Here is a 72,089-nt window from a genome sequence, read left to right on the forward strand (position 1 = left end):
ACTGAACCTCTTGGATATGAATCATTGGAGAATTCGACATGGTATTTCCTTTGTGCTCGGTCGTATATGCTAGTGGTAGAGCAATCAGCTGTAGTACGATAGGTCACCGGGTCAATGCTGGTTGCCTCCTGATTTAAGGAGATGTGATGTCCAGAATGACATAATAATTCGACCCTACTTCTTCTATATGAATGAGTGGCGTTTTGCAATGTAATGTTTCTTTTGTGCGTGGATGTAAAGTTCAGTGCTACAACAATCGACATCAGTCTGATAGGTCACTAGTTCAACCCCTGGTGACCCCTAATTCTAAGAGGTGAGGTGACTTTTGAAATGAAGTCTAGATTTCATGTACATGAATCGATGGAAGTGTCCGAAATCTCATAATAATTCGACTGAATATCTATTATATCAATGAATGCTGGATTGCAACGTAAAGTTTCTTTTCTGCGTGGGTGTATAGCTCATTGGTAGAGCAATCGGCTGCAGTTCGATAGGTCACTGGTTCAACCCCAGTTGTGCCCTTTCGATTCAAGGAGATTGCATGTGTCATATACCTAATCGAGTGAAGATATGACATACATGAATAGATGGAGGTTTCACGTGATATTTCTTTTGTGGCCTGGTGTATATGTCAGTGGTAGAGCAATCAACTGTACTATGATAGGTCATTGGTTGAATCCTGGCTACGTTCTGATTCAAGGAGATGTCCGAAATGACATGATAACTCGACTCTACTTTTTCTATATGAATCATTGGACGTTTTGCAACGTAATATTTCTTGTGTGCGCGGTCTAAAGTTCAATGCTACAATAATCGACGTCAGTTTGATAGGTCACTAGTTCAACCCCGGGTGAGCCCTAATTCTAAGAGGTAAGGTGGCTTTTGAAGTGAAGTTTAGATTTCATGTGCATGAATCGATGAAAGTGTCCAAAATCTCATAATAATTCAACTGGATATCTAGTAGACGAATGAATGGTGGATTATGACGTAATCTTTCTTTTGTGCGTGGGTGTATAGCTCAGTGGTAGAGCAATCAGTTGCGGTTTGATAGGTCATCAGTTGCGTCTCACTGTGTTAAATCACTAATTGGAGTAAGCTAGCTGGAGGTACTATGTTCCTGTGATTGTTACCACTTGAGGCAAGCTCCCTATGCAACACCCGACCCAATCGTGCTTCATTTGGTTAAACGACATCCGAATAGGTCACCGGATGCTATTCACTTGCTTGTTGTAACCACCCGTTGCAGATCGGTCTCCTGACAACAACCAAATTCGTGCTTCATTCAGCTGATCGACATTCAGGAGGATCAGTTGGATCCGTCTCTCTCATCACTGCAGTCACCCGAAGCAGAATCGACCCAAACAATCGGTTTCTTGTAATCGGTATTTGGCTTACAATCGGGAGCTAACCGGGCTCACTCCGAGTCTACAACATTTGGGAAGACCAGCCGGTTTATCCCTCAAGGTACTGGATTCACTTCGAGCAAGTTCAGCAACAAGTATCCGAAACCAAACCGACTCGGGTTCAAAACCGAGTAGAACGATATTGGGTGAGCCAACCGGCTGCACCCCACCAAGGTTCGTAGTCAACTCCGAACCGAGGCTTACCAACTGAAACCGAAGCAGATGGCATCAACATCTGGCTCATCGGAGATGAGTCTAAGGAGGTTCGACGGTTCTAACTTCAACTTCTCGAAGGAACAAATGTAGGACTATCTCATAGTCAAGGGTCAGATAGACCTCATTGAGAATGAAAATCCTCCAGAAGCATACAAGGCAAACGAATGGCTAAAGCTGGACAGAATCGTCAACACCACGATTCGAATGCACTTATCGGAGTCAGTATACTTCATAGTGGAATCGTGCTCGACAGCTTTTGAACTATGGAAAACATTGTCGGAAACTTATGAAAAGAAGGTCGCTACAACGAAGATGTATTTGATCCGGTGCCTCTACAACTTGCGGATGAAAGAATCAGATTCGGTTCAGGCACACCTCAACAAGTACGAAAGCATAGGCTCCCAAATCTCGTCTCAGGGGACGGAAATCGAGGATGAACTCAGAGCAATGATACTCATGAGTAGTCTCCCCTCTTCATGGGAAACTTTCGTTACAACCGTGTGCAATGCTTCAACAGCTGCCGTTAAGTACTCTGAAGTCACGAGCGCAATTCTGACTAAAGTAGCTCGGAGAAAGTCTTTCGCCAAAGACTCGGTAGATGAAGCTTACATAGTACAAGGTTGACCGACCGATCGAACAACCGAGGAAGAAGTTCTTCCCACCCGCCGAACAATCAACGAAGCTGGAGCAAGTCCCGGGACAACCGAATTTGCAACTACTGCAAGAAACCGGGACACATCAAAGCCGACTGCCGGACACTCAAAGGAAAAACTGACAAAGCTCAGAGAGCAGATCAGAAGAGTAGTCAGCATGAGGAGGTCAACTATGTCGGCTCTTCAGCCGAAATTATGACGACCGACCCGAACATATTGTCCATAGAGAACCCAGTCGAATCAAAAGTTCTGCTTACGACTGAGGAATCGAGCACATGGCTCCTAGACTTGGGCGCATCATATCATGTGACACCTCACTGATCTCAGTTTCGACAATACTTGGACTGACATTCCGACTCAGTTCGAGTCGGAAACTCGCAGCACTGTGCTACAATCTGAATCGTCACCGTAGAGCTCAACCTTCCGGGTGGCTCTACACTCGTACTACACAACGTCTGACATGTTCATGAGCTCTCAAGACCCTTGATCTCAGTTGGACATCTTGACGAAGCCGACATCTATGCCGGGTTCTCATCAGCAGGGTGGACACTCCACAAAGGGAACCTCCTACTTGCTCGAGGACCAAAGGTACACTCTTTGTACCCTTTATATGTCACACTCAAAGAGGGTGACTTATTTCTGGTTGATATCCCCGTGTCATCGTTATGGCACGGACGACTTGGACACCTTAGCAAGGCCATCATAACGCACCTATCCAGAGCCAATTACATCCCCAAACTCTTCTTCTCGAATCACCAATTCTGCGAGCATTTCCAGTACGGAAAATATGTAGCCGCATCACACCCGACATCAGCACTAAGAGAATCGAGTCCCCTCGATTTGGTCCACTCGGATGTTTGTGGCCTGATGCCACATCAGTCTCTTGACAGTGCTTCGTACTTCGTCAGTTTTATTGACGACTCGACTCGGAAGGTGTGGGCTTACCCCATCAGAACCAAAGATTGGGTGTTCTCGATCTTCTCCGAATGACTTGCTATGGTCGAAAGTCAGACTAGTCGGAAACTGAAATGTCTCCGAATCAACAATGGAGGAGAATTCAAGTCTAAAGAATTCGGGAACGCGACATTCAACGTGAATATACGGTACCCTATAGTCCGGAGCAGAACGGAATTGCTGAACGCATGAAACAGACGATTCAAGAATGCATAGTATCCATGCTCCAACACTCCGGACTGTCGGATGGCTTTTGGGCGGAGGCTCTACTTACGGCAGTACACATAATAAATATGTCGTCAAGTAGACCTCTAGGACTTAAAATACCTCAGGAAACATGCACCGGTTGTAAGCCGAATTATGACAAGCTGAGGATCTTCGGTTGCGAGGCGTATGCCCTCATACCGAAAGACGATCGCCGGAAACTCAAACCAAGATCAAGGAAATGCATTTTCCTTCGATATGGACCCGACGACGAGATCGGATACCGACTCTGGGACCCCGAGCACAGACAAATCATCCGAAGTTTGGACGTCGTGTTCAACGAGTCGGCTATGCATAAAACGGCCGAAAGGCCTATGGAAGTCCGAAGGGTAATATTCTCCGAAGTGCCAACCCTTCATGAAGGCCCAACCCACAACACGAGATCGTTTTCACGGGTAACCGACACCTCCCGCACTGAATCCACCGATTCAGCACAACCAATTAGCTCGGCTTCCGACCATCTGACATCTATACCCGGTGAGACCAATCCAGTCATACCTCGAAGATCCGTGAGACTATCGCAACCTCCGGAAAGGTACTGTCCCAGAATTTTCTTTACCGACGCCGGTGAACCGACGTCTTATGAAGAAGCATCGGCATCTGCCGACTCCGCTGTCGTGAAGATCCGTCACTACGCGCGGATCGTGAGCCGGAACCGCCGGGGTTCTGGACCAGAAGGATTCAAAGTCGATACAAGCTTTGGCAAGAAAGTACTTAAGATAGATTAGGAAAGAGAGAAGTTGAGATTAAACGATTGAGAAAGATTGATTGAACTTTTAACTTTAGATTTAAGAAATAAGTTACACGATCAATTTGATAACGAATTTCCTCTTCTTAATTTTCATAAAAAAAAACCGTGTTTTTTCTCCTCCGCCTTCCCTCTTTTATAGATGCTCTCATGCATATGATGCATGTGAGGGTACAAGACATGCATAAATTGCATGTTTGCCATTTGGCGCTTATGTATTACATGTGGTGCATGATAACCATGTCACTCATTTTAGTTCTCATGTATGAGAATTTACATGTAAAAGTACAATGATAGAAATATAATTTCAACTAAATAGCATGGCTTAATGGTAAGCCAATTGACTCTTAACTTGGAGGTGCAAGGTTCGAATCCTTACTTGCCCTCCTTGTATATGTAAATATGTATATATATTTATATATTTATTTATCTAGTCGCCGGACGCCAGTTCGCCGGATGCCGTCGGTTACCGGTGCGTCGTCAGATGCCGTCGCTGGATGACGTCGCCGGATACCGGTGCCGCCGCCGGATGCCGCCGGATACCGGTGCCTCACCGGATGCTGTCGCCGGATTGCCTCCGGATCACCGGCTCCATCGCCGGTCCGGTTTTGGTTGGCCAAAACCCTTTACGAGTAGCTAGCCCACCTCCACTCTTAGTTTAAGTTACCTTGAACTCTCTATGCTCCACACATAGACACAAAGATAATATCTTTTGCTCCACCTTATATATGATGAGAGCTGTATTTGTCGTGCCTATGTGGGATATCTCACAATTTTCTCCTTTTCTTTTACAAACTTTATACCCTCATATCTTGACATTTAGTTGTCTGTTTCTCGTGTAATAAAGTGCATTCGAAACCTCCATCATTTTGTACTTAGATATTAAATCTATTTAAAATGTTATCTTCACAATTATTGTACTATGTGATTCATACTCGATTTCGTACGTTTTATGGGATTTTCACACTATTGCTGAAAATCTTCACGACATCCACCCCCACCAAACCGCCCGTCCTCCGGTACGTGCCAAGAAGAGAAGAAGTGAGATTTCGGCTACGATGATCAATTAGATTCCTCCATGTCTTCATTTTCATCCGGCCTATTATGTTCATCAACGAGGTAATCGAGGTCAGGATCCTTGTCTTGTCTTTTCTTGAAAATCTTTACTCTTTTTCCCGCAATGGGTACGGCCAACCTTGATCCGTCTAGTCCCGCAGGGTGGTAGGTGGCATTATCGTTGGCACTTGTCACCACATACGGCCCGAACCATCTTCTTGCGAACTTCCTTGTTGTACTGTGTTGATTGTCAAGGGTGCTGTCGTAAACCAAAACCCAATCCCCTTCTTCAATCTTCTTGGGACGAAGTCGATGCGTGTTGTCGAACCAAACTTTGTTCTTTACTCGGGCTGCCTTCAGGTCTTTCGCGCTTTTTCTAAATCTTCAGGTCTTCTTTCAAGTTGCCTTATCCGCGCCGCTAATAACTCTTCTTGGCTCATCTCGTTCTCCCACGATATCGCTACCCATGAGGCAATCGTCCTTTCGATGGGCATAATCGGCTTTTGTCCATACATAAGCTCTGTCGGCATATACCTTGTCACTGAGCTATGTGTTGTTCTATCGGCCCACAAGGCATAGGGTAATAGTCGTGGCCAATTCCCGACTTGACCGTTGCATGCCCGTACGATGGCTTTAACGATAGGTCCATGCCCTCGCTCGATCTTCCCATTTGCTTCTGGATTGTAGGCAGTCGTGAGGGAGAGCTTCACGCCTAGTCTTTCGAAGAGCTCCGTCGCTTCGTGCGCGTCCAACTCCCCTCGGTCGGCCACTATCTTCCCTACACATCCATATCGGCAAACAACATCTTCAAGTAAAAATTTACAAACGGCTGAAGTCGTCTTATTTGTCAAGGCTCGTCCTTCCACTTGATTTGTTAAGTCTTCCCTTGCCAACGCTAAGTACTTCATTTGTCCCACTCCCATTGGCATCGAGACCAGATCCACCATCCATTTGAAGTGAATGGTGAGTGGGTATGTCGGCTTTAACTCATCACGATGACGTATATTTGAATATATTTGGCAAGTTTCACATGTGGACACGAAATGGAGTACATCTTTGTACATGCTTGGCCACCAGTACTTCTCCTTCAATTTTTCGAACGTTGCCCATGTTCCTCTATGACCTGCCCAAGCACTCTCGTGGAATTCGGTCATCAGCATCTCTTGCTCTTCTTTCTTTACCACCACTCGACGTGGTATTCCTGTCCTTCTTTTTGGATGTTGCCAAAGGAATCCTCCCTTCAAGAAGTATCGATAAGCTTTCTTTCGGATTCGTAGGGCCTCCTCCTTTGTCAACGAAGCATCTGTCGTCAATGTTCTTAGGAATCTACCGATGAGTAACCATTCTCCTTCGTACTCGTTCTCGTTGAAGGCGTGGAGGGTTTGCGTGTCCTGGTCTTCCGCCGACAATCAAGCCATCTTGAAGAAGTCGAGCGCGACATCTTCATCTTCCGAAACCATGTTACTTCCATTTGAAAATCTTGCCCTCGACAGCATGTCAGCCATGGCGTTCTTCTTCCCTGCAATGTGACGGATCTCTGGGTTTAAAGACTTGATGTAGGCGATCCACTTTAGCATAACAAGATCTGGGGTCGCACATCCTGAGACCATTCCGAGAATTGGGAGACAATCTGTCTCTATTATCACTTCTGACCCGATCAGGTAATCTTTGTCCGTCTTCACTGCTGACACAATACCCCAAAGTTCCCGCTTGACTTGGGCATATCTTTGTTGCCGTTCGCTGAGAACCTTTGCTCCGAACCAGATGGCATATCGCGCATTATCTTCACCTTCTTGGTTGATGACCCACCCGATTCCGGTTGGACTCGTATCTACGGTCACGTAAATTGGTTTTCCTTCGGCATAGTCAGCCTTCCTTAGTGCCGGAGCTTCAAGAAGTAGTTTCTTTAATCTTCGCATCGCCTTTGTGTGCTCGTCTCGCCATTCGAACTTTATTCTTCTCTTTAGTAGTCCATATAACGGTTCGGCGACATGAGCGTAGTGAGGAATCCATATATGATAAAATGCGCACGCTCCAAGGAACCTTCGAACCTCCGTTTGGTTTTCGCATTCTTCTTTCATGTCTTGGATTGCGTTCACTTTGGATGGTGAGGGCTTCCGGCCATATGCTCCACACAAGTGACCTACCACCAAGATCTCTGGTTGCCCAAATGCGGATTTTTCTCCCGTAAATGTCAAATTCGCATCTTCGAGCCTTTGAAGCACCTTCTCGCAATCTTTCATATGATCCGCAACGAACTTTCTACAACCTTCCTTATCTTTCGATTCATCTTTCTCCTCATCCGAACATCCTTTTATCGGAATACCATCCAAGAATGGCATCGTGATGTCCGGAATGCAATCCTTCAAGACTTTATTCATGGCATTCACCATATGAGCCACCGAGTTCGTTGCACCTTGGGGTAAGGTACACATCCGCACAAGCCCGATCGGAGTCCTCATGGTTGTAATGTCCCGACTGTCGATCGCCAATTGGAATTGGTCATATCCGGAGTAGAGATCGCCAATGGAGTAGATGGACCGGCCCGCAAACGCTTCGGCAAATTCGTCCATGCTCGGACCGATTCCGGCATTTCGAATTGTCACCTTGTTGACGGGTTGAAGATCTTGGATGAATCGCAATGATCCATTCTTCTTCGGCACCGTGAACCACCTATTGGAATAAGGAGCATTCAACGGTTCTAGAATTCCCATACTCACCTTCTCCTTTAAGAGCTCGATCAGCTTTGGAAGGTGTGTTCTCAGAACCGGTATCGGTTTCAAATTCTACGGCACATGAGACACCGTGAAGATCATCATCGGCTCTATAACCTTTGGGTCGGTGCATCCGATTTCTCGTGGGAAGAATGCGAAAGCCTTCCCATGTCTCTCAAGCATATCGCGAAACATTCGGTCCTCTTCAGGGAGAAGGAAATTCTCCTTTCGAACTCGTAGCTTCCCCTTTGTCTCTTTGGTGAAGACATGACCTATCTTCTTCGGATCTCTTAAGCTGGATCGTTAGCGACTTCCTTCATCTTTTGCCAGCTATCTTCCGGTAGCGGAACCGCAACTAGCTTGATCTTCTTATCCACCGTTTTATATTTCGTGTTGATGTCAGCTTTCTTCATCGAGATGCCACGACGGTATTCATCGATGATAGCGTACATGTTGACGGAGTTAACCGAAATCACGCATTGGTTGTGAAGATAGCTCAAGTCCACAACGTCCTCGATTTCACCGATGGTGTCGTTAAATGAGGCTTCTTCCATAATATGAGTCACGAACTCCCCTTCTTCTATTATGTTCTCTTCTTTCAGCATCTTCTCGAATTCTTGTATCCGGTGCTTGTGCTTCTTGTCGGGTAGTACTAGTTTACATGCGCCACTAGGTGTGACACATGTTGCTTCTCCTTGCAATCCACGCACTCTTCTTTCTTGTGGGGTCTTGTGATTGCTCGGACTATTTGTGCCCCATGCTTCAATAGTCCGCTCTAAAAATCCGAGGATTCGCCTCCGAGACTATCTCGATTCCTTTCATGATTGGCTCGCACCGTTAGGAATTGGACCAATCTTTGGTTGTCAAGACTCTTTATTCGTGCGAAGGCTGCTCCATTATCGAACACTCTGGTCTCCATCCGAGATGATGTGATATAAGGTTGCCCTAGGATGACAGGATGCGACGCCGATTCTTGTACGAAGAAGTGTTGATCCATCTCCACATCCCCGATCGTGACTTTGACATTGGGACAAGCTCCGTACAAGTCCTCCGTAGACTTTGTTGCCGCGCGAATCTTCCATCCATGGTTTGTATTGATTGGCCATCTTCCCTTTTTGTAGAAGTCGGTTGACATGAGGTTGATCTCCGAGCCGTGGTCGATCAAGGCTACGACGGTCTCTTTCTTCTCCCCGATCTTCACCGGCGTCTCCGTTGTTGCTCGTGCCCAATGAGGTCGAGTGTAGTGGCTGTCCACCATATCTTCATCGATTTCGTCTCTTGCCATCGTTATGGCATTCGTTTTTGCTTTTTGCGGCTTCTCTTCTTCCTCATCCGATTGTTGTCTCTTTCTCTTTACAAGGTCCATGATCGTGTCATGGAACTCCTTCTTCGTAATGCCAAGCAATTTCCTCAAGGACAAAGTTACGTGGCTATCAAGAACTCGTTCTTCGAGAATCTTCTTTAGGTCCGTCGTCTGCTCTATGTCCGACCTTAGCTTATAGGTAGGTATGGTCCTTGTCCTCCGAGCGGGGTCTTCGACACCAACCTTCACGGGCCGAACCGTTTCTTCAACTCGTATGCTCGGCTTCCCTTTTCGGCTTGATTCTCGTTCCTCCGTTTGTAAAGGTCGACTCGTCTCCGCATCGTCCTTCTTTTTCGCGTTCCTTGTTTCATGTCTTTTTGATGGCCCTTGCTCTTCTATTCTCTTTCTCTTTTCTTCAACGAACACCTCGTGGTTGTCGCACATCACCTCTGCGAGTATGGTGTTGTCGTCCACCAGATCCGATCACCCGGTTATGTTTTGCACGCTTCGGTCCGCAAGCTCTACCTCGTTCGATGTGATTTTTCCCTTCTTCTCATATTCGAGAACGGAAGTCCAAAACTTTGCTCCCGCTCTAGCAGCTTCAGTCTTGTCTTTCCCGACTCTTATTCCGGCCGACGCAGCATAGTGCATCGCATCCACATGAGTCGCATCGACATCCTCCATAGATCTCTTCATTCCTCCTCTTCCGAAATTCACCCGTAGGGATCTTCTAGTCTCGCTTGAGCAGATCATGTTGTCCTCTATGTATACGATATTTTGTCGAATCGCCTCTCGAAGGCTTGCACAATCCCTTCTCATGTGGTCCATGCTATCACACCACACGCTGTCGGGGTTGCTACGCCCTTGCGTGCAGAAAGGAGGAGGGACCACGGGGGTCTTGGACCAAAGAGCAAGAGAGAGCGGAGTAAGAGAGAGACCCGATTACACAGAACCGAAGATTGCACAGGGACACGGCCCAACAAACGGAGATCACAAACAAACACCAACGCAGATGGACGCAACAACGAAAGATATGTACTTATGAATGCAAGAAAATAACAGACCAAAGTATTACAACCCACGGTGGGGCACGGAATGGATACTAACGAAAACGAACGGGGCGGCGAACAGATGCCGACCCCTGTATGTTGCGACGCACAGAAAAGGGAAAACAGGTCGGAGGTGCTGCAGGACGCACTCGGGGCGTTCCACGGAACAGCGCAAGCCTCCTCGAAACCTGCACAGGTACGCGATGGAGCAGAAGACAGAGAAAGCAGGAGTGAGAGAGGAGCTCCGAAATCGGTTCGGCAGCACTTCGTCCTCTCCCCGCGAGATATCACTTCTATTCTTCCTCTTCCTTTTTATAGCCCGTCAAGAGGCCGTTTGGCATTAACTGCATACCAACCGAATCTACCCACCTAGGATCCTCGTATGTACTTCTTGGCGCGCGTGTGTGTAGAGCCGTTTCCCACGCCTTGTTCCTCCGATTCCTCTTGTGGGCGGTTTTCTTCACGACATCCGCCCCCACCTAACCGCGCATCCACCGGTATGCGCCAAATTAAGTTGGCACGGAGAAAACCGGCCCGCCTTTACTCTTCGCCTGCCGGCCCTTTCTCGGCCTCGGATCGGTTGTCGCTGCTGTCCAGGAGAATCGGGTCGGGTTCGTCGTCGTGCCGCTTCTTGAAAGCTTTGATCCTCTTCCCGGCCACGGGTATCGCTATTCTCGTACCGTCGAGTTCCGCCAGATGATACGTCCCGTTGTCGTTGGCGCTCTGTACCGTGTACGGCCCAAACCATCTCTGTGCGAACTTCCGCGTTGCTCGGTGCTGGTTGTCGAGGCTGCTGTCGTAGACGAGCACCCAGTCACCTTCGTCGATTTTCTTCGGTCGTAGCCGGTGCGTTCGGTCGAACCGGGCTTTGTTCTTTGTCCTCGCCACCCGGAGCTTCTCCGTAGCCAGTGCCACGTCCTCCGGTCTCCGCTCGAGCTGTCGTATACGCGCGGCCAACAACTCCTCCCGGCTCATCTCGTCTCTCCAGTCGACCGTTGCCCACGAGGAGATCGTCCGTTCAATCGGCATGATCGGCTTCTGGCCGAACATGAGCTCTGTCGGCATGTACCCGGTTACCGAACTGTGCGTGGTCCGGTCTGCCCACAAAGCATAAGGTAGGAGCCGCGGCCAGTCACCGATTCGGCCTCCGCATGCCCGAACCAACGCCTTGACGATCGGTCCGTGTCCGCGCTCCACCTTTCCATTCGCCTCCGGATTGTACGCAGTGGTGAGCGAGAGCTTGACCCCCAGCCGGTCGAACAGCTCCGCGGCTTCTTCGGCGTCCAACTCCCCTCGGTCAGCCACGATCTTCCCGACGCACCCGTACCGGCATATCACGTCCTCGATTAGGAACCGACACACGGCCGCGGTCGTTTTGTTCTGAAGGGCTCGGCCTTCCACCTGGTTCGTCAGGTCTTCCCGCGCTAGGACCAGATACCGCATCTGTCCTACCCCCATCGGCATCGTCACCAGATCTACCATCCATTTGAAGTGGATAGTCGGAGGGTACGTAGGGCGAAGCCCGTCCCGGTGTCGGACTATCGAGTGCATCTGACAACTCTCGCAAGTTGACACGAACCGATGCACGTCCCGGTACAATCCCGGCCACCAGTACTTCCCCTTCAGCTTCTCAAATGTCGCCCACGTTCCACGGTGTCCAGCCCAAGGGCTGTCGTGGTGGGCCGCCAGTAGCTCCTCCTGTTCTTCCTTCATCGCCACCACCCGGAGCGGGACGCCGTTCCTCTTCTTCGGGTGCTTCCACAAATGCCCATCTCGGAGAAAGAATCGATATGCTTTCTTCCGGATCCGGTTGGCCTCGTCCTTCGTCCATGACGCATCGGGCGTCATTGTCTTCAAAAACCCGCCGATCTGCAGCCACTCCCCGTCGTACTTGCTCGCGTCGAACTCGTTAAGCGCCGGAGTGCTCATCCCGTCGGTCGTTATGTATGCCGCCTCGAAGAAATCCACGCCGACTTCTTCGTCTTCCGAAACCATGCCGCCCTCGTCGTCGAACCTCGCCCTCGAAAGCATGTCGGCCATGGCGTTGTCTTTCCCGGAAATGTGTCGTATTTCCGGGTCCAGGGACTTGATGTACGCTATCCACCTGAGCATCGCCAGGTCCGGAGTCGCGCATCCGGAGACCATACCGAGAATCGGCAGGCAATCCGTCTCGATGATCACTTCCGTCCCTATCAGGTAATCTTTGTCGGCCTTAACCGCCGAAACAATACCCCAGAGTTCGCGTTTAACCTGGGCGTATCCTCGCTGCCGTTCACTGAGGACTTTCGCGCCGAATCGGATCGGAAACCGATTGCCGTCCTCGTCTTCCTGGTTCACGACCCATCCGATCCCGGTCGGACTGGTATCCACCGTTATGAATACCGGGGTACCCTTCCCGTATACCGCCTTCCGGAGTGCCGGTGCCACTGCAAGGGCCTCTTTCAGCTTCCGGACCGATTCCGCGTGCTCGTCCAGCCATTCGAACCTTCGCCCCTTTTTCAGCAACCCGTACAGTGGCTCCGCGACGTGTGCGTAATGCGGGATCCATATGTGGTAGAACGCGCATGCCCCCAGGAATCTCCGTACTTCCGTGACCGAGCTGCAGTCGGGCTTCATCGCGGAGATGGCTTCTACCTTTGCCGGAGACGGTTTCCGGCCATATGGTCCGCACAGGTGTCCGACCACCATGATTTCTGACTGCCCGAAGGCCGACTTCTCCCCGGAGAAGGTGAGTCTCGCATCCTCTAGCCTTTGCAGCACCTTCTCACAGTCGTCGATGTGCGTCGCCACGAATCGCCGGCATCCGTCCGGCCCGATCGTCTCGTCCCTTTCTTCCACCGGGCATCCTTTGATCGGAATGTCGTCCAGAAACGGCATGGTGATGTCCGGGATACAGTCCCTCAGAACCTTGTTCATCGCATTCACCATGTGGGCCACCGAGTTGGTCCCTCCTTGCGGCAGTGTACACATCCGAACTAGACCGAGGGGAGTTCGCATCGTCGTAATGTCTCTGCTCTCCACGGCTAGCTGGAACTGGTCGTACCCTGAGTATAGATCCCCGACCGAGTAAATTGACCTTCCGGCGAAGGCCTCCGCGAACTCGTCTATGGTCGGTCCGATCCCTGCGTTCCGAATGGTCACTCGATTGACCGGCTGCAGGTCCTGGATGAAGCGCAACGAACCGTTTTTCTTCGGCACGGTAAACCATCGATTCGAATATGGGGCGCTCGACGGCTCGAGAATTCCCATATCAACTTTCTGCCTCAGCAGCTCCATCAACTTCGGGATGTGAGCTCTCGGAACCGGGATTGGCTTGAGATTCCATGGTACATGCGGCACCGTGAATATCACCATTGGCTCCACGATCGTCGGGTCAACGCACCCGATTTCCTCCGGCGAGAATGCGAAGGCTTTCCCGTGCCTTCCGAGCATTCTCCGAAACCGGTCTTCCTCCGCCGGCAGTAGGAACCCGCCCCCACCTATTTTGAGCTCTCGGAGCGTCTCGTCGGTGAAGGGGTGCCCTATGCAGGCCGGATCTCGTAGACTAGGGTCCGATGCAACCCCTTTGATTCTCGACGCGCTGCCCTCCGGTAAGGGTGCCGCGACTGGCCTTACCTTCCGGTCCACAGTCTTGTACTTGGTGCTTACGCGGGCCGTCCGAACTGACTCGAGTCCTCGACCGAAGTCCGCGATGACTCCGTACATCTCCTCGGAACACACCGGTATCGTCCGGTCTTCGTTAAGGCCTTTTTCGACCACCTTTCCCAGCGTCCCCAAGGTGTCGTCGAATGAGACCGCCTCCACGGCTCCGCTGATTTCCTCGTCAGGGCCGAGAACTCCGCACGCTCGAAGTCTCCCCTCCGCCTTTGTCTTCTCTCGGCCGCCGATGCCGACTATCGTACACGCTCCGCTGTCGGAGAAGCAAAATACCCTACCTGTCGTACACGGTTTTATCGTACAAATGTGGGGTTTTCCCGGAGCATCCGGACTGTCGCGGCCCCACGCCTTGGCAGTCCTCTCTAAAAATCCTCTCGGTTATCGGAACCGAGGGAGTCGCGGTTACGCTCGTGGTTCGGCCTAACCGTCAAAAACTGGACCGAATGGCGCCCGTCCTGGCTCTTGACCCGCGCATAGGCCGAACCATTGTCCAGCACCTTGGTCTCCATTCGCGCCGCCGTGATGTACGGCTCTCCCAGAATGACCGGATGCGAAGACGTCTCCTGCACGAAGAAGTGCTGGTCAATCTCAACGTCGCCGATCTTGACTCGCACATTCGGACAGGCCCCGTGCAGTTCCTCGGTGGCGCGCGTTGCTGCCCTTATTTTCCACCCGTGCTTGGTGTTGATCGGCCATTTTCCCTTCTTATAGAAGTCCATGGACATCAAATTGGTCTCCGATCCGTGGTCCACCAAAGCTATCACCGGTTCCTGGACATCGCCGATCTTCACCGGGGTTTCCGTGGTCGCTCGGGCCCAGTGTGGTCTCGAATAGTGGCTTTCCGCCCACTCGTCTCCCAGCGCCATGTCGTCTAGGTGCGTCGTCCTCACTTCCACCGGTCTTTCCGGTTCTGTCTCCGTCGACAGCCTCTTCCGTTTCACCAAGTCCACGATGGAGTCGTGGAACTCCTTCTTGGCGATTCCCAGCACCTCTCGTAACGACAGCTCCACCTTGCTGTCGAGGATCCGTTCCTCCAGGACCTTTCGTAAGTCCGTGGTTCTTTCTATCTCGGTCCCCAGACGGTACCCGCCCTTCTGGGGTTTATCTCGCGTACCGGCCCCGCCGGCTTCGTCCCGTCGTGGCCCGGACCGGGTCTCGTATCGTTGTGAGGGCCCGGTCGCCCCGGGTTTCCCCACCCGCTTCTCTTCTACCAGAGCCTCGTAGTTCCGGCAAGCGGCTTCCACGAAGCCCGTCTTTTCCTCGACCGGGTCGCTCCACCCGGTCATCTCCCGTACCCGTTTCTCCGCGCGGTCCGATTCCTCCCTTTTAAGCCCGGCACCGGCAAGGCCTTCCAGCATCGTCGGCCAGAATCCGGCTTTGCTTCCCCCCCGGGCCTCGCCGCCCCCGACCCGAATGCCGGCTGACGCCGAGTAGTGGACGGTTTCCGCGTGTCGGGCCGCCGCCTCTTCCATCACCCTTTTCATACCGCCTTTTCCGTCGTTTCGGCTCAGGGCCCTTCGGGTGTCGCTGGCATGCACCCGTCCTTCCCACAGGTACACCACCCTGTTCCTCAGCGCCTCCGCGAAGTCGCCGCAGTCCTTCCGAATGTGGCCGACTTCATCGCACCACATGCACCTGTTTCCTGCCGCCGGCCGTCGGTCACGAGCCGGTTCGCCTCCTTCCCTTCGGGCCTGCGCGATTTGGAGGTCCTTTATCGCCTTCGTCAATTCCTCCAGCGCCTCTCCTCCGGTTGAGCCTCTGACTACGCCGGTCGAAGCCGAACCGGTTTCCAACCACTCCCGGGTCTCTTCCTTGCGCACCTGCGGCGCTGGTTCGAGCTTCCTTGCTGTGACCGAGCCCGACCCGGTCGCCCCGTTATCCGCCCATTCTCGCCGTTTGTCGAAACGGCCACAGACCTTCCTGACAGCCGCCCAGTCGGTAGTGAGCCCGTCTTCGGTCTCCAGCAAGAAGCCCACTTGCTCCCGATCCCGCTCGTCGACCGACTTGACAAACAGCAAGACCCGGCTCGTGTCCAGGATGGTTCGGTCGAGCGCCGAAAGGCGCGCAAAGTTTTCCTCGAACTCCCGGAGGAGCGCCGACGCGTTTCTTCCCTTCCCCGGGGACTCCACCCATTCCATGAACCTTCGCTTCGAAAGCCGGAGCGCGTCGTCCAGCCCGTATTTCTCTAGGAGCCGACCTTCGAACTCCTCCCAGGTACGGCTCTCCGTCCGCACCTCGAGCACCTCCGCATGGATGCTCGGCATCGCTACTCGGGGAAATCCGGCAAGACGCCTTTCTTCCGGAATGTCCCGCATCAGCATCTCTGCACCGTAGGACGCCAAATACTTCGTGGCATCTTTCCCATCGAACCGGCCGATCGTGCCGACGACCGCCTCAATAGCTCTGTCGAGGGCACCGGTGCTCTCGCGCGCGTTTACAATCCGATCCACGGCCGAAGCCATGGCCTCTGCGAGATCCGACCCCCTCATTTCCTGCTCTTCTGCCGCCTCTTTCACGTCGGGTTCACCAAGATGTCGGGGTTGCTACGCCCTTGCGTGCAGAAAGGAGGAGGGACCACGGGGGTCTTGGACCAAAGAGCAAGAGAGAGCGGAGTAAGAGAGAGACCCGATTACACAGAACCGAAGATTGCACAGGGACACGGCCCAACAAACGGAGATCACAAACAAACACCGACGCAGATGGACGCAACAACGAAAGATATGTACTTATGAATGCAAGAAAATAACAGACCAAAGTATTACAACCCACGGTGGGGCACGGAATGGATACTAACGAAAACGAACGGGGCGGCGAACAGATGCCGACCCCTGTATGTTGCGACGCACAGAAAAGGGAAAACAGGTCGGAGGTGCTGCAGGACGCACTCGGGGCGTTCCACGGAACAGCGCAAGCCTCCTCGAAACCTGCACAGGTATGCGATGGAGCAGAAGACAGAGAAAGCAGGAGTGAGAGAGGAGCTCCGAAATCGGTTCGGCAGCACTTCGTCCTCTCCCCGCGAGATATCACTTCTATTCTTCCTCTTCCTTTTTATAGCCCGTCAAGAGGCCGTTTGGCATTAACTGCATACCAACCGAATCTACCCACCTAGGATCCTCGTATGTACTTCTTGGCGCGCGTGTGTGTAGAGCCGTTTCCCACGCCTTGTTCCTCCGATTCCTCTTGTGGGCGGTTTTCTTCACGACAACGCATCTAAAGGGTTCTTTTCCTTTAGGGCCCCGACGATTCATGTTGGCTAGCGTGACCTTCTCGAACTTCTTCGCTAGCTCTTCAATGATGTCGTCATCAATCTTCTTTTCTTCCACGTTACTTTGTCTCAGCGGCTCAGCTACTTTCGGCGGTCTTGCTTTCTCCGTGGTAGTCGGTCCCATCAAGTCGGTGTCATCAACCCATTGGCGACGCTTGTCGAGCCTATTGCATGCTCGCTTCACCGCGATCCAGTCCGCTACGAGCCCATTTGCTTGGGTATCATCTTCGAGAAGAGTCCCCAACTCCCGTCTATCCTTTATGTCCACGGCCTTCAAGAAGTACAAAGTCTTTGTCCTCTTCAAGCAACACTTGGTCCGTATTGGGGAGACGACTAAACATCTGGTCGAATTCGTCGTACACCCTCGAGACACTCATCTTCTTATTCTTCTTCTCTATCCACTTCATCAGGGCATGTCGAGTCATCCTCGTTGAGTCTTCAGTCACGAACTCCGCTAGTATCATTTTCTCGAACTCGGACCATGTTGTCTTACCTTCTTTAAGCTCGATGACGCATCTTTGGATGTTGTTGGCGACAACTCTCTTGAAGCTTGCGATTTGACGTGCCTCGGACACGTCCCTCTAATTCATCTCCCTTCTATATGCATCAAGGAACTTCGTAACGTTCCTTCCATCGAATTGGCCCTCGAGCTCTATGACACGATCGGCAGCCTTATCCACGCTCGCGTCGTTGTCCCGAGATCTCATCATTTGCTCGACGATTAGCATCATCCTTTCGAGCTCTCCCGCTTGGTTGCTTGAGGACACCATCTCCAAGTATTAATCTCGACTTGATCCTTCCTACCGCCTCTTTCACGTCGGGTTCACCACTTCTTCGTACAAGAATCGGCGTCGCATCCTGTCATCCTAGGGCAACCTTATATCACATCATCTCGGATGGAGACCAGAGTGTTCGATAATGGAGCAGCCTTCGCACGAATAAAGAGTCTTGACAACCAAAGATCGGTACAAGACATGCATAAATTGCATGTTTGCCATTTGGCGCTTATGTATTACATGTGGTGCATGATAACCATGTCACTCATTTTAGTTCTCATGTATGAGAATTTACATGTAAAAGTACAATGATAGAAATATAATTTCAATTAAATAGCATGGCTTAATGGTAAGCCAATTGACTCCTAACTTGGAGGTGCAAGGTTCGAATCCTTACTTGCCCTCCTTGTATATGTAAATATGTATATATATTTATATATTTATTTATCTAGTCGCCGGACGCCGGTTACCTGTGCGTCGCCGGATGCCGTCGGTTACCGGTGCGTCATCGGATGCCGTCGCCGAATGCCATCACCGGATACCGGTGCGTCGCCGGATTTCCACCGGCTCCATCGCCGGTCCGGTTTTGGTTGGCCAAAACCCTTTACGAGTAGCTAGCCCACCTCCACTCTTAGTTCAAGTTACCTTGAACTCTCTATGCTCCACACATAGACACAAAGATAATATCTTTTGCTCCACCTTATATATGATGAGAGCTGTATTTGTCGTGCCTATGTGGGATATCTCACAATTTTCTCCTTTCCTTTTACAAACTTTATACCCTCATATCTTGACATTTAGTTGTCCGTTTCTCGTGTAATAAAGTGCATTCGAAACCTCTATCATTTTGTACTTAGATATTAAATCTATTTAAAATGTTATCTTCACAATTATTGTACTATGTGATTGATACTCGATTTCGTACGTTTTATGGGATTTTCACACTATTGCCGAAAATCTTCACGACATCGCCACCTGGCATCTGGCGATGGAGTGGGAAATGCACTCCATTCGCGCAAACAAGACTTGGGACTTGATCGAATTACCGAAGTATCGACGTGCTCTTCCGTGTAAGTGGGTCTATTGACTAAAAGAGATGTCCAACTCGACCAACCCAAAGTACAAGGCCAGATTAGTTGCGAAGGGATTTCGACAAGAACATGGCATCGACTTCGACGAAACCTTTTCACCAGTGGTGAAAATGACAACCCTTTGTTTCATGCTCGGTGTCGTGCCCGCCGACAGCTTGGAGTTGATTCAACTAGATGTAAAAACGACATTCCTTCACGGTGACCTACAAGAGGAAATCTATATGGAACAGCCGCAAAGGCTTTGTGGCATCTGGCTAGGAACATCTAGTCTGCCGACTCAGGAAGAGTTTATATGGCCTGAAACAAGCACCCCGATAGTGGTACAAGAAGTTCGACGACTTCATCCAGTCGGTCGGCTTCTCCAAGAGCGATGAGGACCACTGTCTCTTCACCAAAACAGCTCAAGACGGGTCTCCCGTCTTCCTCATCATTTACATGGATGGCATGCTACTCTCCGGCCGACATGCCTGAGAGCTCACCGAACTCGTTCGGAAACTGCGATTGAAGTTTGCCATGAAGGACCTCAGTCTGACACGACACATACTTCGTATGAAGATTAGTTGGCATCGCGATAAACGACAACTTTTCTTGTCTCAAACTGACTACGTCGGACGTGCACTCGGCCAAATCTGCTTCGACCCCACTCCCCATTAACCTTCGGCTGTCTTAGAGAGACTGCCTGACATCCAGTCTGAAGGGGGAAGATATGAAGTCGGTACCGTATGCACTGGCAGTCGGCTCCCTTATGTACGTGATGGTCGCGACACGGCCTGATATTTCTCACGCTGTAGGAGTCGTCAGCAGATTCATGCACAACCCAGGTTGATTGCATTGGAACGCAGTCAAGCATGTGTTCAGATATCTAGCTGGCACAAAAGACCATGACATTCTCTTTGGCCCGAACTCAACCTCAGGCGTAGTCGGTTACACCGACTCGGACTTTGCCGGCTGCGTGGACAGTTGAAAATCAACAACGGGATATTGTTTCAAATTCGGCAATGGAGCAATCTCGTGGAAGTCGAAACTTCAGGAGTGCACAACCACCTCAACGACCGAAGCGGAATATGTAGCTACGTTTGACTCGACAAAAGAAGCTTTATGGCTCGGTCGGCTGGCGCACACGTTTCGACAGGTCGACCTCGACTCGGCTCTAGTTGTCTACAACGACAGTCAGGGTGTTGTTGCTTTTTCAAAGAATCTGGTTCACTACAACACCTCCAAGCATATCGACGTTCGATATCACTTCGTTCGGAACTGCGTCATTTAAGGGAAAATCGATCTCGAGAAAATATCCACAACCGATAATGTCGCAGATGAAATGACCAAGTGTCTTTCGGCGGATCGTATCCAGTCCCTTCGGCACCAGATGGGCGTAATGAAAAATCGGTCCGGTTAAAGTCGGACACACAACACAGGATGGTTTCTGACAACAAACATCGGTTCTTTGAGGATCGGCTTCAGCTATTCCGACCTGGCTAGTTCAGGCTTCAGTCTTTGGATCCTGCCGACTCGAACAAAACCGATCTGTCCGACAACCTTGTACATACCTGTAACTTTAGTACAACCCATGTATACGCCCATTACAGGGGAGTGTCGAATACGAGTGTATAATGGCCGTATTCACACTGTCCTTTTTTTGGACAGCCCAAGTTTGGGCTATTCCTGTAAATAGCAAGAGCAGTTGCCCTAGGATAGTCACTATGTAGAGTGACTCTTTAACCTTTAGTAAAGGTTGGTTGTTATTTTGTAACTGTTGCTATTAGGAAATAAAACATTTCATTGTGCCTATCTCTCTCTCTGTCTCTCTATTTGTGTGTGTATCTTGTTCATTCTCATACACAGGTCCTTCAACATTAAGAATGTTGTTTTTGTTCTTCCGCACTGACGACCTTGTCCTCAACAGAGCAATTAGATGGAGTACGATAGTTCACTGGTTGAATGCTGGCTACCTTCCGATTCAAGGAGATGTCCGAAAGGACATGTAATTTGACTGTACTTCTTCTATATGAATTACTGGAGGTTTGCAACGTAATGTTTCTTGTGTGCGTGGGTCTAAAGTTCAGTGGTACAACAATCGGCATCAGTTTGATAGGTCACTAGTTTAACCCTAGGTGAGCCCGAATTCTAAGAGGTGGGGTGGCTTATGAAATCAAGTTTAGATTTCATGTGTACGAATTGATGGAAGTGTCGAAAATCTCATAATAATTCGACTAGATATCTAGTAGATGAATGAATCGTGGATTGCGATGTAATGATTGTTTTGTGCGTGGGTGTATAGCTCAATGGTAGAGCAATCGGTTGCAGTTTGATAGATCGCCGGTTCACCCCGGTTGCGCCCTTTCTATTCAAGGAGATTGTGTGTGCCATATACCTAATAGAGTGAACATATCACGTACATGAAGAGATGGAGGTTCGTGTGTAACATGACATAATCATTTGACTAGAAGATTGTTGTACATGAATCAATGGAATTCTTGATGTGATATTCATTTTATGGCCAGGTGTATAGGTAAGTGGTAGAGCAATCGGCTGTAGTACGATAGGTCACCGGTTCAACCCCGGCTGCTCCTGATTTAAGGAGATGTTAAGTCCAGAACGACATAATAATTCGACTCTACTTCTTCTATACGAATGAGAGGTGTTTCGCAACGTAATGTTTCTTTTGTGTGCGTGTGTAAAGTTTAGTGCTACAACAATCGACGTCAGTCTGATAAGTCACTAATTAAACCTGGGGTGACCGCTAATTCTAAGAGGTGAGGTGACTTTCGAAATAAAGTCTAGATTTCATGTACATGAATCGATGGAAGTTTCCTAAATCTCATAATAATTCGTCTGGATATCTAGTAGATGAATGAATGGTGGATTGCGACGTAAAATTTCTTTTGTGCGCGGTGTATACCTCAATGGTAGAGGAATCAGCTGCAGTTCGATAGGTCACCGGTTCAACCCCAGTCACACAAGGAGATTGTGTGTGCCCTATACCTAATCGAGTGAGTGAAGATGTGACATACATGAATAGATGGAGGTTTCACCTGATATTTCTCTTGTGGCCCAGTGTATATGTTACTAGTTGAATCTTGGCTACCTTCTGATTGAAGGAGATGTCCAAAACGACATGATAATTTGACTCTAGTTTTTCTATATGAATCATTGGAGGTTTGCAACGTAATATTTCATGTGTGCGCAGGTCCAAAGTTTAGTGCTACAACAATCGGGGTCAATTTCATAGGTCACTAGTTCAACCCCGGGTGAGCCCTAATTCTAAGAGGTGAGGTGGCTTTCGAAATGAAGTTTAGATTTCATGTGCATGAATCGATGGAAGTGTCCAAAATCTCATAATAATTGGAACGGATATCTAGTAGAGGAATGAATGCGTGGGTGTATAGCTCAGTGGTAGAGCAATCAGTTGCGGTTTGATAGGTCATTGGCTCAACCCCAGTTGCGCCTTTTCGATTCAAGGAGATTGTGTGTGCAATATACCTAAAAGAGTGAAGATATCATGTACACGAATGGATGGAGGTGTGTAAAACGACATAATCATTTGACTAGACGATTGTTGTACATGAATCAATGCAAAGTTCGATGTGATATTTCTTTCGTGGCCGGGTGTATATGTTAGTGGTACAACAATCACCTATAGTACGATAGGTTACTGGTTCAATCCTGGCTACCTTCTGATTCAAGGAGATATCTGAAAGGAGATGATAATTCGATTGTATTTCTTCTATATGAATCACTAGAGGTTTGCAACGTAATGTTTCTTGTGTGCGTGGGTCTAAAGCTCAGTGGTACAACAATCGGTGTTAGTTTGATATGTCACTAGGTTAACCCGAGGTGAGCCCAAATTCTTAGAGGTGGGGTGGCTTTCAAAATCAAGTTTAGATTTCATGTGTATGAATCAATGGAAGTGTCGAAAATCTCATAAGAATTCTACTTGATATCTAGTAGATGAATGAATGGTGGATTACAACGTAATGTTTTTTTTGTGCGTGGGTGTATATCCTAGTGGTAGAGCAATTGGTTGCAGTTTGATAGGGTGCCGGTTCACCCCGGTTGCGCCCTTTCTATTCAAGGAGATTGTGTGTGCCATATACCTAATAGAGTGAACATATCACGTACATGAAGAGATGGAGGTTCGTGTGTAAAACGACATAACCATTCGACTAGACGATTGTTGTACATGAATCAATGGAAAGTTTGATGTGATATTTCTTTTATGGCTAGGTGTATATGTAAGTGGTAGAGCAATCAGCTGTAGTACGATAGGTCACCGGTTCAACCTCGACTGCCTGTTCATTGAAAGAGATGTGATGTCTAGAACGACATAATAATTCGACTCTACGTCTTCTATATGAATGAGTGGTGTTTTGCAACGTAATGTTTCCTTTGTGTGCGTGTGTAAAGTTCAATGCTACAACAATTGATTTCAGTCTGATAGGTCACTAGCTCAGCCCCGGGTGACCCATAATTCTAAGAGGTGAGGTGACTTTCGAAATGAAGTCTATATTTCATGTACATGAATCGATGGAAGTGACGGAAATCTCATAATAATTAGACTGGATATCTAGTAGATTAATAAATGTTGGATTGCGACCTAATGTTCTTTTTTATGCGTGGGCATATAGCTCAGTGGTAGAGCAATCGGCTCCAGTCCGATAGGTCACAGGTTCAACCCCAATTGCGTCCTTTTGATTCAAGGAGATTGTGTGTGCCATATATCTAATCAACTGAAGATATGATGTACATGAATAGATGGTGGTGTCACGTGATATTTCTTTTGTGGCCGGGTGTATATGTAGGTGGTAGAGCAATCGACTGTAGTATGATGGGTCATTGGTTGATTCCTCGCTACGTTCTCATTCAAGGAGATGTCCGAAACGACATGATAATTCGACTATACTTCTTCTATATGAATCACTGGAGGTTTGCAACGTAATGTTTCTTGTGTGCGCGGGTCTAAAGTTTAATGGTACAACAATCAACGTTAGTTTGGTAGATCACTAGCTCAACCCCGGGTGAGCCCTAATTCTAAGAGGTGGGGTGTCTTTCGAAATGAAGTTTAGATTTCATGTGCATGAATCGATAGAAGTGTCCAAAATCTCATAATAATTCGACTGGATATCTAGTAGATGAATGAATGGTGGATTGCGATGTAATGTTTGTTTTGTGCGTGGGTGTATAGCTCAGTAGTAAAGCAATCAGTTGCGGTCTGATAGGTCATCGGCTCAACCCCGGTTGCGGCTTTTTGATTCAAGGAGATTGTGTGTGCCATATGCCTAATGGACTGAAGATATCATGTACATGAATAGATGGAGGTGTGTAAAATGACATAATCATTCGACTAGACGATTCTTGTACATGAATCAATGCAAAGTTTGATGTGATATTTCTTTTGTGGCCGGGTGTATATTTCACATGTATAGCAATCGGCTGCAGTACGATAGGTCACTGGTTTAATGCTGCCTACCTTCTAATTCAAGGAGATGTCCGAAAGGACATGATAGTTCGACTGTACTTCTTCTATATGAATCACTAGGGGTTTGCAACGTAATGTTTCTTGTGTGCGTGGGTCTAAAGTTCAGTGGTACAACAATTAGTGTCTGTTTGATAGGTCACTAGTTTAACCTGAGGTGAGCCCTAATTCTAAGAGGTGGGGTGGCTTTCGAAATCAAGTTTAGATTTCATGTGCATGAAATGATGGGAGTGTTCAAAATCTCATAATAATTCGACTGAATATCTAGTTACAGAGGAATGAATGTTCGATTGGGACATAATGTTTATTTTGTGTGTGGGTGTATAGCTTAGTGGTAGAGCAATCAGTTGCGGTCTAATAATAGGTTACCGGCTTAGCCCCGGTTGGGCCTTTTTGATTCAAGGAGATTGTGTGTGCCATATGCCTAATGGAGTGAAGATATCACGTACATGAATAGATGGAGGTGTGTAAAGCAACATAATTATTCGACTAGACGATTGTTGTACATGAATCAATGCAAAGTTCGATGTGATATTTCTTTCGTGGCCGGGTGTATATGTTAGTGGTACAACAATCACCTATAGTACGATAGGTTACTGGTTCAATCCTGGCTACCTTCTGATTCAAGGAGATATCTGAAAGGAGATGATAATTCGATTGTATTTCTTCTATATGAATCACTAGAGGTTTGCAACGTAATGTTTCTTGTGTGCGTGGGTCTAAAGCTCAGTGGTACAACAATCGGTGTTAGTTTGATATGTCACTAGGTTAACCCGAGGTGAGCCCAAATTCTTAGAGGTGGGGTGGCTTTCAAAATCAAGTTTAGATTTCATGTGTATGAATCAATGGAAGTGTCGAAAATCTCATAAGAATTCTACTTGATATCTAGTAGATGAATGAATGGTGGATTGCGAAATTGTCATGAAGATTTCCGGCTACAGTGAGAAAACCGGGAGGGAGAAATAAAATGGGGTGGTGCAACATTGCACATGCACTTCTAAGTTTTTATAAGGAGAATAAGATAACAAAGTGTAAAGGTGCACCACGAAGTACGTTCAGGCATAAAGGTGATGTGTACTTTGTAGGGTAGAGAGAGGTACATGAAGAATGAGAGTAGAATGAGTAGTGGGCATTGGGAGTGAATGTGATAGGAGAGAGAGAGTTAAGGCCCACCGATTTAAGATCAAGGGAGATACTCCCCATTAAATGAAAGGGGATTTGACCACTGCCTTTGTATTGTGTCTCACCCCTTACTACTATAAAAGTGAGTGAGGGGTCACTTGTGCAGGGGTTGCCTGTTTTGAGTTTGTAGTCGTTTGGTTTGGCCTATGTGACCATGGTTGTAATCGTTTGTGGATTCTTAATATAATTTGTTTGTGTAACTTGCTTCCATCTATTTCTTGTTCAATGTTAATGTCTTATTCTTTCTCCTCTCCACTTGAGCGAAGCTCCCATTTCTCCTCGACTCCCTAGTCCAAGACCCCCTGTTGTCCCGCCTAGGATCCTACACGTACTCGCAGATTTCCGCAAAAATGTAATGTTTCTTTTGTGTGTGGGTGTATAGGTCAGGGGTAGAACAATCGGCTGCGGTCTGATAGGTTGCCGGTTTAACCTTGGTTGCGCCCTTTCTATTCAAGGAGATTGTGTGTGCCGTATACCTAATAGAGTGAACATATCACGTAAATGAAGAGATGGAGGTTCGTATGTAAAATGACATAATCATTTGACTTGATGATTGTTGTACATGAATCAATGGAAAGTTTGATGTGATATTTCTTTTATGGCCAGGTGTATATGTAAGTGATAGAGCAATGGGCTGCAATATGATAGGTCAGTGGTTGAAACCTGGCTACCCTCTGATTCAAGCAGATGTCTGAAAGGATATGATAATTCGACTGTACTTCTTCTATATGAATCATTCGAGGTTTGCAACGTAATGTTTCTTGTGTGGGTGTATAGCTCAGTGGTAGAGTAATCGGTTGCGGTCTGATAGGTCCCCGTCTTAACCCCGGTTGCGCCTTTTTGATTCAAGGAGATTGTGTGTGCCATATGCCTAATAGAGTGAAGATATCACGTACATAAATAGATGGAGGTGTGTAAAACGACATAATCATTTGACTAGACAATTGTTGTACATGAATCGATGCAAAGTTTGAGGTGATATTTCTTCTGTGGCCGGGTGTATATGTTAGTGGTAGAGCAATGGGCGGTAGTACGATAGGTCACTGGTTGAAACCTGGCTACCCTCTGATTCAAGGAGATGTCCAAAAGGATGTGATAATTCGACTGTACTTCTTCTATATGAATCATTGGAGGTTTGCAACGTAATGTTTCTTGTCTGCGTGGGCCTAAAGTTCAGTGGTACAACAATCGGCGTGAGTTTGATAGGTCACTAGTTCTACCCCAACTGAGCCCTAATTGTAAGAGGTGAGGTCGCTTTCGAAATAAGTTTATATTTCATATGCATGAATCGATGGAAGTGTCCAAAATCTCATAATAATTCGCTGGATATCTAGTAGATGAATGAATAGTGGATTGCGACTTAATGTTTCATTTGTGTGTGGGTGTATAGCTCAGTGGTAGAGCAATCGGTTGCAGTCCGATAGGTCACTGGTTCAACCCCGGTTGCACCCTTTCTATTCAAGGATATCGTGTGTGCCATATAGCTAATAGAGTGAAGATATCATGTACATTAATAGATGGAGGTTCGTGTATAAAACGACATAATCATTCGACTAGAGGATTGTTGTACATGAATAAATGGAAAGTTTGATGTGATATTTCTTTTTTGGCCGGGTGTATATGTAAGTTGTAAGCAATCGGTTGTAGTACGATAGGTGACCGGTTCAACCTCGTGTGCCTCCTAATTTAAGGAGATGTCTGGAATGACATAATATTTCGACTCTACTTCTTCTATATGAATGAGAGGCATTTTGCAATGTAATGTTTCTTTTGTGCGCGTGTGTAAAGTTCAACGCTAGAGTAATCGGCCAAAGTCTCATAGGTCACTAGTTCAACCCTAGGTGAGGCCTAATTCTAAGATGTGAGCTGCTTTTCGAAATGAAGTCTAGATTTCATGTAAATGAATCGATGGAAGTGTCCGAAATTACATAATAAATCGTCTATATGTCTAGTACATGAATGAATGTTATGTTGCAATGCAATGTTTCTTTTGTGTGTGGGTGTATTGGTTAGTGGTAGAGCAATCGGCTGCAGTCCGATAGGTCACCGGTTCAACCACGATTGCACCCTGATTGAAGGAGATGGTGGTTGCCATATACCGAATACAGTGAAGATTTCATGTAGCTAAATAGATGGAGGTGTGGGAAACGACATACTCATTCCACCACACATCTGGTACATGAATCAATGGAAATTTCGACGTGATATTTATTATTTGGTTGGGTGTATATCTCATTGGTAGAGCAATCAACGATAGTTAGATAGGCCATTGGTTCAACCCCGCCTGCCTCCTGATTCGTGTGGACTTCTTCTATATGAATCAGTGGAAGTTTTCCATGTAATGTTTCTTTGGTGCGTGGGTGTAAAGTTTAGTGCTACAACAATCGGTGATGGTTTGATAGGTCACTGATTCAAGCCCGACAAAGCCCTAATTCTAAGAGGTGAGGTGCCTATCGGAATGAAGCCTGGATTTCATGTACATGATTTGATGGAAGTGTCCGAATTCTTATAATAAATCGACTGCATATCTTCTAGATGAATGAATGGTGGATAGCGACATAATGTTTCTTTTGTGCGTGGGTGTATAGCTCAGTGGTAGAGCAATCGGCTGCAGTCCGATAGGTCATTGGTTCAACACCAATTGCGCCCTAATTCAAGGACATAATAATTGGATTAAACGTCTTGTACATGAATCAATGGAGATTTCGATGTGATATTTCTTTTTTGACCGGGTGTAATCAATCGATTGGAGTGTCTGAAATCTCGTAATATTTCGACTCGATATCTTGGAGATGAATGAATGGTGAATTGCGACGTAGAAGTTACAAATAGTTCCATAGCCTATGGAATTTAACAATTTTTTTCTAAAAAGAATAGAATCTGATCTTAGTTTTTCAAGTACAAAGAAAGGGGATACCGAAAAAAAGACGTCAAATAATTTAGACTTAACAGCTAATAATTTAGAATTAAAATCAAACAATTTAGATTTAACACCCCTTGGTTTTTTACCCCTACTTGGTCGAGATATTTCTACGATCAAATTGGAGAAACATATCCAGAAGTAGTACAGAAAATAAGTGATGAACCAAATTACCCTTTACTCTTATTCTATATATAGATACTTATTGTGTTTCTTTTGTGCGTGGGTGTATAGCTCAATGGTAGAGCAATCGGGTGCAACCGGTTCAACCTCGTCTCCACTCTTATTCTAGGAGATGGTGGGTGCCATCTACCGAATAGAGTGAAGATTTCATGTACATGAATCGATGGAGGAGTGCAAAACGACATATTCATTCGACTAGACCTCTTGGATATCCTAGTGGTAGAGCAATCAGCCACAGTACGATACATCACCAATTCCACCCTAGTTACCTCCTGATTTAAGGAGATGTCTGGAACGACATTATAGTTCGACTCTACTTCTTCTATATGAATGAGTGGCATTTTGCAACGTAATGTTTCTTTTGTGCGCGGGTGTAAAGTTTAGTGCTACAACAATCTGCGTCAGTCTGATAGGTCACCAGTTCAACCCCGGGTGACCCCTAATTCTAGGAGGTGAGGTGACTTTCGAAATGAAGTCTAGATTTCATGTACATGAATCGATGGAAGTGTCGGAAATCTCATAAATATTCTTCTGGATATCTAGTATATCAATGATTGCGACGTAAAGTTTTTTTTGTGCGTGGGTGTATAGCTCAGTAGTAGAGCAATATGCTGCAGTCCGATAGGTCACCGGTTCAACCCAGGTTGCGCCCTTTCGATTCGAGGAGATTGTGTGTGCCATATACATAATTGAGTGAACATATGACGTACATAAATCAATGCAAAGTTTGATGTGATATATCTTTTGTGGCCGGGTGTATATGTCAGTGGTAGAGGAATTGATTGTAGTACGATAGGTTAGTCGTTGAATCCTGGTTACATTCTGATTCAAGGAGATGTCCAAAACAACATAATAATTCGATTATACTTCTTCTATATGAATCACTGGAGGTTTGCACTCTAATGTTTCTTGTGTGCGCGGGTCTAAAGATCAATGCTATAACAATCGACGTTAGTTTGATAGGTCACTAGTTCAACCCCAGGTGAGCCCTAATTCTAAGAGGTAAGGTGGCTTTTGAAATGAAGTTTAGATTTCATGTGCATGAATCGATGGAAGTTTCCAAAATCTCATAATAATTCGATTGGATATCTAGTAGATGAATGAATAGTGGATTGTGACGTAATGTTTCTTTTGTGTGTGGGTGTATAGCTCAGTGGTAGAGCAATCGGTTGCAGTCCGATAGGTCGCTAGTTCAACCCCGGTTGCACCCTTTCTATTCAAGGATATTGTGTGTGCCATATACCTAATAGAGTGAAGATATCACGTACATGTATAGATGGAGGTTCGTGTATAAAACGACATAATCATTCGACTAGAGGACTGTTGTACATGAATCAATGGAAAGTTTGATGTGATATTTCTTTTCTGGCCGTGTGTATATGTAAGTGGTACAACTGTAGTACAATAGGTCACCGGTTCAACCCCGGGTGTCCGAAATTACATAATAAATCATCTGTATGTCTAGTACATGAATGAATGCTATGTTGCAATGCAATGTTTCTTTTGTGCATGGGTGTATTGCTCAATGGTAGAGCAATCGGCTGCAGTCTGATCGGTCACCGGTTCAACCCCGATTGCACCCTGATTGAAGGAGATGGTCGTTGCTATATACGGAATACAGTCAAGATTTCATGTAGCTAATAGATGGAGGTGTGGGAAACGACATACTCATTCCACTACACATCTGGTACATGAATCAATGGAGATTTCGACATGATATTTATTTTTTGATTGGGTGTATATCTCAATGGGAGAGCAATCGACGGTAGTTGGATAGGTCATCTTTTCAACCCCGGCTGCCTCCGGATACGTGTGGACTTCTTCTATATGAATCAATGGATGTTTGCCACGTAATGTTTCTTTGGTGCGCGGGTGTAAAGTTTAGTGCTACAACAATCGGTGATAGTTTGATAGGTCACTGGTTCAAGCCCGATAGAGGCCTAATTCTAAGAGGTGATGTGGTTGTCGGAATGATATCTAGATTCATTCTAGATGATAAGTCGACTGGATATCTTTAAGATGAATGAATGGTGGATAGCGACGTAATGTTTCTTTTGTGGATGGGTGTATAGCTTAATGGTAGAGCAATCGGCTGTAGTCCGATAGGTCATTGCTTCAACACCAATTGCGCCCTAATTCAAGGACATAATCATTTGACTAGACGTCTTGTACATGAATCAATGGAGATTTTGATGTGATATATCTTTTTTGACCGTGTGTAATCAATTGATTGGAGTGTCCAAAATCTGGTAATAATTCGGTTTGATATCTTGGAGATGAATGAATAGTGAATTGCGACGGAATGTTTCTTTTGTGCGTGGGTGTATAGCTCAGTGGTAGAGCAATCGGGTGCAGTCCGATAGATCACCGGTTCAACCTCGGCTGCACTCTTATTCAAGGAGATGGTGGGTGCCATCTACTGAATAGAGTGAAGATTTCATGTACATAAATCAATGGAGGTGTGCAAAACAACATATTTATTCAACTAGACCTCTTGGATATGAATCATTGGAGATTTCGACATGATATTTCCTTTGTACCCGGTCGTATATCTTAGTGGTAGAGCAATCGACAACAGTACGATATATCACCAATTCCACCCTAGTTACCTCCTGATTTAAGGAGATGTCTGGAATGACATTATAGTTCGACTCTACTTCTTCTATATGAATGAGTGGCGTTTTGCAACGTAATGTTTCTTTTGTGTGCGGGTGTAAAGTTTAGTGCTACAACAATCGGCGTCAGTCTGATAGGTCACTTGTTCCAGCCCGGGTGACCCCTAATTCTAGGAGGTGAGGTGACTTTCGAAATGAAGTCTAGATTTCATGTACATGAATGAATGGAAGTGTCTGAAATCTCATAATAATTCGAGTGGATATCTATTATATCAATGAATGCGAGATTACGACGTAAAGTTTCTTTTGTGCGTGGGTGTATAGCTCAGTGGTAGAGCAGTCGGCTGCAGTCCGATAGGTCACCGGTTCAAACCTGGTTGCGCCCTTTCGATTCGAGGAGATTGTGTGTGCCATATAGCCCGGTTTCCGTCCAAATTTGTTTCCTTTTCCTTGTTTTCACCAGCCTCGACCGGTTTGACCTCCGACATTTCTTTCTATTATCCGTCGCGTAGGTCCTCCGATTGGGCCCCCAGTCACTCCGATCGCACATCGGAATCTGCCCCTCGCGTGCTGCCTTCATTCCTCCTTTGGCTCGATCGTCCCCTCGTCTGCAGTTTGATAGGTTAGTGGTAGAGCAATCGGCTGCAGTCTGATAGGTCATCGGTTCAACTCCGATTGTGCCCTTTCGATTCGAGGAGATTGTGTGTGCCATATACCTAATCGAGTGAAGATATCACGTACATAAATGGAATGCAAAGTTTGATGTGATATTTCTTTTGTGGCCGGGTGTATATGTTAGTGGTAGAGCAATCGGCTGTAGTACAATAGGTCAGTGGTTGAATCCTGGCTACGTTCTGATTCAAGGAGATGCCCAAAATGACATGATAATTCGAGTGTACTTCTTCTATATGAATCACTGGAGGTTTGGACTGTAATGTTTCTTGTGTGCGTGTGTCTAAAGTTCAGTGCTACAACAATCGACGTCAGTTTGATAGGTCACTAGTTCAACCCCGGGTGATCCCTAATTCTAAGAGGTGAGGTGCCTTTCGAAATGAAGTTTAGATTTGATGTGCATGAATCGATGAAAGTGTCCAAAATCTCATAATAATTCGACTGGATATCTAGTAGATGAATGAATGGTAGATTGCGACGTAATGTTTTTTTTTGTGCGTGGGTGTATAGCTCAGTGGTAGAGCAATTGGCTGCAGTCTGATAGGTCGCCGGTTCAACCCCGGTTGCACCCTTTCTATTCAAGGAGATGGTGTGTGCCATATACCTGATAGAGTGAAAATATCAGTACACGAATAGATGGAGGTTCGTGTTTAAAACGACATAATCGTTCGACTAGACGATTGTTGTACATGAATGAATGGAAAGTTTGATGTGATATTTCCTTTACGGCCGGGTGAAAATCCAAGTGGTAGAGAAATCAGATGTACGACAGGTCAACGGTTCAACCGGTATTGCCTCCTGATTTAAGGAGATGTCTGGAACGACATAATAATTCGACTCTACTTCTTCTATATGAATGAGTGGGGTTTTGCAACGTAATTTTTCTTTTGTGCGTGAGTGTAAAGTTCAATGCTAGAGTAATCAACCAAAGTCTCATAGGTCACTAGTTCAACCCTGGCTGAGCCCTAATTCTAAGATGTGAGGTGCCGTTCGAAATGAAGTCTAGATGTCATGGACATGATTTGATGGAACTATCCAAAATTAAATAATAAATCGTTTGGAAGTCTAGTACATGAATGAATACTATGTTATGACACAATTTCTTTTGTGTGTATCTAAGTGGTAGACCCGCACTGTAATGTTTCTTGTGTGCGCGGGTCTAAAGTTCAGTGCTACAACAATCGATGTCAGTTTGATAGGTCACTAGTTCAACCCCGGGTGAGCCCTAATTTTAAGAGGTGAGGTGGCTTTCGAAATGAAGTTTAGATTTGATGTGTATGAATCGATGGAAGTGTCCAAAATCTCATAATAATTTGACTGGATATCTAGTAGATGAATGAATGGTGGATTGCGACGTTGTCGTGCCTTTCGGCTCCGGATCATTGCGTGAGTCGGGTGGGAACTGCCGAGGTTTTGGACTAGGAGGAAGAGGAATACAACTTAAGGCTAGTTATGAATAGTAGAAAGAGAAGTAAGATAGCAATCTCGTGAATCCCACGAGTTTAGTGTATTTAAATCAATATTTAGATTATAAGAGTAATTTAGATGGCAAAATTCGTGAATCCCACGAATATATTAGATTGATCAATCCTTGTATATTAATCAACAACCTTATACATATTTCTCTCCTCCTTATATAAAGATGGAAGAGGCTAAGCATGGCTTCATGCTCTTTCACCAAAAGTGTCCATGCACACTAAATATGCATGTGATGCTTTGTCATTTCCTAAGTATAGGGCTCATGCACGCTAGATGCGCATGAGTCACTTTTAATGTCACGTGTAAATAAAATATTCACACCCTAAAGAGTACATGATTTTTACCTTTTAATAAAGGTATGTGTAAATAAAGGTCTTATACGTATTAAATCTATATGTATAATACTAAAGATAAGTTATTACAATGGTAAAGTTGAGGTTTATCTACGTGGAGGTGTAGGGTTCGAATCTTGCCCTATGCATGTGATAAATATTTTGATATATTATTTATTTATTTATATGTATCTAAAATCGGATATATTATTTTATGGTTTTCACGTAGTGTGTGGAATACACTATGACACTCGCCCCCTCCGAACCCGCACATCCTCCGGTATGTGCCGAAGTTCTCGATTCCTCATATCCGTCTTCACCCAAAGCTTCCTCCGATTCTCCCCTTATGTCGACTATGAGTTGTAATTCACTTTCTTCGCTTCCCGCATCACCATGGTCTTCGTCCAATTGCTCCTCGTTGTCGGCCTTGGCGTGGATCACATAGGGTTTGTCGTCGGTCCACTTCTTGAAAATCTTCACCCGCTTCCCGGCTATAGGCACTCGTAGTATTGTTCCATCCAACTCGGACAGTCGGTACGTTCCGTTGTCGAAGACTTTCCAAACCTCGTATAGCCCGAACCACCTTTTCGCGAATTTCCGCATCGTTGTATGTTGATGGTCCAAACTACTGTCATAGACGATCACCCAATCTCCTTCTTCAATCCTCCTCGGTCGTAGTCGGTGCTTTGTGTCGAGCCGGCTTTTGTTCCGGAATCGTGCTTCTTGTTGTCGGGGTATTGCTTCCGCTATGTCTGCCGGTCTTCCCTCTAGTTGTCGTATCCGGACTACTAGTAGTTCTTCCCGGCTCATCTCTTCCTTCCACGGTAGCACTGTCCACGTTGCGATCGTGGTTTCCGTCGGCATTACCGGTGCTTGTCCGGTCATGAGTTCTGCCGGCATGCAACCGGTTACGGAGCTATGCGTCGTCCGATCCGCCCATAGTGCATACGGAAGCATCTGCGGCCAGTCCTTCACCTTTCCATCGCATGCCTTCGCAAGTGCTTTCACGATCGGACTATGTCCTCGTTCGATTTTCCCGTTGGCCTCCGGATTGTATGCCGTTGTCAGCGTTAACCGAACTCCGTGTTTGGCGAAGAATCCCCTAGTTTTGTCCGAGTCGAGTTCTCCCCGGTCCGCAATCACTTGTCCTACGCACCCGTACCTGCAAAATACTTCCTCCAAAAGAAATTGGCATACCGCGGAACACGTTTTCCTCTAAAGTGCTCGACCTTCTACTTGATTCGTGAGATCTTCCCGAGCTAATACCAAGTATTTCTTTTGTCCGATCCCGGTCGGCATGGCCACTATGTCGACTATCCACTTGAAGTTGATTGTCGGTGAGAATGTCGGATGTAACTGATCTCGATGTCGAACCCCGGAGTAGACTTGACATTTCTCGCAGCTTTCCGTGAACTCCGCGACATCTTTGTACATTTTCTTCCACCAATATTTTTTCTTGATCTTCACAAATGTTGCCCATGTTCCTCGGTGTCCACCCCAATCGGATTCGTGAAACTCGGACATTATCCGGTTTCGTTGCTCTTTTGTCCCGACTACTCGAAGTGGTATACCATCCGTTCTTTTCGGCGCCCTCCATATTAATCCGTTTTCCAAGAAGAACTTTTGGACTTGCCTCTTCTTCCTTCGGATCTCGGCTCTTCTTCCTTTATCGTTTGTTGAGTCCTCGGCCTCTTGTAACATCTTTCCGATCATCAAGCTTTCTCCCTCGTATTCTTCTTCCCGGAATTCTCGGATTACGTTCACTCGGCATATGTGCTCCGACGCGAAGTAGTCTTCGGAAACTTCTTCATTATCCGATTCGGTTATGTCGTCTCCGAACCGAGCCCTTGATAACATATCTGCTACCGCGTTGTCCTTCCCCAAGATGTGTCGAACCTCCGGATTAAGCGACTTGACATATGCAACCCACCTTAGCATAGCTACATCCGGTATCGTACAACACCGCATCATCCCGAGTATCGGAAGACAATCCATCTCGATCACCACTTCGGCTCCGATCAAATAATCCCGATCCGATTTTATCGCTAACATGACTCCCCATAGTTCTCTTTTGACTTGTGCATATCCACGTTGCCTTTCGTTGAGAACCTTTGCTCCGAATCGGATCGGATACCGCGAACCATCCGAGTCGGCTTGATTGATGACCCACCCGATACCAGTTGGACTTGTATCAACCGTTACTATGATCGGTCGGTCGTAGCTCGGCTTCCTAAGTGCTTCCGCCCTCCGAAGTGTCTTCTTGAATTTCTTCATGGCTTTGGTGTGTTCCGGTTTCCATTCGAAATTCTTACCTTTCCGCAACAAGTGGTAGAGCGGGTTCGCTATATGTGCATAGTGCGGAATCCATATGTGATAGAATGCACATGCACCGAGAAACCTTCGAACTTCGGATGTTGACTCGCATATTTCCTCCATAGCTTGAATCACATCGATCTTTGTTGGTGACGGTCTTCGGCCGTAGGGCCCACATAGATGTCTGACCACCAATATTTCTTCTTGCCCGAATGCCGATTTCTCCCCAGAAAGTGTTAGGTGCACATCTTCTAGCTTTCGCAACACTTTCTCGCAATCATGAATATGGTCGACCACGAACTTTCGGCATCCCCGATCATCCATAGTCTCATCTTTTTCTTCTACCGCGCATCCTTTCATCGGAATGTCATCGAGGAACGACATCGTTATCTCCAGAATGCAGTCTCGAAGCACCTTGTTCATCGCGTTCATCATATGAGCAACCGAGTTTGTCGCTCCTTGTGGTAGTGTGCACATTCGGACTAATCCTATCGGTGTTCGCATGGTTGTGATGTCTCGGCTCTCCACGGCTAGTTGGAATTGGTCATACCCCGAGTATAGGTCTCCGATGGAGTATATCGCACGACCGGCAAAAGCTTCCGCAAATTCGTCCACTATCGGACCGACTCCCGAGTTCCGAATCGTGACCTTATTCACCGGTTGCAAGTCTTGGATAAATCGGAGTGACCCATTCTTCTTCGGAACCGTAAACCATCGATTTGAGTACGGAGCAGTTGATGGCTCTAGAATCCCCATCGCCACCTTCTCCTTGAGCAAGTCAATGACTTTCGGAATATGCGCTCATGGCACCGGAATCGGCTTCAGGTTCCACGGTACATGGTCAATCGTGAAGATCACCATCGGCTCCACTATTCTCGGATCGACGCACCCTATCTCCCTTGATGTAAATGCAAACTCTTTGCCGTGTTGCTCCAACATCTCGCGAAACCGTTCTTCTTCTTTTCGTAATAGGAACCCACCTCCACCGATCCGAAGTTTCTTCCGGGTCTCATCCGTGGAGGCATGTCCGATATCCACGGACCTCCGAAGTGTCGGATCTCCCGAGACTTCTTTCCTCTTTTGTTCGCTATCGGCGGGTAGTGGTCCCGCGGCCGGTTTCACCTTCTTCTCCACGGTCTTGTATTTCGTACTTACCATTGCTTCTTCTTTGCGGAGCGTATCTGGCTCCATTTTCGCAATGATCTCGTACATCTCGATCGATTCCACCGAGACTACCCGGTTCCCTTGGCTTTTATCTTCCGCAAGCTCTTCAAGTCGTTGTAGCGTGCTCCCATAGAACACTTCTTCAACTATCCCCATGATTTCTTCATCTTCTTTTATTATTGATGCCGAGCGCAACTTATCCTCCACTTGTCGGTATCCTTTCTTCAATCCTCCGGTTACGGTCGTGTACGTAGATGCCCCATCCGGACCGATTCGTACACGTTTTGCTCCGAGAGTTTTTCTTCTTGTGTGGGGTATCATGACTTCTCGGACTATCACTTCCCCACTCCGCAACAGGCCGCTTTAAAAATCCATTCTCACTTGGGACAAGAGTTCCCTCTTGTTCCTTTCGTGATTTGCCGGCACCGTTAGGAATTGGACGGATTTCCCACCGTTTTGGCTCCGAATTCGCGCAAAAGCCGCACCGCTATCGAGCACCTTCATCTCCATCCCTGATGCCGTGATAAAGGGTTGGCCGAGGATGACGGAATGTGAAACCTCATCTTGCACGAAGAAATTTTGGTCGATCTCGACATCCCCGATCTTCACCGTCACATCCGGACAAGCCGCAATAGATCTTCCGTTGCTTTGGTGGCCGCCCGAATCTTCCATCCATGGTTGGTGTTAATAGGCCACTTCCCCTTCCGGTACAACTCCTTGGACATCAAGTTGATCTCCGATCCGTGATCAATCAATGCTAGCACGGGTTCTTTGATGTTGCCGATTCGGACCGGAGTCTCCGTAGTCGCGCGTGCCCAATGTGGCCTTGTATAGTGGGAGTTCGGAATTTCGTCCTCCACTTCGGTGTCGTTCATTAAAACGGTGTTCGCATTCACCCTTGGAGCATTTTCCTCCATACTTTGTCTTTTTCGCTTCACGAGATCCACGAGAAGATCGTGGAACTCCTTCTTTGCTATTCCGAGTAGCTCTCGAAGCGAGAAATCTACCCGGCTATCCAAGATCCTTTCCTCGAACACTCTTTTCAAGTCGGTTTGTTGTTCTATGTCCGAGGCGAGCTTGAATGCCGGAGTCGCCTTTTCTTTTCCCTTACCTCTGGAGTTCCAGCTTTCCGGTATCTTCGATGGCCCGCCCGCATCCTCCGTGCGTCATCGTTTCTCGTCCACATACACCTTATGCAATTGACACAGGGCGTATACGCTATTCTTGTCGACAGAGCACTCCCATCCCGTAGCTTCCCGGACGCCTTCCACGGTGCTTCGGATCTCGTTGGAGTCGGTTTTCTCGGTGTTTTCTAGAACTTCCGGCCAAAAAGACGTCTTTGCGCTCGATGACTCCCCGACACATATTCCCGCGGTTGTCGCATAGTTGCTTCTTGCCGCCAATTCCTCCTCGAGCACCTTCTTCATGCCACCTTTCCAGAAGTTCGGTCGAAGTGGCTTCCGAGAGTTCATCGAATGAATCTGGTTTCCCTCGTAGTAGATGAGATCCCGCCGTAGTGCCTCCTTATGCTCGTCGGAATCCCTCCGATTGTGTTCGGCGCTATCGCACCATATGCACCGTCGGTCCGTATACTTGGAGCTTGTGGGGCGGTCATCCGACTTCTTCACCATCGCGATCTTCAGATTCTCCATCTCCTTCAATAGTTGCTCCACCGTAGATGCATCAATCCCCTTCTCGGTTGTAGTCTCCCGAGCCCTCGGTTGATGGTCTTCCAATCCGGTTCTCGGTTTCGGAATCGGTTTCGGAATCGGTTCCGAAACCCTCTTTTCCTCGTTGGCAAGCCATTGCCCCCTCTTTGTGTATCGCGCGACGATATCCCGCACGCTTTCCCATGTTTTGGTGAGGCCACTCTCCGTGGTCGTGTCCTCCAAGAGCACTCCGAGATCTTTCCGGTCCCGGACGTCCACGGCTCGCAAGAACATGATCACCTTGTCCGGTACGAGGATAGCTTGATCTCTTGCGGACAACCTCCCGAACCGGCTTTCGAATGCTGAAAACACATCAACGACCTTCAATCCCTTGTCCGGCGTCTCCACCCAATCTTCGAATCCCCTTCGCATCGCCTTGGAGGAATCCTCGATGGCGAACGTCCTCTTTAGCTCTTCTTCAAACGCCTCCCATGTCGGATTTTGTTGTCGTAGCCCATGGATGCTTGCTTGAAGCCCGTCGGTCGCCACCCGGTTGAAGGACGTCACTTGCAATCCTTCCGATATTCCGCACCGTAGCATCTCTGCCTTGTAGTCCTGAAGATACCGCGACGCGTCTTTCCCGTTGAATTGCCCGTTTCGTTGCACGAGCCGCTCCACTGATGCCGCTATCTCCGACATCGCGTGTTGTTCTTGTAGCATGCGCTCGAACATCATCATCATGTTGCTAGCCTCCGGTTGATTTTCCATCTCCTTGCCACCCGGTCTTCACGTCGGGTTTACCAACTGTGTCGTGCCTTTCGGCTCCGGATCATTGCGTGAGTCGGGTGGGAACCGCCGAGGTTTTGGACTAGGAGGAAGAGGAATACAACTTAAGGCTAGTTATGAATAGTAGAAAGAGAAGTAAGATAACAATCTCGTGAATCCCACGAGTTTAGTGTATTTAAAACAATATTTAGATTATAAGAGTAATTTAGATGGCAAAATTCGTGAATCCCACGAATATATTAGATTGATCAATCCTTGTATATTAATCAACAACCTTATACATATTTCTCTCCTCCTTATATAAAGATGGAAGAGGCTAAGCATGGCTTCATGCTTTTTCACCAAAAGTGTCCATGCACACTAAATGTGCATGTGATGCTTTGTCATTTCCTAAGTATAGGGCTCATGCACGCTAGATGCGCATGAGTCACTTTTAATGTCACGTGTAAATAAAATATTCACACCCTAAAGAATACATGATTTTTACCTTTTAATAAAGGTATGTGTAAATAAAGGTCTTATACGTATTAAATCTATATGTATAACACTAAAGATAAGTTATTACAATGGTAAAATTGAGGTTTATCTACGTGGAGGTGTAGGGTTTGAATCTTGCCCTATGCATGTGATAAATATTTTGATATATTAGTTATTTATTTATATGTATCTAAAATCGGATATATTATTTTATGGTTTTCACGTAGTGTGTGGAATACACTACGACAACGTAATGTTTCTTTTGTGCATGGGTGTATAGCTTAGCGGGAGAGCAATGGGCTGCAATCTGGTAGGTCGCCGGTTCAACCCCGGTTGCGCCATTTCTGTTCAAGGAGATTGTGTGTGCCATATACCTCATAGATTGAAGATATCACGTACATGAATAGATGGAGGTTTGTGTGTAAAAGTACATAATCATTCAACTAAAGGAGTCAATGGAAAGTTTGATGTGATATTTCTTTTATGGGCGGGTGTATATTTAATTGGTAGAGCAATCGACTGCAATACGATACGTCACTGGTTGAATCCTGGCTACCTTCTGATTCAAGGAAATGTCCCAAAGGACATGATAATTCGACTATACTTCTTCTATATGAATCACTGGAGGTTTGCAAGGTAATGTTTTTTGTGTGCGTGGGTCTGAAGTTCAGTGATACAACAATCGGCGTCAATCTAATAGGTCATTACTTCAACCCCGGGCGACCCCTAATTCTAAGAGGTGAGGTAACATTCGAAAGGAAGTCTAGATTTCATGTACATGAATTGATGGAAGTGTCTGAAATGTCATAATAATTCGACTGGATATCTAGTAGATGAATGAATAGTAGATTGCGACGTAATGTTTCTTTTGTGTGTGGGTTTATAGCTTAGTGGTAGAGCAATCAGATGCAGTCTGATAGGTCATTGGTTCAACCCCGATTGCGCCCTCCTTATTCAAGGAGATTGTGTGTGCCATATACATAATAGAGTGAAGATATCATGTACATGAATAGATGGAGGTTCGTGTGTAAAACGACATAATCATTCCACTAGAAGACTGTTGTACATGAATCAATTGAATGTTTGATGTGATATTTCTTTTTTGGCCGGGTGTATATGTAAGCGGTAGAGCAATCGGCTATAGTACGATAGGTCACAGGTTGAACCTTGGCTGCCTTCTAATTCAAGGAGATGTCAGAAACGAGATAATAATTCGACTCTACTTCTTCTATATAAACCAATGGAGGCTTGCAACGTAATCTTTCTTTTGTGCGCAAGTGTAAAGTTCAATGCTAGAGCGATCGATTACAGCCTGATAGGGCACTAGTTTAGTGCTACAGCAATCGGCGTCAGTTTGATATGTCACTAGTTCAACCCCGGGTGATCCCTAATTCTAAGAGGTGAGTTGGCTTTCTAAATGAAGTTTAGATTCTATGTGAATGAATCGATGGAATTATTCTTTTGTGTGTGGATGTGTAGCTCAGTGGTAGAGCAATCAGCTGCAGTCCGATAGGTCACCGGTTCAACCCCGGTTGCGCCCTTTTGATTTGAGGAGATTGTGTCTGCCATATACCTAATCGAGTGAAGATATGATGTACATGAATCAATGCATTTTTTGATATGATATTTCTTTTGTGGCCGGCTATATATGTCAGTTGTAGAGCAATCGGTTGTAGTACGATAGGTCACTGGTTGAATCCTAGCTACCTTCTGATTCAAGGAAATGTCCCAAAGGACATGATAATTCGACTATACTTCTTCTATATGAATCACTAGAGGTTTGCACTGTAATGTTTTTTGTGTGCGTGGGTCTAAAGTTCAATGATACAACAATCGACGTTAGTTTGATAGGTCACTAGTTCAACCCCAGGTGAGCCCTAATTCTAAGAGGTGAGGTGGCTTTCAAAATGAAGTTTAGATTTCATGTGCATGAATCGATGGAAGTGTCCAAACTCTCATAATAATTCGATTGGATATCTAGTAGATCAATGAATGGTGGATTGCGACTTAATGTTTCTTTTGTGCATGGGTTTATAGCTCAATTCTACAACAATCGATTGCAATCTTCTAGGTCATCGGTTTAACCCCGGTTGCGCCCTTTCTATTCAAGGATATTATGTGTGCCATATACCTAATAGAGTGAAGATATCACATAAATGAATAGGTGGAGGTTCGTGTGTAAAACCCCAACTGAGGCCTAATTCTAAGAGTTGAGTTGCCTTTCGAAACGAAGTCTAGATTTCATGTATATGAATAGATGGAAGTGTCCAAAATCACCTAATAATTCGACTCGATGTCTAGTAGATGAATGAATGTTGGATGGCCATGTAAAGCTACTTTTGTGTTGGTGTATACTTCTGTGGTAGAGCAATAGGGTACAATCTGATAGATCACTAGTTCAACCCCAATTGCACCATTATTCAAAGAGATGGTGGGTGCCATTTACCTAATAGAGTGAAGATATCACGTACATGAATAGATGGAGGTGTGTAAATAGATATAATCATTTGATTAGAAGATTTTTGTATATGAATAAATAGAATGTTGGACGGGATATTTCTTTTGTCGCCGGGTGTATATGTCAGTGGTACAGAGCAATCGGCCATAGTACGATAGGTCACCAGTTCAACTCTGGCTACTTTCTGATTAAAGGAGATGTCTGAAACGACATAATAATTCGACTTTACTTCTTCTATATGAATCACTAGAGGTTTGCAACGAAATGTTTCTTTTGTGCGTGGGTGTAAAGTTCAGTGCTAGAGCGATTGGCTACAGTCTAATAGGGCACTAGTTCAACCCCAGTTGAGCCCTAATTTTAAGAGCTAACGTGCCTTTCGAAATGATGTCTAGAAATCATGGAAGTGTCCGAAATCACATAAAAATTCAACTGGATTTCTAGTAAATGAATGAATTCCAGATTGCGACATAAAGCTACTTTTGTGCGTGGGTGTATAGCTCAGAGGTAGAGCAATCAGCTGTAGTCCGATAGGTCACCGGTTCAACCCCGGTTGCACCCTAATTCAAGGAGATGGTTGGTGCCATCTACCAAATAGAGTGAAGATTTCATGTACATGAATCGATGGAGGTGTGCGAAACGACATATTCATTCGACTAGACCTCTTGGACATGAATCAATGGAGATTTCGATGTGATATTTCCTTTGCGGCCGGGTGTATATATTTGTGGTAGAGCAATCGGCTATAGTACGATAGGTCACTTGTTCAACCCCGGATGCCTCCTTATTTAAGGAGATGTCCAGAATGACATAATAATTAGTGTGGACTTTTTCTATAGGAATGAGTGGTATTTTGCAACGTAATGTTTCTTTTGTGCGCGTGTGTAAATTTCAATGCTAGAGCAATCGGGTAGAGTGTTTCAGGTCACAAGATTTCATGTAGATGAATCGATGGAGGTGTGCGAATTCAGCGGGGTTGAGCCCTGATTCTAAGATGTACATGAATCGATGGAAGGGTCCGAAATCACATAATAATTCAACTGAATGACTAGTAGATGAACGAATGGTGGATTGCGACGTAATATTTCTTTTGTGCATGGGTGTATGGCTTAGTGTTAGAGAAATCAGTTGTAGCCCGATAGGTCGGGTGCCATTCCAAATGAACTCTAGATTTCATGTACATGAATCCATGAAAGTGTCCAAAATCACATAATAATTCGAATTGTTATTCTCTGACCGGACAAGGTCTAACACAAGGTGTCACGGAGACACTTCACCAAAGGGTGATTACGGCATAGGATTAAGATTCAACGATTACACCGACTTACGTAGGTTACACGATTAAAGTGCTTTGGTTAATTACACGCGTAAGATATAACAGTAAGTACAGAACGGAAATCAACACAGAAGTATAAACACCATATGCTCTATTAATTATCCGCTGTGATTACAATGGGGTCCGGGCCTTTAAATAGGTTTCCGGCCCGTAGTACAAAACGGTGCCTATCGCATCTATTCGGGATCCGTCCGGATCTGGAACGGCATACCGTTTCCAGTCCGTCCGTCCACACTATGCTTCTTTACAACCATACTTAATTAACTCCTTCACTCCGTATTTTGGACTCCTTGCCGGCCGGTAACACATGGCACGCCCGTGGGACAGTACCTTGTACGTCGAACCCTTCTCGGCCCCTTCATTGTTCACCCAGATAGTCCAAAATACTTTATTCCAGAGTTTCAATTATTCTTCTGGTTGTGGTTGTTGCGGCTGTGCTTGCTGCTGCTGCTGTGGTTGCGGTTGGGACTGAGACTGCTCCGGCTGCTCTATAGGCGGCTGCTCCGTTTGTTTCTCTGACTCCGGCATCTCCGTTTGACTGCTTCCGGTCCGGTCTCCTTCCAGTACCGGTTCCTCATCACTGAGGTTGACCGTAACCGGTTCTCGTGCTTTCTCTTCCCGGATCCGGGACCTCTCGTAGCTTTCAAACTGGATCTGCGCCTCCAGCCTGTCGTCGTCCAGCTGAGCTACAAGTTGCCGGACTTGCTCTAGTTGGTCCTCTGCCAAGGCTTGAAAGTCTTCGGCCAGCTCATCTCTTATGCCGGTGAAGTCTTCGGAAGTCAGCATATAGCAATCATCTCCCTCCTTCCGCCGGTTCTCTACGTCAGCCCGGAGCAATTGGAGTTCCGCCGCGTTCGTGGCCCACTTGGTCCACCATTTGCCGGAACTGTTGTCAATCAAGCTCTTGGTCTGGTTCAACCAGGCCCGCATGATATCCTGGATGCGACTTGCTCCCATTTGCGCTCTACTTTCCACAACTTGTCATTCCTCCTTCAACTGCTTGATGAGATTAGCCGTATCCTCCGCCTGCTCTCTGTAGCGCGTCAGCTGCCCTTGATATGTTGTTTGCAGCCTCTGCAGTACCTCCGTCGCTCTTTCTTTTTCCGCCTGCTGCTGCCTGAGGAGCTCTGTCCGAACCTTCTCCGCCTCTTCCAACCGTCTTCTGGTTTCCACTTGTTCCTTAGCGTATGCCGTTGCGGTCCGATCAACTGCTTGCCGGAGCTCATCCGTCCGTTCCTTGTGCTCCGTTTGCAACCGTTTATACTCCCGGTGTAATTGCTCAAATTCCTCTGTTTTTTGTTTGAGCTTGCCGTTGATCTGGCGATGGTTCCGGTCCTCCCGGTCCTTTAGCTGCCGGAGTTCCTCTTTCAGGCGCTCTACTTCTGTTTCGGCGTTTCTCCGGAGCCTGTCCTTCTCTTGCAGCATTTTCTCCTTCTCCTCCTTGAGCCGGTCGTACGCTTGGTGGCCTTTTCGTAAGCTCTCCTCGGCCAAGCGTAGCTTCTCAGCAGTCTTTTTGAGTTCTGCCTCCGCTGCCGTCTTCAACTCTCTTTCGCGGCTCCTCAGCGCTTCTTGGGCAGCTAGCTCATCCTTTAAATCCGCAAGCTCTTGGGCTTGTGCCGCATTTCTCTCCGGAACGGCTTCCGTTGCCGGGGTCTGATTGCTATGTACAGGTTGATCTGACGCCTTATTCTGTACATTGCCCGGAGTCACCGGTGCTTGGACTTGTGTTGTCAAAGCCAATTGAGCCATTTCCCTTGTGACCCTGTCCAAGTCTTGTTCAAGGCTCCGGATTCTGGACCGGGCCGTCTCTAGATCTACGGTTGTGACGAGCAACCGTTCTTGGTGCGCTCTCTCCTGCGCCTCTATGTACTCGACCGCTCCGGCGATTTGCTCGCCTACCCACCGTAGCCACATGCTACTGGTGCCTTGCTGCTGTACTGGTCGGGTCGGCTCGTTCACTGTGGAATTGTCTGGCCTGAGTGCCTGTATCTGCTGTTCTGGTTCTACTCCTTGGCCGCCGTGTGTGCTGGCTGGGCTCGCCGGTTGTTGAGTTCCGGTTCTCGCCGTTTCCGGAGCCGTCGATAAGGCCGGTTCCATACGCACCGGTTCCGGTTCCTCCCTCGTGGTTTGCTGGATTCTGGACCGGGCCGTCTCTAGATCTACGGTTGTGACGAGCAACCGTTCTTGGTGCGCTCTCTCCTCCGCCTCTATGTACTCGACCGCTCCGGCGATTTGCTCGCCTACCCACCGTAGCCACATGCTATTGGTGCCTTGCTGCTATACTGGTCGGGTCGGCTCGTTCACTATGGAATTGTCTGGCCTGAGTGCCTGTATCTGCTATTCTGGTTCTACTCCTTGGCCGCCGTGTGTGCTGGCTGGGCTCGCCGGTTGTTGAGTTCCGGTTCTCGCCGTTTCCGGAGCCGTCGATAAGGCCGGTTCCATACGCACCTATTCCGGTTCCTCCCTCGTGGTTTGCTCAGGTTGAGTTGGGGGCGTTTCTTCCCTTTGCGGGTCCGACCGCTCCCCCGCTGTCCCAGCGGTCCTACTTCTTGACCGTCGTTGGAGGTGCTCTTCTGGCTCCTCCGTTTCCTCTTCCTGGGTAACGACATGTTTCTGTGCCGTCACGGGTTCCGGTTCCTTCTGTCCCGGTCGCCGTATGGTTATCTTAACGGGTCGGACCGATGACCCCTCCTCCGGTTCTGGGAGCCGTTTCTTCCCTTTCGTCGCCTTCGACGCCAGCAGCTGCTGTCGTTTGGACGCCGGCTTTGAGGTGCTTCCTTCCGATAATCTTGGCCGCTTCTTTGGCTGAACGGTCTCGATCGGCGGCACGAGCAATGTTATCCACTGAGCTACGGCATGCCACAGCTTCCGGCCCTCCTTGCCGTCCTTTCCTCGTACCATGTCGATTGCCGTGCACAAACCGTCTGCAATCAACACCGGCCAGTCCACCTTGATCCCTTCATAGGTGGCTATGATCATCCTGCCCGATTTTTTGGCATGACAGGGGGTCGGGGGTACACGTGGCCGTACTCATGGAGCACTCGAGCTATCTCCCTCAATAGCGGATCTTCGCCGCCCTGCGTTCGATAGCCTTTGCCGGCTACAGAGTACTCACCGAAATATCGGATGAGTTGCTCCAAGGTTGGGTTATCAATCTGAAAAATACCTCCCTCCGGAAGGCCTGTTAGCGCACGGATCGCTTCCTCTGTGATGACTTCCGTGTCGAGCTCCTTGATGACCCGGTCGGCTTCTCTGTGCGGTGGTGCCTCCATGATGGTCAGGAACCCATCCAGTCTGTGTTGCCTGAGCCATTTCCTGGCTGCTTCCAACAGCGTTTGTGGTTCCATGTCTGCTTCGAGGTCGAGGAAGGATGGCGAGGTAGAGTGGTGATGAGAGTGAGAGCGAGAGAGAGAGCGTTCCGAACGTGGGGGTTCTCTGCGTGCAGGTTCGCGTTTGCTAAGCTTCCACTGCCTTGGTGCTTCTGTGCTTCTTGGCTCGCGAAATGAAAAGGTCTCCATGCGTTCTGCTTCTTCTTTGTGCGTTTTGGCGCCTTTTTCGAGCATGCACACGTCGTGTACCAATTTAGTATTAAGTAGCGTGGCGGCTCTTAAATGCCCACTTCGTACCTTTTCGCTCCTTGCTTTCACGTCCGTTCATACCTCGATTTTTAATGTTTTTTTTTCTTTTTTTCTTTTTTTTTTAAAAATTTTAAATGACGGTATGTGATCTTACACATCCGTAGGTCCCTTCGGCCCATTACCGTTTTCCTTACGGGTTGCCGTGTCTTCCTTCGCCTCTGCTACGGTTCCCCGTCGTCTTTTTCTTCCATCCGTACCGTTCCCGGTATAGTGCCGGTGGGCTGCATAAACGGGTTACTTGGCATCGGTCCTTTATAGGGCTTTAGTCTAAATCCGTTGACCCACTTGCCTAGCACTTCACCGGCAAGTGTCCCTAACTGATAGGACCCGTTGTATTCCCGTGTCAGCCAATACGGGCCTGTCCATCTAAACCGGAGTTTACCCGGCATCTTGCCCATCCTCGTTTGGAATACTAGCACCGGCTTTCCGATTTCGAACATCTTCTCATTACCTTTCCGGTGACGGTCAACGAACGCTTTCCGTCGTCGTTGCTCCAGTTCCATGTGTAGGATGCTGGCCAGCCGTTGCTCCTCCAGTTCGCATAGTGCTGCTAGCCGCATTTCCTCCGACTCCTTTTCATTCAGCCGTTCCCGTAGTTGGATCCGTAAGCTTGGTACCTAAAATTCCACCGGCATGACTGCCTCTAAGCCGAACGCTAACCGGAATGGCGTTGTCCGGATACTTGTTTTGTATGCCGTTCGGTACGCCCATAGCGCGCTATGGAGCTTTGTATCCCAGTCCGTCCGGTTTTCATTGACGATTTTGCGGAGAATGTTCTGCAGCGTTTTGTTGGTGGACTCTGCTAACCCGTTGGCTTGTGGGTAGTACGGCGTGCTCCGTTTATGGACCACGGCATAGAACGTTGTTAAGCTTTCCACTACCTGGCCGAGGAAGTGCCCTCCTTGGTCGCTGATTAATTCAATCGGACATCCATATCGGCACCAAATGTTCTCGTACAGGAATTTCGCTGTGGATGACGCGGTATTGTCTCTCAAGGCCTTAGCCTCCACCCATTTAGTGCAATAATCTGTTGCCACGATGACATAACGATTACCCGTTCTCATTGCCGGTGGCTTGAACGGTCCGACAAAATCCAACCCCCACTTCTGGAATGGCTCTAGTGGAAGTACCGGTTGGTGTGGCATCCGTGCTTGCTCCGTAGGCTGGCCCATTCGTTGGCATAGGTCACATTCCTTAGCATACTTGACGGCGTCTTTTAACGTCGTGGGCCACCATAAGCCGCTCTGCCATACCTTCCTTGCCGTCGCTTCCCCGGCATAGTGTCCTCCGGCAACCCTACAGTGTGCTTCCCGTAAGATTACTTGTTTCTCGTCACTACGGACTGCCCGTCTCCATATTCCATCTGCTCCCTTGTGGTAGAGAGTGTCCCGTAACAGACAGAAATTGCGGCTCTGCACCGCCAGTCGTTTCCTCTCGTCCCGGTTCATCTCCTCCGGTGGCAGGCCCGTGCTTAGGAACTGGTGCATGTTTGTCAGCCACCTATCTTCTGATGCCACCGTGTCGTCCGCTGCCGTTTCCGGGGTGATACGGAATAACTCTGCGTCCGGGAATTCATCCGATACTCCGTCTCCTGATTCTCCGGACTCTAACCGGCTCAGGTAGTCTGCTACGGCATGCTGGATACCGGGCCGGTGAAAAATCTCGAATTCGAACTCCTACAACAGCAAGGTCCAACGGGCCAACTTACCGGTCAGAGACGCCTTGGACACTAAGTACAGGAGCGCCGAGTGATCCACATGAAAGGAGAACTTCCTTCCCAATAGGTAATGACGAAACTTTGTTACACTGTAGATCATGCCCAGGGCCTCCCGTTCCGTCGTCGAATAGTTCTTCTCCGCTTGGGACAGCTTCCGGCTGGCGTAATATACCGGCCGGTACCATTTAGGCTCCGTAAGTTGCATTAAGGCGCTGCCGATAGCGATGTCGGAAGCGTCCACGAACACATGAAATTCCTTGCTCCAATCCGGAGGCTGCACGACGGGTGCTTGCGACAAAAGTACCTTCAGGGCATTGTATGCCTTATCCTCCGTATCCGTCCATAGGAACGGTGTCCGATGTACCGCGGTGTGTAATGGTGTAGCCAAGTCAGCCAAGTGACGGAGCATCCGGCTGTGCCACCGGATCTGTCCTAAGAATCGGCTTAGTGCTTTGGCTGTTTTCGGCGCCGGTGCCCCTAGTATCGCGTTTACTTTGTCCGGGTCGACCGCAATGCCCTCCTTACTTACAATGTGTCCCAGTAAGATTCCACTTGAAACCCCAAAGATGCATTTTGCTGGGTTTAAGCTTAGCCGGTATAACCTACACTTTTCAAGGCATAACCGTAGGTGCTGCAAATGGTCTTTTCCCCGGCTATAGACTGCAAAATCATCCAGGAAAACCTGCATGAAGGCAGGAATGTATTCGCCGAAGATTTCCATGATGATTCGCTGGAAAGTTGCTGGTGCCGTTTTTAGGCCGAACATCATTACTTCGGCCACAAACACCCCCCATTCGGTGACGAACACTGTCTTCTCCTGGTCGTCAGGGTGCATCCGGATTTGATTGTATCCGCTGAACCCGTCTAAAAAACTATAAACTTCATGGCCGGCGACGGCATCCAGTACTCCATCCGTAAACGGAAGAGGGAATGCATCCGTAATTGTGGCTGCATTTAGTTTCCTGTAATCTACACACACGCGGATTTTACCGTTCTTCTTTGGGACGACGACGATGGGGCTCAGCCACGTCGCTTTCTTTACCGGCCGGATGAAGCCCACTCTTAGGAGTTTGTCGATTTCCTCCTTCACTTTGGCGGCGTAGTTGGGGTTCATTCGGTAACGTCTTTGCGCCACTGGTTTCGCGTCTTTGCCTAAGTGGATCTGATGCTGATATAATTGAGGGTCCAGCCCTCGCATGTCTTCGTATGACCATGCGAATACGTCGCGAAACTCCGTGAGAAGTTTGATCATCGCCGCTTTATCTTCCGGCTTCATTTCTTTGGCGATGTGTACCGGCTTTGATTCGTCCTTGCTTCCTAGGTTCACTTCGTCGAGCTGGGATGTTTTTACCCGTTGGGAAACGGCCATTTCCCATTCCAACGCTTCCTGTGCTTGCCGTAATTCCCGAATCGAATCTTTGTCTGGTTCGGCTTCGGTTTCATCCCTCTGCGGCAAGTATGTCGCTACGGCTTCAGCCACGTCAATCTTGAAAAGTGGTACGATCTTCGGGTGTTCCTCCAAGTACTAGGCTTCTTCGTCATCTGCCAACCCTTCAAGCATGTTCACGCATTCCGCATACAGCGGTGTGCATTCCTTACCGTTGCTCGTCCGTGGTTGTGTCGGTACCCGGACCTTGGCTTTTCCTTGCCGGAAGGTAATCATATTTTTCCGCCAATTTTGCTTGATGTGTGCTGTTTTCAACCATGGTCTGCCCAGCAATAGTGGGTACGCGCCTTGCGCCTGTAGCTGCAGCACGACAGCTGAGATGTGAAATGTGTGACCTCCTATGGTGACTTCCAATTTCCGTATTAAGCTCGTCGGCCGTACAGAGCTCGTATCCGCCATCCGTAGCCAGAACGGACATGGATCCCATTCATGTATACCCAAGGCATCACACGTTCGGAGGCTTATTACGTTCACCCCGGAACCTCCATCGATTACTGTGCCGGGAAGTTCGTGCCCTTTGACGATAGCTGTAATCACCGGACTACTAGTGTCCACCACCGTCGGTCCCTCCTCCGGATTCGAGAAGAGGACTGGTGCCGGTGGGGCTATACCGTCTGTCATGACCGTTTTTAGTCCTTCCGTAAATCGCGGCACGAGCTGCAAGAGTCTTCCTAATGGCAACGTGATCTGACATTCTTGCAGTGCTTGCCATGTCTCGTTTTCTGGGTGGCTACCGCCGGCACTCCCTATGGTATTCGCCTTTTGCCGTTCCGCGTCCGCGACGTTCCTTTCATTGGCTTCCTTCACCCATTCTGTCGCCTGTTTTCGTATGGCCTCTTGTGTTTCCCACTCTTTGGTCATGCCTTTCGACCGTGTGGTCACTTGCTGTAAATCCGCCACTTCCGGAACCACCATATTAACTGCTGGTCGTTTATCGTAGCTCTTTACCGGGCACTGGTTACTGTAGTGGCCTTCCTGCTTGCAGTAGTAGCAGTACTCTTTACGGGTATTGCTGGATTCAGCATTGCTTGTAGCTGGAGTCGGTCCCGTAGTGAGTGGTGCGTTCTGTGCCGGTTGGCTCCTTGGGGTTCCATGTTCCGGGTCCCTAGTGTGCCCACCTTTCTTGAAATTACGTTTCTTATTATTCTTGTTTTTATTTCGGTAGTCCGATCGTGGTGGATCGTAAAATCGGCCGTAGTCCTCCTGGTGCCTTCGATAACCAGGGGAATGGTCTCTGTCGTATTGCTCGTGTCGTCTGTTGGACTCCCGATAACGGTCCGATCGCTCATACCGGTCGTAGTTATCATGCCGATCCCCGTACCGGCCATCATTCTCTTGTCTGTCTCCGTACCGGACATCCTGTGCCGGTCGGTACCGGTTCATTCTTTGCCAACGATCTTCATCTTCGTCTCGACTGCTTTTTGGTTCGATCCGTCGGACGGGTGGTGCTTGTCGGTTTAATAGGTTATACTCGCACCGGTCCGTTGTATGACTCTTGGATTGACAAATCACACACTGGGTTCGCATGGTGCACTCCACTGCCGAGTGTCCGGCATTCAAGCAGATTGTGCATTGAATTGCCTGCCGGAACCGGAGATCTTCATCTGTGGGTAACGCCCGTTGCAGTGCTCCCAGTGTAAGCCATGAGCTTGACTTTTCCATTTCTCTGACCCGGTCAATGACCTGGTCAATGGTGCTTCCTCGAAAGTCGATCACCGTACACACCATGCGTAACGGTTCCCGGAGTGCGTTTAAAAATATCGTCCGTAATTCCTCCTCCGGGGGTGTACGGGCAAGCTGGCTATGCATTCGTTGGAAACGGATGACGAATTGGGGAATGCTTTCCCCGGCCTCCTATCGGATCGTATAAAACAGGCCCACCATTGTCGTCTGGTCGACCTCCTTGTGGAAAAAATGCAAGAATTTTGCTTTTAATTCTGCAAAGGTTGTGATGGTCGTCGGGTCCTGCGTCCGCCGCCATCGTGTCGCTGGTCCTTCCAACGTGACCCCGAATTCCGCTATCTTCGAGCGTTCTTCTTCCTCCGGTGTCATTCGCTGGGACGTGTGATTTGCTTCCCATGTCTGCTCGAAGGCATGAACATGCGCTTCCGCGTCCGGATCATCGCGATACTTTGAGTATTGGAACGGCATGTCGTCGTCCAGTATTAGGCCGCGGTTTAGTGGCGTTTGTTGATATCTTTCCGGTTTTCTCTCCGGTTCCACTTCCGTTTGTTTTGCCGGTGCTTTTTCCGGTTCCTCTTCCGGTTCTTTTTCCGGTTCCTTCACCGGCTCTTCTTCCAGTACCTTTGCCGGCTCTTTCGTTGGTGTCGGTGGCTTTGCTTCTTCCACTTCCGGTGTTGGTGGGTTGACGGCTTCCGTTTGCGGTTCCGGATAGCCCTGGTCGAGCGGTTCCGGTTCTGGAGTCGGCACGGTATCCGACCCGTCGTCCTCCGGGCCGCCGGGGGTATCGTTGCTACTCCGGTAGTTCGTATGCACGCTGTATCCCCCTTCGGAATCCGATTCGTAGGCTGAAAAGGCTTCTGCCTCGTTCTCTCCGCTTGCCAGCGCCTCGAGGAGGCGTTCGGTTTCCCGGAGACTACTTAGACTGCTTCCGTCGTCCTGGTCGCGAGTTTGCTGTAACCGAAGAGATTCCTCCGCGACTCTCCGGATCTCGTTGGAGAACGAACGATCCGAGCGAATTTCCTGCGCTGCTTGCTGGAAAGTCTCACGCCGTCTTTGCCGTTCGGCGAGGCGTCGAGCTCGGTCTGTAACCAGGTCGTGCGTTGGTCTCGTCATCCATTAAGCCGTCGTTCGCTGCGAGAAAGCAGGAATCGTGGTCGCCAAAACTGTGTTATTCTCTGACCGGACAAGGTCTAACACAAGGTGTCACGGAGACACTTCACCAAAGGGTGATTACGGCATAGGATTAAGATTCAACGATTACACCGACTTACGTAGGTTACACGATTAAAGTGCTTTGGTTAATTACACGCGTAAGATATAACAGTAAGTACAGAACGGAAATCAACACAGAAGTATAAACACCATATGCTCTATTAATTATCCGTTGTGATTACAATGGGGTCCGGGCCTTTAAATAGGTTTCCGGCCCGTAGTACAAAACGGTGCCTATCGCACCTATTCGGGATCCGTCCGGATCTGGAACGGCATACCGTTTCCAGTCCGTCCGTCCACACTATGCTTCTTTACAACCATACTTAATTAACTCCTTCACTCCGTATTTTGGACTCCTTGTCGGCCGGTAACACGAATGGTTGTCTAGCACATGAATGAATGTCTAAAATCACATAATAATTCGAATGGTTTTCTAACACATGAATGAATGCTATATTGCGACATAATGTTTCTTTTGTGCGTGGGTGTATAGCTCAGTGCTAGAGCAATCGGCAGCAGTCTGATAGGTCACCGGTTTAACCCCGGCTGCACCGTGAGTCAAGGAGATGGTGGGTGCCATTTACTGAATAGAGTGAAGATTTCATGTACATGAATCGATGGGGGTGTGCGAAATGACATAATCATTTGACTAGACAATTCTTCTACATGAATCAATAGAGAGTTCGACGTGACATTTATTTTGAGTACAGGTGTATATCTCAGTGGTAGAGCAATCGGCCATAGTATGATCGGTCCCTGATTCAACCCCGGCTGCCCGAAACAACCTAATAATTCGACTGAACTTGTATATGAATCAGTGGAGGTTTGAACCGTAAAGGTTCTTTTGTGTGTGGGTGTAATGCTTAGTGCTAGAGCAATCCACGTCAGTCTGATAGGTCACTAGCTCAACCCCGGCTGAGCCCTAATTCTAAGAGGTAAGGTGCATTTCCAAATGAAGTCTAGATTTCATGTACATGAATCGATGGAAGTGTCCGAAATCACATAATAATTCGACTGGATGTCTAGTAGATGAATGAATGGTGGATTGCGACATAATGTTTCTTTTGTGCGTGGGTGTATAGCTCAGTTGTAGAGGAATCTCCTGTTACCAATTAGGAACACGGTCTGCGGTCAGTCCTTCAACCTAGACCTCCAAGTGGTTGTGGAACAACGAATGGGGCGTCTATGCGTAATGCGTAGGGGAATGTTCCTGGTAACCTATCAGTGTATAAGGGAGACGACTACAATTGACTCCTTAGCAATGGTTACACTTACGTTTTTTACACGCTCTAGTATTCCAGACACACAGTAGATTAGCCGTAGCTATACACAGACTTTCAGAGAAGATAGAATTCTATTACAATACGCTTCTTTCCAATTCAAAATTACACACTCTCTCTATTAGAGGTTTTCTGCCCTTTATATACGCAGGGACTATTTAGCCGTTCACGCTTCCTGCGTGAACTATTACATGCGTTATGATCTTATATTATTTCTTATTCCTATGCTCTTGTCCGTCGGTTACTATTCCGGCGAACAACACCTGGCACGCCTGTGGGACAGTGCCTTGGCACGTCGGACCCATCCCGTTAATCTTCTTCCAAAATGGCCCATATGTTTGGCTCTACTACGGTGTCTGCATCCGGAGGCGACATAGGACCCGTAGGTGCATCATGTTGTGGCTTCCCTGTTTGGTCGGCATGGTTTCTCCCGGTGTCGCAGTCATCGTGTGTGGACGGTCCGGGTTTGGTGGGTTCTTCTAGGTCTAGCGGATTGGGCTCCGCCGTCATTGTGCTTGCAGTTGGCCGCGACTCTGTCTCGATCGTTACTTCCTCCGTGGTGTCGGCCGTCTTTGTACGTTCCGGGGAGTGGGCCTGTGATTCCGCCTGGCCCGCACCGTTCTCCGTGTGGTCCGATGATAGCGTGGGCTCCTACGGATGGAGCTTCTCTTGGGTAGCGGTTTCGCTGTCTGGTACTATGGGGGACTCCGCTCGTCGGTCCGTTGTCGTGAAGATTTTCGTCCACAAGCGGAAACCCGAGCAACGAGAGCCAAAGAGCGATGTGCAACGTTGCACACGGACATAATGTATTTGTAATAGTAATAAAGGTATAAAGGTGATGTGGTTGTACGCACATCCACGCGAGAGAGAGAGAGAGAGGTACTATGCGGTACATAGGTACCTAGTTGTTTGTGAGGAGGTGGGAGTTAAGGGGCCATCAATCTCACCCTCCCCCAAATCAAGGCAAATATCCCCTTTGAATGAAAAGGGGATATTTTAGTCTCACTTTTGTAAACGGTCTTCCCTCCTTGTGCTATAAAAGGAGAGAGAAGGCACCATTGTGGGGGTTGCCTATTTTGAGTGTGCGAGGTATACCACATAGGTCGAGCGTTAGGGTTCGGTTAGGGTTTTCTTCTTGGGTTTTCCTTTAGGGTTTTCTTATAGTCGTTTGGTGCGGCCATGGCGGCCACCATTGTAAAGCGTTTATGTTTCTTAATCGAACTTCTTGTTGAGTATCTTGACTCCATCTTCTTCATCTTCTTCTATCATAATGTCATATTCGTTCTCTTCTCCTCTTGAGCTATGAGCTAATCTTCCATTCGTTGTCTTAACCTTTCTCCTCTTCTCCCTAGTCCAAGACCCCCGTGGTCCCGCCCCTTCCACACGCACGCACGTAACAACGCGACATCTTTGGTGAACCCGACGTGAAGGGCGGCAAGGGAGCATGGAGATTGAAGAAGACTTCGACTTCGAGGAGATGATGGCAAAGATCATGATGGATGCGCGACGGAAAAAGGCGAGGCGAGATGCGGCTCAACAAGCCGTCGAGAGGGTGGTCGATCGAGTCGGCCGATTCAACGGGGACGATATCCCGAGGTTCTTGGAAGCGTACGATGCCGAGATGGCGAAAGGGGGCGTAGACGAGGCGATGCGGCTAGAGTATTTTCCTCGAGTGGCGGCCGTATCGGTGCACAAGGAGGTCAAGGAGCTACGAGAAGCTCATGAGTCGTGGGTGTCCTTTGAGGGAGCCCTATTGTAGGCGTACGGGTACACGGAACCGGAAGGAGGAGGTCGACATGAGTTCGATCGGTGGGGGTGCCGGCAACATGATGCGAGGCGGTCGGCCACAACACGGCCCGCGAGCGGCGGAGAAGAGAGAGCGGTGAGTGGGTACGCACTACCGCCGGAAGAGAGCTCAACGCAAAACGGTTCGGAGGAGCTCGACCTAGAGGTGCTAATACGGGAGGCATGCGAGCTTGTGAAGGCGAAAATCGGAGCCGAAGAAGGGCTTGTTATGGAGACAGGCCGAAGGCGATCGGAAGATGCGGAGGAAGAAGCCTCCCTAGACGTAGAAGACGGGGCCTATACAGAGGCCGGGAGAGCGTACGATGGTGACATGGGAGAGCGTGCGAAAAGAGCGACTCTCTCGTCTTGCGGCGAATGGACAACCATGGAGGCCGATAACTACGGATTCGGGACATGGCGGCCCGAAACATCAAGGGAGGAGGAGACAAGCGGCGGTGCCGCGACCTTACACACACCGGCCCTAGAGGCACCGGCGGTCGGCCCGATTACCGGTGTGAGACCTAGAGCAACGGGCGGTGGCGGCGGCAAGGCGGGCAACCGAGACAACGGTATGGAGACCGTGGAAGAGGAGGCGACAAGCATAATTGATGCTTGCATATACGGAGGCGGGGTAGCCACGGACGACGATGTCCGAATGGAGGTGGCTACGGGCATAGCATCGACGAGCGGCGGCGTTGCTACCTTACACGCACCGGTTCAAGAGACCCCGGCGGCCGGCCCGAGTGCCCGCGTGAGACTTAGGGTAATGAACGGTGGCGGCGGCAAGGTGGACGACCACGACGACGATGTGGGAGAGGGTGCGGAGCGAGCGACCCTCTCGACTTGTGGAAAGAGGACGGCCATGGATGAGGCCGATATCTACGGAGCAATGGACGCCACTTCGAGAGTGGGCGAAAGTTTCGGGACGCGGTTGCCCGAAATGTTCTACGAGGATTTCGCGAGCATACTCGAGGCTTGTGAAATCGAGGAAGAAGAGGAGACGAGCGGCGGTGCCACGACCTTCCACACACCGGTCCTGTCGGTGTGAGACTTAGAGAGATGGACGGTGGCGGCGGCAAGGCGGGCAACCGAAATGACGAAGAGGAGGTTTGTAGCGGACGGAGGCGATATCCCTCGACACCGGGGCTGGAGACTTCGACGGTTGCGCCCGAGGGCGGACATAAGACCGGGGAGATGGGCGGTGGCCGTGAGCATGAGAGGCCCGGAGTGGGCACGTGCGAAAAGACCGAAGGAGAGGTCCGGAGCGGCATCGAGGAGAGAGTCGGGAACCGACCCGACCGAAAGATGAGCCGGTCGGTAATCCGACCTGATCGGTAATCCGACCGGAAGAAGAGTGAATCGGGGGCCGATCAACCGGGCACGAACCGAAGGAAGCCGGCAAGACCGGGATTGTTTGATCGATTCGTAGACGGCCGGGTACGGTTACGGTGGGAGCCGGTGAGAGCGAGAAGGAGACCTAGTGGGCACGGTGATCACGGCTTGCTAGAAGACCGAGAGCGAGAGGGACCTTCCACACCCATTCTAGAGACTTCGGCGGTTGCGGATCAACGTGAGACCGGAGAGACGGCGGGTGGCGGCGAGGAGTCGGAGGCTGAAGCGGACAAAGTTATCAGAGCGGGTATCCGGTATGAGATGATGGACGAGCGGGTCCAAGATGGCGAGCTCGAGTCGGAACGGGCTACGGTGACAAAGGAAGAAGTGGCCGACGCGGAGGTCGGGTCTACGGCGGATGAAGGGCATAACACGAAGCATGCACTACGGTCGGTGAAGGGCCCAAGAACGAGCATGCATCCGAGAGAGCGTCAACGAGTGACCGGAAACGGTGGACCGATTGAGCCTTTGAGAGGCGAGGACTCGGTGTTGAACCGAGAGTGGGAGGAACCCTCCACACCTACCCGTGAGGCATCGACGGTCGCGGATCGAAAGGAGAACGAAGAAGCGGTGGGTGGCGGCGAGGAGTTGGAGACCGACGCGGAGGTCGGGTCTACGGCGGAAGCACGACACGAGACGCATGCAATACGGCCGGTGGAGGGCCAAGACACAAGCATGCATACAGCGGATGGGCGACAACGATTGACCGACGATAACGGTCGGGTCAAGCCTTCGAGAGGCAAGCGCGGGATGAAGGACGGCGCGGCGAAACACCAAGATCGACGACATGGGCCGAGCGCGATCGGCATGAGCGGAGAGTTGTATCTAGGAAAACGGAGGAGATGCGCGGAGAACAGCGGGGTACACACCGGGAAGAGAAAGCGCGGCGGCTTCCCGGAGGGCATACAAGGCCAAGCGGGCCAAGAGGGCGCAAGTCGAGGCGAGGCGATAACGAGAGCCTCGAGGGACACCGACACGGAGGTCGGGATGACGATACACTCTACTACGAGAGAGCACGGCGAAAAAGGGGAAAGCGAAAAACGCGTGATGGGGTCATCGAAGGACCGAAGCACGAGCACACATTCGGAGGGCAACATCGACATACGGGGAAAGCCTACGGAAGGCAAGCGCGGAGCGGAGAGAGTCGGCACGCCGAGGTGTGCGGCACGCAAAGGGCGGAATCTGGCATGCGACAGGGAGCGCATCCGGAGGATATACGAGGCGGACAAAGGAAGAGAAACCGGGTCGGCGACGGCGTTCAGGAGGACCGAACGGGGAGGAAAGCACGGGCATCGGATACGGCGGGTCAGATGTAGTCGGTGGTTCAAGGACCCACGGTGGACGTGGCGGATCGGGTGGAGGCAACGACTCGGCGAACATCGTCGAGTGTGGCGGATCGGATGGCGGTGGTTCGTGTGGACGGGGTGGTCTTGCTCGAAGTGGAAGACAAAGCCGGGCAGGCCCACGAGGACGCTAAGGACTCGGTCGGTCATCCACGCGAGAGAGAGAGAGAGAGGTACTATGCGGTACATAGGTACCTAGTTGTTTGTGAGGAGGTGGGAGTTAATGTCATAACTAGACTCGAACCCATAACCTTTTGTTACACGGGTCGAGACTTTACCATTAGGTTATGAGTTGTAATTTGAAGGATATTATTTTCATTTAGGTTTTATTAGGAAATTGATGTATATTCCAGATTTCTCTGGAACATTCTAGAAACTTCAGGAGTATTCCTGAAGACACTATAAAAGGAGGCGCAAGGCATTAGTTCGAACCAAATCGGTTCAACGCCAGTCTTAAGCCTTCTAACTACTGTTGTATATCTTCCGTCATATAATACATATATCTTTCGCATCATCATTCTCTCTCTCTCTCTCTCTCTCTCACTCACTCATTCCTTCTCTCAAAGTTCGACACCTCTCATAGTACTAATCCTTCTCTGTCTTAGTACTATTCCCCAACAATAGTACTAATCCTTCTTTTAGTACTAATTCCTTCTCTGCCTTAATAGAGTTCCTGACAGTTTGAACCGATTTCGTCCTACTAGTCTCCCTCTTCCTTCTGTCTCTCTCCTTTCCTACTAGTCTCTTATTTCCCTTTTCCTTCATCCCATGGCCACCGTTAGCGCTGAAGAGTATCAATCCGTTTTCTCGGAATTTCAATGCTTGAAAGAGAAGTTTCATGCTTTGGAACAAGAAAATCAACGCTTGTTGGGGGATCTTCAGCAAATTTCCTTAGAAAAGCAGCAAACGCAACAACAGCATGGGGAACTTGCGTTACGCGTGCAACAACTCGAAGCAACCATCGTAGCAATGCAACAACAAGGGCACGGAGCACAAGGGATTCATAAAGAACCCAAGATTGGCCTTCCCACGAAGTTCGATGGAACGCGATCGCAGTTTAGAGGGTTTCTTAACCAGGTACGGTTAGTTATTCAAATGCATCCGTCCCGATATCCCACCGATGCATCACGAGTGGGTTTAGTAGGCACGTTGTTAAATGGCTCAGCATTAGCATGGTTCGCTCCGCTACTAGAAAAGGAATCTCCAGTACTAAATAATTTTGAAGAATTCATAAGTGAGTTTAAAGCATGTTTTGGAGATACTGACAGCATAAGGACGGCAATCAACAAAATCCGGCGATTACGCCAAGGTGACCGTCCAGCCTCCGCATATGCTGCAGATTTCCGCCTACTCGCCGCCGATATCCCCTGGGATGATCAAGCATTGATGGAGCAGTTCCGCTATGGTCTACGCAACGATGTCAAGGATTTACTCTTGACTTTCCCTGAAGAGCCAAAATCATTAACAGAAGCAATCAGTCGAGCGGTCAGATGTGACAACCGCCTCTTCGAGCGACGTTCGGAACGACAATTTCAGATGCCGAGGGCAAGATCCGAGCCTACCTATGCCTCAGTGGTAGCGAAACCTTTTCAAAGGGAGTCACATAATGCGCCTCCAGTAAGTACTCCAACTCCAATGGAAATTGACACTACACGTCGTCGTGGGCCGCTATCGGAGGAGGAAAAGCAACGACGCCGAACAAACCGATTATGCCTTTATTGCGGTGGACCAGGGCATATCGCGATAAACTGTCCCCATAGACCAAGAAGGCAGGTAAACCAAGTCATTGTTAGTTCTGACTATACTAAACCCGAGTCTATGTCAGTAGGAATCTCTGATAATCCTCATAGTCATAATAGTCCTAATAGTACTAATAGTCCGAATCTCGCAAACAAATTTGATGTCCTTAGCCAATTAGAAGAAGAGTTAAACGACTAAGTCCAGCCAAAATAGGAGCCGTTTGGTTGGACAGCCCTAGATCTGTGCAGCCCATTAGTGGTTCCATTCCCTCTAAGCAAGTTAGTGATGTGTTCGTAGTCCAAGTAGCAGTTAGTACTAAAAGTACCCCTCCAGTACATACCTTAGCCCTTCTAGATTCCGGAGCTAATTCTTGCTTCATGGATAGGAATTTTGCCCGAGCTCATCAGATATCTCTCAGAAAGCTCCCATGTCCAGCCTCAGTAGTAGTCATTGATGGTCGTCCCATTGCTTCTGGTAATATCATAGAAGAGTCGGAACCCGTTAATATTGTCCTAGATAACTTAACATGTGTAGTATCATTTAATATTATTAGTATTCCAGAACATCCCATAGTTTTAGGATTACCATGGTTCGAGTTACATGACCCAGACATAGATTGGAGGACAAGGGAAATCCGGTTGCGACAAACCCAAGGATCTACCCAGAAGGTTGCAACCATTTCGCTACGTCAGTTGCGTGAGGAAGGGCGCAAGGAGGAAATGTTTCTCTTTGCAATATCAGTACAACCCTCCAGCACCACCAAAGAGGAGTCCACCGTTCAACTTCCCGAGAAGTATCGTCAGTATGCTGATGTGTTCGATAAAGTACAAGCCAACACACTTCCTCATCATCGGCCGTACAACTGCGCCATCGACTTACAACCGGGAAAAGAGCCGCCATGGGGGCCGATCTACAATTTGTCACCAACCGAGCTAGAAGTCCTTCGAGCCTATATAGAGGAGAATTTGGAGAACGGTTTCATTCGGCATTCGAAATCTCCAGCCGGCGCACCCATTTTCTTCGTCAAGAAAAAAGATGGCTCGCTTCGACTCGTTGTAGATTACCGTGGCTTGAATAAGGTCACAGTAAGAAATAGGTATGCTCTTCCCCTTATCTCAAGTCTTTTAGAACGGATCAACGGTGCCAGGTTCTTCACGAAGATCGACTTACGAGGAGCCTATAACCTCGTACGGATCCGACCAGGAGATGAATGGAAGACCGCGTTTCGCACCAGATATGGGCACTTCGAGTATACGGTCATGCCGTTCGGACTCACTAATGCGCCGGCAGTCTTCCAGCACATGGCGAATGATATATTTCGAGATCTCTTGGATGATTTTTTGATCATCTATTTGGATGATCTACTGGTTTATTCAAAGACCCAAGAAGAACATGATTCTCATGTACTATTAGTACTAAAACGACTTCGAGAACATGGTCTGTATGCAAAGTTAGAGAAATGTAGTTTCGGGTGCAACCAAGTGGAGTTTCTCGGCTATGTCATCTCCTCAGAAGGCATATCTATGGACCCAGCCAAGGTCAAAACGGTGATAGAATGGCACACTCCGCGTTCGGTGCGGGATGTGCAATGCTTCCTAGGCTTTGCAAATTTCTACCGGAAGTTCATACAAAATTACTCAAAAATTGTGCTGCCTCTCACACAACTCACCAGGAAGGGACAATCATTCATTTGGTCTAAAGAGACGGACATGGCTTTCGAGAGTCTTAAGAAGGCGTTTACATCAGCTCCAATTTTAGGTCATGTGGATCCGGAAAAACCATTCATTATCGAAGCTGATGCATCGGATTTCGCATTGGGGAGCATTCTGTCACAACAGGGTAACGACGAGAAGCTACATCCTGTGGCTTTCCACTCCCGTAAGTTTGACGCCGCCGAAATCAACTACGAAATTCATGATAAAGAGCTATTAGCAATAGTTGATTCTTTTATGCAATGGAGGCATTTCCTGGAGGGATCTCCTCATCAGGTCACTGTATTCAGTGACCACAAGAACCTTGCCTACTTTCAAGATGCTCGTGTACTGAATCGACGTCAAGCTCGGTGGGCCCATTTCCTCACACGCTTCGACTTCAAAATTACATATCGTCCGGGGAAGCACCAAGGGAAGGCAGATGCATTATCACGGCGTTCGTATCTAACACCACGTCCCGGTGAGCCAGCTTTCGATAACCAGAAGCAAGTAATCTTGGGTCCAGCACGACTGCAAGCAGCACAGATCTTTGACATGCCCGTGGATTCCGACATTACCAATACTATACGTGAGGACTTGAAGACTGACGCTTTCGCCCAAGCTATACTAGCACAAATTGACCCCTCTCGAGCGTCATGTTCACAATCACAATCACCAGGTACGGATTATCGGCAATTCAAATACTGTGATGGATTACTCTTCTTTAAAGAACTTTTGTATGTTCCTAATGGTTCTTGCTGCCTTCGAGTAGTACAAAACTGCCATGACACATATACAGCAGGACATTTTGGTAGTACTAAAACATTAGATTTAGTACAACGATCATTCTGGTGGCCCCGTATGCGACAATTTGTCGAAGATTTTGTTCGGACTTGCGATACATGCTGCAGAGCGAAAATGCCAAGACATCATCCATATGGTTTATTAGAACCATTACCAATTCCAAGCAAGCCATGGCAATCCATTGCTCTTGACTTCATTACAGATCTTCCAGTCTCTAAGGGATTCAGTGCGATTCTCACAGTGGTGGATCGATATACGAAGATGGCTCATTTCTTACCATGTACTAAAGAAATATCTAGTGAAGACACCGCCGAAATTGTCATGCGGGAAGTATGTCGGCATCATGGACTCCCTGATAATATCATCAGCGATCGTGGACCCCAGTTTGTGTCAAAATTTTGGAAGCACCTTTTTAAAATGCTGAAGGTCACTTGTAACCTCTCCTCCGGCTACCACCCACAAACCGACGGTCAAGCCGAACGAACAAATCAAACACTGGAGCAGTATCTGCGGTGCTTTCTCAACTATCATCAGAATGACTGGGCAGATATTCTTCAGTTCGCCGAATTTGCCTATAATAACGCTATCCACGCATCGACTAAAGTCACGCCATTCTACGCTTATACGGGATATCATCCCCGGTGGTGTGTCCTTGAAACCCCAGAAGTGTCCACAAATCCTTGCGCGGAGGATCGTTTGGAGCGGTTACGCAAGATACAAGCGGATTTATCTACTCAACTCCAGCAAGCTCAACAATCACACAAGGACTACGCAGATCGTCATCGACTTCCATCCAGTTTTAACATTGGAGATCGGGTGTGGCTGCTACGACGACACATCAAGACTACTCGCCCATGTGAGAAGTTGGATTATCGACGATTAGGTCCTTTCCGTATTATCGGGAAGATTAATGATGTCGCTTTTCGTCTCGAGCTACCTCCGCAACTTCGGATACACCCGGTGTTTCATAGTTCTCTCCTCGAACCCTATCACGAGAGCACTATCCCAGGACGTACTATACAACCTCCACCTCCTATCGAGCTCAAAGATGGACCTGAGTATGAGGTCGCTGCCATCCTCGATTCCAAGATTGTTCGCAACAAGCTCTACTATCTAGTCGATTGGCTAGGATATAGTCCCAGCGAGCGTACTTGGGAACCGATCGAGAATGTGACCAATGCTCGTGCTCTTCTAGAAGACTTCCATCGACGATATCCCGAGAAACCGGGTCCTCAATCCAAAACGACTCGTGAAACTCGTCGTTTTAAAGGGGGGATAGTGTCATAACTAGACTCGAACCCATAACCTTTTGTTACACGGGTCGAGACTTTACCATTAGGTTATGAGTTGTAATTTGAAGGATATTATTTTCATTTAGGTTTTATTAGGAAATTGATGTATATTCCAGATTTCTCTGGAACATTCTAGAAACTTCAGGAGTATTCCTGAAGACACTATAAAAGGAGGCGCAAGGCATTAGTTCGAACCAAATCGGTTCAACGCCAGTCTTAAGCCTTCTAACTACTGTTGTATATCTTCCGTCATATAATACATATATCTTTCGCATCATCATTCTCTCTCTCTCTCTCTCTCTCTCTCTCACTCACTCATTCCTTCTCTCAAAGTTCGACACCTCTCATAGTACTAATCCTTCTCTGTCTTAGTACTATTCCCCAACAATAGTACTAATCCTTCTTTTAGTACTAATTCCTTCTCTGCCTTAATAGAGTTCCTGACAGTTAAGGGGCCATCAATCTCACCCTCCCCCAAATCAAGGCAAATATCCCCTTTGAATGAAAAGGGGATATTTTAGTCTCACTTTTGTAAACGGTCTTCCCTCCTTGTGCTATAAAAGGAGAGAGAAGGCACCATTGTGGGGGTTGCCTATTTTGAGTGTGCGAGGTATACCACATAGGTCGAGCGTTAGGGTTCGGTTAGGGTTTTCTTCTTGGGTTTTCCTTTAGGGTTTTCTTATAGTCGTTTGGTGCGGCCATGGCGGCCACCATTGTAAAGCGTTTATGTTTCTTAATCGAACTTCTTGTTGAGTATCTTGACTCTATCTTCTTCATCTTCTTCTATCATAATGTCATATTCGTTCTCTTCTCCTCTTGAGCTATGAGCTAATCTTCCATTCGTTGTCTTAACCTTTCTCCTCTTCTCCCTAGTCCAAGACCCCCGTGGTCCCGCCCCTTCCACACGCACGCGCGTAACAACGCGACACCGTGCTACGTATTGCCGGTTTGTGTGACCTAGTGAAATAGCTCCTCCTGGCTTTCACCAAAATCATCTAAGAGCTGCGCGAGTTCTTCAGAATGTTGGTCCGCTAGCGCACGATAGTCTTGCGCTAGGTCCTCACGTACGGCTGCAATGCACTTTTCTTTTCGTTTCTAGAAACCTCGGTCGTCTTTTTGCCAGTTCTCCCAGTCCGCACGATACGCGTGCAATTCCGCTGCTTGGATTGCTTACGCCATCCATTCTTTATCCAACGTCGTTTTCAATTGCGTTGTGAACTGCTCCCAATTTGTTTGGAGAAGGATACGCACGTTGTTTGTGATGGCCTGGCAATGGTTGCGTGCGTCCTCCATCGACTTCTGGAGGTTTGCAATTTCTTGCTGCCTAACCGCCGCCGCTTCTTCGTATGTGATCTTCAGGCCCACCCACAGCTGGGATTCCTTTGCATGTTGTTCTTCTAATTTCCCCATTTCATTGTTTAGGCAGATTTCAAGCTGATGCCTTCTTTCCTGTTCGACCACCAGCTGCTCGTCGAATCATATCTTCTTTTTCTCTAACAAGGCCTGGAGTCCCGCGATTGCCGCCTCCGATTTCTTCGCCTCATCCCGTAATTGGGCGTTTTCGTCTTTTGTCCGGATGTGCTAAGCTACCTCCGTAGTGAGTTTCTCTTCAAGGGTTTTTACTGCCTTCCGGCCTTCGCCCGGATCTCCTTTTCTCTGTCTGAGGATTGGCATAGTTCAGCTCGAAGGCAGTCAATTTCTGATTCCGCTAGCTGCACGACCCTTTTCACTTTTGAGGCGATGGCGGTCTGAGCCTCAATTTCTTCCTTCAAAGCGTCAATGGCGTGGTTTTGTGGGGGAGTTGCGTGTTGCGCCGTAGTCGCATTAGCTTCCAACTCCACGATGCGTTCGTTTTTTATTTGCAGCTCAGCTTGGGTCATTTTAACCTTCTTCTAGACATTCTTATTTTTAATGCCCATCTCCTTGGCGCCCGTGCTGACCTTTGCCAGTTCCCTATGGACTTCGACTAGGGCCGTATTTAGTGGGGGTAGCTCCATCCCCACTCGGCGTACCCCGGCATTCCTCCGTCTGCCGACCCTGGCTAGCCAGTCCTCATCGTCGCTCTCCGCCGTTTGTGTTAGGGCGCAATCGATCATCTGGCGCTCCGCGTGCTCCTCGGCCATTCGTTTGGAGGCTTTTATCTATTGTGTTGCCAGGAATTCCATGAGCTCAAAGGAGGTTCCGAACTATAAGAGGGCGTTGAACTGATGGGTCGTATCCGGGATATCTGGATATGCCAAAACCTCGCTTTCCGTCGTCAATACGGCTTTCCCTCATTGGGACTGGGTCGTAATGATCGGTCGTGGCTCCCGGATGATTTCGAAGGTGGTATTGGGCTCCGTAGTTGTGGAGCCATCGCCTTTGGTCGTTGTTTCTGCCGCTGTGGGGACATCTTTAACCAATCCCTGCCCATCTTTCGTGTCTAATCTACGCCATTTCGATCTGGGGCTATCCTGCCGTGTTTCGGTGTCTGGCTCTAGGGCTGCTTCCACGGAACGTGCCGGCCGTTCCTCCTACGTTGTCCGTGTGTCTAGTTGGGCGGGAGGTGTTGTCCGCGTGTCTGCTTGGGCGGGTTGGGGTTCCTCTTCCCACTCTGGGGCCGCTAACTCCGCTAGCCTGCGCTTCACGGATCGGGGCGGGGGCGTGGGTCGGCTGGGTTGCGGTGCCGGCAAGCCTCGGGGTGGGAATAGTACCATAAGGTACTGTTGTATGATCGGCTTGAGGTTTTGTCCTGCCTGATACGCATGCAGGCCTTCCCTTAACGTTGGCCCCATGATGACCCCCCAATTGACCGCACGCCCCTCAAAGGTATCGATAATGATGCCTGCCTTCTGTTTGGGCATCCCATATGCGTTAACATGTATGCAACCGACCTCTAATAGGAACTTGGCAACCTCACGGAAGAAGGGATCCGGGTTCTGCTTCGTTCTATAGGCCTTGGCGAAGGAGGAATAGGGCCCGAAATATTGCTGCAGCGCCTCTGCAGGAGGGGTTTTGAAATGCCTTTCGACTAGAGATGACGGGTCCAACTTTTTCCGGATAGAAGAGTTGGTGACCGTGTCGATGTTAAGCTTCCTGGCGATGTCCATGGCGTCCGGGTTTGGGGGTGCCTCTGCGACCCGGATGTACCCATCCAGGCGTTTCTCCATAAGCCATCGGCGTAAGGCAGTAGAGATGAAGATCAACATCGCCAGAGTAGGTTCGTGGGAAGGAGAAGGGTGGGCTGGAGGAGAAGGTGAGGGGGAGGAGCGATGGAAGCGCTGATAGTTAGAAGGTGGTTTCTGTTTTGTGTAGAAGATCTTCTATTTCCTTCTTTTTGTGGCTTAGGGCTCATTGGGCGGTGAGCCATCGTGGTGCCGCGTGTACTTGAACTAGGAGTCTGTGCATGCATTTAGTCCTTTTAATAGTGTCGCTATCTTCTCTCTTTTTTTCTTTTTCTTTTTCTTTTTTATTTATTTTTGTAACGGTTATACACAGCCTAGTTTTACATTATGGTACAAGTGGGGCCGTCCATTTACACCACGGGTTCTCCGGCTCTGTCCTATTTGGCAGTGAATGGGTTAGGTGGCGTAGAGCCCAAGTAAGGTTTAAGGAGAAACCCATTCACCCGTACTACTTCCCCGGCCAGCATACCTAGTTGGAACGTGCCTTATTCCTCTCCAATTATCCAGTATGGGCCGGTCCAGCGGAATCGTAACTTCCCTGGCATATGGCCCATGCGGGTTTGGAAAACCAGCACTGCTCGGCCGACAGCGAACTCCTTTTCCCTTGCGTTCTGATGTCGATCCACAAATGCTTTACGCCGTCGTTGTTCCTGCTCCAACACAGCCATGTTGTGTACGCGTTGTTCCCCGAGTTCGAATAGCTGGTGGAGCCGTAGCTCCTCCAACTTCGCTTCCGAAAGTTGGTCCCGTACCTGAATCCGCAAACTGGGTATCTAAAATCCAACTGGCATCATAGCCTCCAGCCCAAACGCTAGTCGAAACGGTGTGGACTATATGCTTGTTTTGTAGCTGGTTCTGTACGCCCATAACGCACTCTGTAATTTGGTATCCCAGTCCGTTCTATTTTCATTGACGATTTTCTTCAAGATGGTCTGCAACGTCTTGTTGGTGGATTCCGCTAACCCATTCGCCTGTGGATAATATGGCGTACTCTTCTTGTGGACTACGGCGTAATGATGTGTTAGTTCCCGAACCACCGTATTGAGAAAGTGACTCCCCTAGTCACTGATGAGCTCAATCGGATAGCCGAACCGGCACCAGATGTGCTCGTAAAGGAATCTGGCTGTGACGGTCGTCGTATTTTCTCGTAGTGCCTTTGCTTCTACCCACTTGGTGCAATAATCCATAGCTACCAATATGTATTTATTGCCTATATGGGCTGCCGCCGGTGTGAAGGGGCCCACAAAATCCAATCCCCACTTTTGGAAGGGGTTTAGTGGTAATACGGGCTAGTGTGGCATCCTTGCGCCCTCCGTGGGTTGGCCCATCCATTGACACAAATCACACTTTCTACAATACTCGGATGCGTCCTTCTGCGTTGTTGGCCACCATAAGCCCGCCTGCCATATTTTCCGGGTTGTAACGTCGCCCATGTAATGGCCGCCTATCGTGCCGCAGTGCCCCTCCCGTAAAACTACTTCTTTCTCATCCTAACGTACCCCACGTCGCCAGATGTCGTCACTTCCTTTGTGATATAAAACTCCTTCTACGAGGCAGAAGTTACGGCTTCGGACGACTAGTCGTTTCTTCTCGTCTGTGCGTAATTGTGGTGGAGGCAGTCCCGTAGTCAAAAAGTATGTCATTTCCATAAGCCACCGGTCCGGAAAGGTTGATTCCGTTCTGTTTGCTAGTGCTGCTACCCGCAAGATGTCGGCGTCCGGAAAATCGTCGTCATCTTTCTGTACTATTTCTCCATTCCCGAGTCTGCTCAAAAAATTTGCCACTGCGTGTTGCGTCCCTGGTCGGTGCTGGATTACAAAATCGAATTCTTGGAGCAGCATCATCCATCACACCAATTTCCCCGTCAGGACTTGTTTCTCCACCAAATACAGCAGCGCGGAATGATCCACGTGGAACGTGAACTTCCTTCCTAGTAAATAGTGCCGGAATTTATTGATGTTATAGATCATCCCTAGCGCCTCCCGCTCCATTGTGGAATAATTACACTCTGTTGTTGACAATTTGCAACTGGTGTAGTACACTGGCCGGTACCAGTTTGGTTCGGTGAGCTGCATTAGCGCACTCCCTATTGCTATGTCTGAGGCGTCGACGAACACGTGGAATGGCTTCGCCCAAACTAGTGGTTGTACGACAGGGGCCTGTGTGAGCATTATCTTAAGTGCTTCATAGGCCTTGTCCTCCGTTGCGGTCCATTGGAAGGGAGTCCGATGTACGACAGCATGTAACGACGTGGCGAAGTCCGCCAAATATCGTATCATCCAACTATGCCACCGTATTTGTCCTAAAAACCGGCCAAGTGATTTCGTGTTTCTTGGAGTTTTGGCTTGCGTAATCGCGGAGATCTTGTTCGAATCGACCGCTATTCCGTCCTTGTTGACTATGTGGCCCAGGAGAGTTCCGCTAGTCACGCCGAAAGCACATTTCGCGGGATTTCGGCTTAAGCATGTGGCGGACAACATCTCTGGCAGTCTGATAGATCACCGGTTCAACCCTAGCTGCACCTTGATTCAAGGAATTGGTGGGTGCCTTCTACTGAATGGAGTCCAGATTTCAGGTATATGAATCTATGGTGGTGTGGGAAACGAGATAATCATTCCACAAGACGTCTTGTACATGAATCAATGGTGATTTCGACGTGATATTTTTTTAATGACCGGGTGTATATCTCAGTGGTAGAGGATTCGGTTGTAATACTATAGGTCATCGGTTCAACCCCGCCTGCCTCCTCATTCAAGGAGATCTATGAAACCACATAATAATTAGTGTGGACTTCATCTATATGAATCAGTGGAGGTTTGCCACGTAATGTGTCTTTTGTGTGCGGGTGTAAAGTTCAGTGCTACTACAGTCTGATAGGTCACTAGTTTAACATCGGTTGAGCCCTAATTCTCAGAGGTGAGTTGCCTTTCGAAATGAAGTCTAGATTTCATGTACATGAATTGATGGAAGTGACCGAAATTTCATAAAAATTCGATTAGATATCAATCCGCATAAAGTATGCATGGGGTATTGCTCCATTTGTGCAGAAGTTTGGCTAAAGATCCAAAGACATCAATGGAAAAGGATATGAGTAAGAATTTACTACATGAGCATCGTTAGGCACAATCGTTAGAATGAAAGAAGGCGATGCATCATAGAGAGAAGTGTTTGAAGAGGCCCGAACAATACATGTGCTTAATGATAGATGACATGGACAAGAAGTAGACGTGCTTGCCACATATGCGGAGGCTCCCCAAAGATGTCAATGATAAGTGCCTTGTTCAAATGCACTTGGTGGGATGCTTGGCTTATAATAGGTCTGTTAGACCTCATGTCTTCATTACATACCCCAATGTTCACAATGACCCTAACCTAATAGTTACAATGATTCACCGAGTTTTGATGTCTTGGGGCCAACCGTTCTCCCCTATTCTATATATTCAATTGGACAATAGTGCTAGAGAGAACAAGAATTCAATTGTGGTTGGCTATCTAAGTATGTTGGTCAACCAAGGATTGCTTAAAAAAGTGAAAGTCAATTTTCTTTTGGTTGGGCACACATGATCATATAGATCAGATGTTTAGCACATTCTCTAGACAGTTGTCTCGGCATGATGCTTTCACATTACCAAAACTATTTGATGTCATTTGTGATGCATATACACCACGCCCAAAAGTGTTACACTTGAAGGAGGTATATGACTTTAAGAGATATA

General features: G+C 48.2%; 8 non-coding genes across 8 annotated transcripts; all 8 read left to right on the forward strand.

Moving 5' to 3' along the window:
• The first annotated feature begins 450 nt into the window (after positions 1–450).
• TRNAC-GCA (transfer RNA cysteine (anticodon GCA)) lies at positions 451–522 on the forward strand. The gene has a single exon. It is a non-coding gene; the product is annotated as a tRNA-Cys (tRNA).
• Positions 523–27,184: 26,662 nt separating this feature from the next.
• Positions 27,185–27,256, forward strand: TRNAC-GCA (transfer RNA cysteine (anticodon GCA)). Its single transcript has one exon. It is a non-coding gene; the product is annotated as a tRNA-Cys (tRNA).
• A 1,126-nt stretch (positions 27,257–28,382) lies between these two features.
• On the forward strand, positions 28,383–28,454 carry TRNAC-GCA (transfer RNA cysteine (anticodon GCA)). The gene has a single exon. It is a non-coding gene; the product is annotated as a tRNA-Cys (tRNA).
• A 1,592-nt stretch (positions 28,455–30,046) lies between these two features.
• On the forward strand, positions 30,047–30,118 carry TRNAC-GCA (transfer RNA cysteine (anticodon GCA)). Its single transcript has one exon. It is a non-coding gene; the product is annotated as a tRNA-Cys (tRNA).
• Positions 30,119–31,836: 1,718 nt separating this feature from the next.
• Positions 31,837–31,908, forward strand: TRNAC-GCA (transfer RNA cysteine (anticodon GCA)). Its single transcript has one exon. It is a non-coding gene; the product is annotated as a tRNA-Cys (tRNA).
• A 786-nt stretch (positions 31,909–32,694) lies between these two features.
• Positions 32,695–32,766, forward strand: TRNAC-GCA (transfer RNA cysteine (anticodon GCA)). Its single transcript has one exon. It is a non-coding gene; the product is annotated as a tRNA-Cys (tRNA).
• A 9,097-nt stretch (positions 32,767–41,863) lies between these two features.
• Positions 41,864–41,935, forward strand: TRNAC-GCA (transfer RNA cysteine (anticodon GCA)). Its single transcript has one exon. It is a non-coding gene; the product is annotated as a tRNA-Cys (tRNA).
• Positions 41,936–43,339: 1,404 nt separating this feature from the next.
• On the forward strand, positions 43,340–43,411 carry TRNAY-GUA (transfer RNA tyrosine (anticodon GUA)). Its single transcript has one exon. It is a non-coding gene; the product is annotated as a tRNA-Tyr (tRNA).
• Positions 43,412–72,089: the final 28,678 nt, after the last annotated feature.

Source organism: Azolla caroliniana, unplaced genomic scaffold (genome assembly GCF_043228905.1).
Source record: "Azolla caroliniana isolate FFs.n. ecotype wild unplaced genomic scaffold, voAzoCaro1.0.p SCAF_7, whole genome shotgun sequence".
In the NCBI taxonomy this organism is placed as follows: Eukaryota; Viridiplantae; Streptophyta; class Polypodiopsida; order Salviniales; family Salviniaceae; genus Azolla; species Azolla caroliniana.